This window comes from Lolium rigidum, chromosome 1 (assembly GCF_022539505.1).
Source record: "Lolium rigidum isolate FL_2022 chromosome 1, APGP_CSIRO_Lrig_0.1, whole genome shotgun sequence".
Taxonomy (NCBI): domain Eukaryota; kingdom Viridiplantae; phylum Streptophyta; class Magnoliopsida; order Poales; family Poaceae; genus Lolium; species Lolium rigidum.
The window spans coordinates 261,479,751-261,551,669 of record NC_061508.1 but is presented as its reverse complement, the minus strand read 5'-3'; the positions used below and the strand labels follow the sequence as shown (position 1 = coordinate 261,551,669).

Below are 71,919 nucleotides of genomic sequence, written 5' to 3'. Positions count from 1 at the left end.
GTTCATGTTGATCTCCTGCTGTGGCCCTCCTGTAATTGCTCATGAACATCCAATGATGCTCATGGCCTACTGGCTCGCTCCTGCTATTGCTACTACCACTTGGACATACTGTGTGTGGATAATTCTGGCCCTGGCTTGATCATGATGCATGATCCTTGTAGTAAGCAAGTACCAGTGCCCCAGTTGTGATGCTTATTTAGTTGTAATTCCTGAGAATATTCTATTGGGCATGCTTGTTGACTAGACAGCTCTATCCCTTGTTAGTGTGCTTATGCATACAATTATATATCATAAACTTGATTGTCTTCCATGCCATTGTTCCTGTTATGTGGCTATTTAATTTATATGGTTAATGTGTTGGTGCTAGGCTTGGCTCTAGCATGCTCTGTCAAGCCCTGATGATCTTATGATCATCTGTTGCTTGGTGAATGGCTGCTGTTCCATGCTTGTGTCTAGCTGGTGCTCTCCTTGTGTCTGTGTAACACACTGGCTTGTGATGGAATACATTTGTGTTTGCTCAAGCCACTGCTACTGTCTGCAATGATCCATTGGATCATCTGCAAGGCCTGGTGCATAGTTTACTTTTCTGTTTCATTTATCTGTGTAGTTTTAATTCATTAAATAGATAAATGATGTGAACTGCTTTGCAGTGATGATCATATAAGTGGATTTAGTAGAGCTAGAGGGATACCAATCATTTATTGGGGACCCTAGCTCCATTTGAACCCTTACGGGTAATGATATATGTCTTGGCTTGGTGGTTTGATTGCTTAAGTGGTAGAGGTGGCCTCAACAGCCATTCCTGGCTGTTCAGGAAGCTCCCACACTTGTTGGCTTGAGTTGTATGGACAACTGCTCTCTGGCCTGACCATATTTGGTTGCCAGATGCTTTTGATGTTGACAAGCATGAATAGACACTTGATAGTCTATCTGTCTGATGGTGTAGTGGCCATAGGTGCTAAGTGAATCGGCTAGCTAGATAGGATCATCCCTTGTTGGATGTCTTTGATTATGTCACTGGTTTGACATAGCCAATGTTCCCAGGGTGCCTTCCTATTGGTTTTCCTCTTGTTTACTTGCACCAATTTGACTAGTAGCCATATGATGACTCACATATAGGGTTTCTACCCACTTTGCTTCTGTGACTTGTGCATATGATGGATTTATATGAGCAAAACCTTGCTTGCTCATGATTTATTGGTATACCTCACTCCGGCTCCTAGAAATGGGTGTTGGTGTAGAGGTTCAGTTGCTTGGTTGATTTCTTGGCTTGCCCTGCTCCTCCTTGTAAGCTTGATGCTTGGATTGTTTCTGGTGACTGTGGAATAGATTGAACAGCAGTAGCTGTTCTTGTGTTCTTGTGTTCTTGGTAACTTACCCAGTGAAGCTGCTGTCGATGAACAGCTAGGGTTTGGCTCTGAAAAGTTTATATTTGGTGCTCCCTTGCTCTCCCTGGTCGACAGCTTGGCCTGGCACCAATTTGGTGACTCCTCTGGCTTGTGTGTGCTGTTGAGCATGCACAAGGCCTGGTGAGCTGCTAGGCTGTGTGTGTGTACCAGTACTTGGTATCTGGCTTGGTCCTTGGCTGTGAGATGATCAGCTCGGCAGAGCTGATCCATATCTGCTCAATTCCATTTTTCTACTAACCTGCCAAGTGGTTTTACCACTTGGCATAATCTCTATTTGTTGTGTTTGTGTGCAGGGAACTTTGGAATGATTAAGATGAAGATCAACTCATCTTATAGAATTTAGGATAGATCATCTACTTTGTAATTTTCTTTTCTTTTTCTTTTAATTTTCTATTTGTCCAATTCTTGTAATGTGTTGTAAATTTATATCTCAATTCTGGATATTGTAATTGACATTGTATTTTGTGTGAATATCAATAAAGCTCCAATTTTCCTTATGAGCTTTATATAATATAAGTCTTGTACAACATTGTTTATTATTTATAATTTACTTATTGAATTTCCTCATAATTGAATTATGAGTTATTTATTTAATGTTTGAATTTGAAATTCAAATTCAACTTTGGAGTTGAATTCAATCATGCAACTTAAATTTGAATTCAATCAAGCAACTTAAGTTTGTAATGCAATATCTCTTCTCTCTTCTCCAAAACCCTAATTTAGTTGAGTAGGAACAAGTTTGTCGCACTCTCGAAACCCTGACCCTGTAAGGTGTCGAGAGAGAAACCTGTCCCCCTTCGATGCAGTTTTGTTTTAAAAGAGCGAAATTTCCCCAGAATTTACGATGCAATGCACATCCCTTTCTAAAATCCACCCCTCGATCGTCTCTAAACCTGGGATATTACAGCCTTTCCCCCTTAAAGAAAACTTCGTCCCGAAGTTGTGGTTGTAATACCTGAAGAGTTCGGGGTATGTTTTCCTCAGGTCTTCCTCCTTTTCCCAGGTAGCTTCCCTCTCGGGGTGATGCTTCCATTGTATCTTGCAGTATTTTATGGCTCGATTCCTGAGTTGTTTCCAGTTCTCCTCGAGAATCTTTGCTGGCTTCTCGATATAAGTCAAATCTGGTTGTAACTCGAGCTCATCATGTGATACTGGCTCATCTGGGGTCTTTAAGCACGTTCTGAGTTTTGACACATGGAATATGTTGTGAACTTGGGATAACCTCCCCGGTAGTTCCAATTCAAAGGCTAACCCTCGGTTTTGACTCAGAATCTTGAAAGGTCCGATGTATCTAGGGCTTAACTTCCTCTTTACTCCAAATCTCTGAAGACCTTTCATCGGACTCACCTTGAGATATACCATGTCTCCAACTTGTGGCTCCCATGTCCTTCTCTTCTGATCGGCATAACTCTTCTGTCGACTTTGGGCTATTTTCAGCCTATCTCTTATAATGTCAATGATATGTTGCTTTTCTTTGACATAATCAGGATTAAACTCTTTGCTTGCTCCAGCTTCGTACCAACATATCGGTGATCTACACTTCCTTCCATACAGAGCTTCGAACGGTGCCATCTTGATGCTACTTTGATAGCTATTATTGTATGAAAACTCTGCTAGTGGCAAGTGCTCCTCCCATGATCCTCCGAAGTCTAGGGCACAAGCCCTAAGCATATCCTCTAGGATCTGGTTAGTTCTCTTTGTTTGTCCACCTGTCCGTGGATGATAGGCGGTACTATAATCTAACTTGGGCTTCATGTAGTTGCTTCCAAAATGCTGATGTGAATACGGATCCTCGATCTGATACGATCTTCTTGGGCACTCCATGTTTGCTCATGATCTCTTTGATATAAAGATCAATGAGTTTTTCTCCTTTATCCTGCTGGTTTACCGCTAAGAAGTGTGCGCTTTTCGTCAACCGGTCCACGATTACCCATATCATGTCCTTCTTTTTATTCGTCATGGGTAGTCCGGTGATGAAATCCATTCCTATCTCCTCCCATTTCCATTCTGGGATTGGTAAAGGTTGTAACTTCCCTGCCGGACTTTGATGTTCAGCCTTCACTCTTTGGCAGGTATGGCATTCCGATACGTATTGTGCTATCTCTCTCTTCATATTATTCCACCAGAATAGTTCCTTGAGATCCATGTACATCTTTGTACTTCCCGGATGTATAGAATATGGTGTTTGATGAGCTTCCCGGAGTATTACTTCCTTGATCTCAGCAATATCCGGAACGCAAATTCTTTTCTGAAACCAAAGTGATCCTGATTCTCCTCGGTGGAATTCTGATGGTCTACCTTCATCAATCCTTCTCATCTCCTCCACGATGAATGGATCGTCCAATTGACCCATCATTATCTCATTATTTAAGTTAACATTTAGCTCATCAGCTACTTGTAAAGCCGATAGTCCTTCATGTGCTTCTTTCTCCCAAAGTTGTATTTGGGCTTGGCTTATTTCCTTCCTCAACTCCGGTGATAATTCTTGTTCAACTCCACCAGTGCTCTTCCTACTCAAGGCATCTGCTACAACATTAGCCTTTCCCGGAGTATAATTGATAGTCAAATCATAATCTTTGATTAGTTCAAGCCATATTTTCTGCCTCATATTGAGTTCCTTCTGAGTGAAGAAATATTTGAGACTCTTATGATCCGTATAGAGCTCACACTTGGCTCCATAGAGAAAATGTCTCCATGTTTTAAGTGCAAAAACAACTGCTGCTAGCTCTAAATCATGTGTTGGATAGTTCACTTCATGAGGTCTGAGTTGCCTTGATCCGTACGATATCACTTTCCGATCATGCATGAGTACGCAACCCAATCCATGTTTGGATGCGTCACAGTACACGGTGTAATCCTTGCCAATTTCTGGAACTGCTAATACCGGTGCTGTGGTGAGTTTCTCTTTTAGAGTTTGAAAACTCTTCTCACACTCCTCCGACCACACGAATGGTGTGTTCTTCCTTAATAGTTTGGTCATTGGTCCTGCTATCTTGGAGAAGCCTTCAATGAATCTCCGGTAGTATCCTGCCATTCCTAGGAATCCTCGGATTTCCTTGACAGTCTTGGGTGCTTTCCAGTCTAAAACTGCTGCTACCTTGCTCGGGTTAACAGCTATTCCGTCCTTGCTAATGACATGACCAAGAAATTCTACTTAATCTAGCCAGAATTCACACTTGCTGAACTTAGCATAGAGTTGGTGTTCCCTGAGTGTTTGCAGTACTAACCTCAGATGTTCAGCATGTTCAGCTTTATCCTTGGAGTATATCAAGATATCATCGATGAATACGATGACAAACTTGTCTAGATATGGCATGAAGATCTTATTCATAAGATTCATGAAAATTGTTGGGGCATTGGTTAGTCCAAAAGGTACTACAAGATATTCATGATGTCCGTACCTTGAGACAAAGGCTGTTTTCGGAACATCTTCCTTCTTGATCTTTATCTGATGATAACCGGACCTTAGATCAATTTTGGAAAAGACTCCCGCGCCTCTAACTTGATCAAATAGATCTTGTATTCTAGGAAGTGGGTACTTGTTTTTGATAGTAACATTGTTCAAATTCCTGTAGTCTCCGCACATCCTTCTACCTCCATCTCTTTTATCCACGAAGATCACTGGTGAACCCCATGGTGAGATACTCTCCTGTATGAATCCTTTTTTTTCCAAGTCATCCAATTGCTCCTTAAGTTCTTTCAACTCCTTAGGCCCCATCTTGTATGGTGCTTTAGCAATTGGAGTTGTGCCTGGGATTAGGTCGATAGTAAATTCTATCTCCCTATCTGGTGGCATTCCAGGTAATTCCTTTGGAAACACATCCTGGAATTCATTTACTACAGGTATGTCTTCCAACTTCACTTCCTTCATACTATTCAATTGTAGCTCTACTTCAATCTGTGTATGCTTGTCTCCTTGGTAGATCATTCTACTTCCAACGGGGCTTTTCAAAGACACAGTCTTGTTCACACAGTCGATCAATGCTCCGTTAGCTTCTAACCAGTTCATACCAAGAATGACATCAATGTCCTTCATTGGTAAAATGAACAGGTCTGCGTCAAATGCGCATTTATTGATCATAATGACTTGTCCTTGTTTGGTATGGGTTACTACTATCGTTCCCCCCGCGGAAAGTATGGTTATGGGTGTTTCTAACTTAGTGCAACTAATCCCATGTTTGATGATGAATTGCTGAGAAATGAATGATGTAGTTGCACCAATATCGAAAAGTACTTTGCCAGGATGAGTAAGTATCTGGAGCGTACCTATCACCGCCTGATCGGAGTTAACCACCTCCTCCAAGCTGGTGCAGTTCAATTTGCCGAAGGGTTTCTTGTTCTTCCAGTTCCCTCCGTTGTTTCCTCCTCTGCTTCCTCCCCCTCCAGACTGACCTCATTTATTCTTATTCTTAGGGCAATCCCTAAGCATGTGTCCTTCCTCACGACAACCGAAACAGATTATCCTGGGCTTCTTGCAGTCCTTGGAAAAATGTCCCGTACCTCCACAGCTACAACACACAATCTGATTTGCAGTCTGAAACGCTTGGTTCCTCCTGCTATTATAGTAGCTGTTGTTGTTGTACCTTGGCTTGAAACTCAAGCTGGTATTGGGCTTGTTGCTGACAAACCTCTTAGGCTCAAACTTGGCCTTCTTCCTCTTCTCATCCTGCAGTTGCTTGAAGTCATCTTCAAGAGTGATGGCTGCATCCGCCAACTCTTGGAACTCAGCTGCTCTCATCATCCTGAGTTGAACCTTAAACTGGGGACTTAATCCCCGCAAGAACCTCTTCTTCTTCTTGTCCTCGGTGTTGACCTCCTCAACCGCATACCGAGACAACTTCGAAAACTCCCTGACATAAGTCAGGATAGCTTTATCCTTCGCTCGAGACTTTCAAATTCTCGACGCTTCGGTTCCACTATGCTCTCGGGGACATTGGATTCCCTGAACTTCCTCTTAAACTCCTCCCAGGTAAATACCTTCTCAGCCGGATAAACGGCTACGATATTGTCCCACCATGATGCGGCAGGTCCACACAACAAGTGTGTTGCATATCTGACCTTCTCCAGGTCATTGCATCCAACGGTGTTGAGCTTTCGCTCAGTATCCATCAGCCAATCCTCCGCGTCCATAGGCTCGGGCGCGTATGCGAAAGACGATATAGGCTTAGTGTTCTGGAAGTCAGACAAAGTGACTCCCTGGTTCTCGGGTCTCTCCACCCTGTTCTGTTGCAGCAGCTCCTGGAAGAACTTGTTCTGCTGCTCCAATGTTATACGTTGCCTTTCCTCCAACATTTGCATGTATTGGAGGAAGTTCTGCTGCATCATGGGTGGTGGTGGTGGTGGTAACTGATTTCTGGCTGCTTCATCAGCCTCTTCCTTCTGCTTTGCTTCGCGCTCCATGCGCTGTGCTTCACTCTCCTCACCTACCGGTCCCAACATTTCCCCCTAGTTTTGCAACACAAAGTGGTACTCATAGTTACTCCATGCGCAAGTTTTCTGAGCTCAACTTTGTGCACAGAACTAGTCACGCAATGGAAATCAAGAAGCAAATCCAAATCATACAAAACATATACCCTGTATATACATACATAAGTGGTCTTATTACAATACTCAGTGACGTTGTGAGTATGCAAACTCACTTATTAAAGTATATGTACAAATTTCTACAAAATATTACATACTACAATACATGTGGTACTTATGTATTGTAGTTTCGCCTCCCTTGGTGGTCACTAGCTGTTCTACACTCCCGGTACATTCCAGGCTTCCATCCGGTCGAACGTGTAGTCCTCTGATACGTCTCCGACGTATCGATAATTTCTTATGTTCCATGCTACATTATTGATGATATCTACATGTTTTATACACATTATATGTCGTATTTATGCATTTTCCGGCACTAACCTATTAACGAGATGCCGAAGAGCCGATTCTTGTTTTCTGCTGTTTTTGGTTTCGAAATCCTAGTAAAGAAATATTCTCGGAATTGGACGAAATCAACGCCCAGGTTCCTATTTTGCCACGAAGCTTCCAGAAGACCGAAGACGTAACGAAGTGGGGCGACGAGGCGGCGACACGCCAGGGCGGCGCGGCCCACCTCCTGGCCGCGCGGCCCTGTCGTGTGGGCCCCTCGTGTCGCCTCCTGACCTGCCCTTCCGCCTACTTAAAGCCTCCGTCGCGAAACCCCCAGTACCGAGAGCCACGATACGGAAAACCTTACTGAGACGCCGCCGCCGCCAATCCCATCTCGGGGGATTCTGGAGATCACCTCCGGCACCCTGCGGAGAGGGGAATCATCTCCCGGAGGACTCTTCACCGCCATGGTCGCCTCCGGAGTGATGAGTGAGTAGTTCACCCCTGGACTATGGGTCCATAGCAGTAGCTAGATGGTTGTCTTCTCCTCATTGTGCTTCATTGTTGGATCTTGTGAGCTGCCTAACATGATCAAGATCATCTATCCGTAATACTATATGTTGTGTTTGTCGGGATCCGATGGATAGAGAATACTATGTTATGTTAATTATCAATCTATTACCTATGTGTTGTTTATGATCTTGCATGCTCTCCGTTATTAGTAGAGGCTCGGCCAAGTTTTTGCTCTTAACTCCAAGAGGGAGTATTTATGCTCGATAGTGGGTTCATGCCTCCATTAAATCCGGGACGAGTGACGGAAAGTTCTAAGGTTGTGGATGTGCTTGTTGCCACTAGGGATAAAACATTGATGCTATGTCTAAGGATGTAGTTATTGATTACATTACGCACCATACTTAATGCAATTGTCCGTTGTTTTGCAACTTAATACTGGAAGGGGTTCGGATGATAACCTCGAAGGTGGACTTTTTAGGCATAGATGCATGCTTGGATAGCGGTCTATGTACTTTGTCGTAATGCCCAATTAAATCTCACTATATTTATCATATCATTTATGTGCATTGTTATGCCCTCTCTATTTGTCAATTGCCCGACCGTAATTTGTTCACCCAACATGCTTTTATCTTATGGGAGAGACACCTCTAGTGAACTGTGGACCCCGGTCCTATTCTTTACATCGCATACAATCTACTTGCAATACTTGTTTTTACTGTTTTTCGCAAACAATCATCTTCCACACAATACGGTTAACCCTTTGTTACAGCAAGCCGGTGAGATTGACAACCTCATCTGTTTCGTTGGGGCAAAGTACTTTGGTTGTGTTGTGCAGGTTCCACGTTGGCGCCGGAATCCCTGGTGTTGCACCGCATTACATTCCGCCACCATCAACCTTCAACGTGCTTCTTGGCTCCTCCTGGTTCGATAAACCTTGGTTTCTTTCTGAGGGAAAAACTTGCTACTGTCTGCATCACACCTTCCTCTTGGGGTTCCCAACGGACGTGTGTCAACTGCACGCATCAAGACTGTTTTATGGCGCCGTTGCCGGGGAGATCAAGACACGCTGCAAGGGGAGTCTCCACAATCCAATCTCTTTACTTTGTTTTTGTCTTGCTTTATTTTATTTACTACTTTGTTTGCTGCATTATATCAAAACACAAAAAAATTAGTTGCTAGCTTTACTTTATTTACTGTCTTGCACACTATATCAAAAACACAAAAAAATTAGTTTACTTGCATTTATTTTATCTAGTTTGCTTTATTTACTACTGCTAAAATGGCTACCCCTGAAAATACTAAGTTGTGTGAATTCACAACCACAAATAATAATGATTTCTTATGCACACCTATTGCTCCACCTGCTACTACAGCAGAATTCTTTGAAATTAAACCTGCTTTACTAAATCTTGTCATGAGAGAGCAATTTTCTGGAATTAGTTCTGATGATGCTGCTGCCCATCTTAATAATTTTGTTGAACTATGTGAAATGCAAAAGTATAAGGATGTAGATGGTGATATTATTAAATTGAAATTGTTTCCTTTCTCATTAAGAGGAAGAGCTAAAGATTGGTTGCTATCTTTGCCTAAGAATAGTATTGATTCATGGACTAAATGCAAGGATGCTTTTATTGGTAGATATTATCCCCCGGCTAAAATTATATCTTTGAGAAGTAGCATAATGAATTTTAAACAATTAGATAATGAACATGTTGCTCAAGCTTGGGAAAGAATGAAATCTTTGGTTAAAAATTGCCCAACCCATGGATCGACTACTGGATGATCATCCAAACCTTTTATGCGGGACTGAACTTTTCTTCGCGGAACCTATTGGATTCAGCTGCTGGAGGTACCTTTATGTCCATCACTCTTGGTGAAGCAACAAAGCTCCTTGATAATATGATGATCAATTACTCTGAATGGCACACGGAAAGAGCTCCACAAGGTAAGAAGGTAAATTCTGTCGAAGAAAGCTCTTCCTTGAGTGATAAGATTGATGCTATTATGTCTATGCTTGTTAATGATAGGACTAATGTTGATCCTAATAATGTTCCGTTAGCTTCATTGGTTGCCCAAGAAGAACATGTTGATGTGAACTTCATTAAAAATAATAATTTCAACAACAACGCTTATCGGAACAATTCTAGTAATAACTATAGGCCATATCCTTATAATAATGGTAACGGTTATGCTAATTCTTATGGGAATTCTTAAAACAATAATAGGAACACACCCCCTGGACTTGAAGCTATGCTTAAAGAATTTATTAGTACACAAACTGCTTTTAACAAATCTGTTGAGGAAAAGCTCAATAAAATTGATATTCTCGCTTCTAAGGTTGATAGTCTTGCCTCTGATGTTGATCTTTTGAAATCGAAAGTTATGCCTAATAGGGATATTGAAAATAAAATTGTTACTACAGCAAATGCCATCCAAGTTAGAATTAATGAGAATATAAGATTAATGGCTGAATTGCGTGCTAGGTGGGATAGAGAAGAAAATGAAAAACTAGCTAAAGAGAATAATGTAGCTAAAGTTTGGACTATTACCACCACAAGTAATGTTGATTCCTCACATGTTGCTGCACCTCCTACTATTAATGGTAAAATAATTGGTGTTGGCAATGTTTCTACTCCTAGTGCAAAGCGCGCAAAATTGCCCGAAATTGCTAAAACTGCTGAAACTGCCTGTGATAAAACTGCTGAAATTTTTTCCAACCTTGGGGACAATGATCCCATTGCTTTAGATTGTAATGGTTTGGATTTTGATGATTGTCACATCTCTGAAGTTATAAAGTTCTTACAAAAACTTGCTAAGAGTCCTAATGCTAGTGCTCTAAATTTGGCCTTTACAAAACATATTACAAATGCTCTCATAAAAGCTAGAGAAGAGAAACTAAAACTTGAAACCTCTATTCCTAGGAAGTTAGAAGATGGTTGGGAGCCCATCATTAAAATGAGGGTCAATGATTTTTATTGTAATGCTTTATGTGATCTTGGTGCAAGTATTTCTGTTATGCCTAAGAAAGTCTATGATATGCTTGACTTGCCACCATTGAAAAATTGTTATTTGGATGTTAATCTCGCTGATAATGCTAAAAAGAAACCTTTGGGGAGAATTGATAATGTTCATATTATGGTTAACAATAACCTTGTCCCCGTTGATTTTGTTGTCTTGGATATTGAATGCAATGCATCTTGCCCCATTATATTGGGAAGACCTTTTCTTCGAACCGTTGGTGCTACTATTGATATGAAGGAAGGTAATATTAAATATCAATTTCCTCTCAAGAAAGGTATGGAACACTTCCCTAGAAAGAGAATTAAGTTACCTTTTGATTCTATTATTAGAACAAATTATAATGTTGATGCTTCATCTCTCGATAATACTTGATATACACTTTCTGCGCCTAGCTGAATGGCGTTAAAGAAAAGCGCTTATGGGAGACAACCCATGTTTTTACTACAGTATTTTCGTTTTATATTTGAGTCTTGGAAGTTGTTTACTACTGTAGCAACCTCTCCTTATCTTAGTTTTGTGTTTTTTTGTGCCAAGTAAAGTCTTCAGATTTCTTTGCTGTCACGAATTTCGACCTGCCTCCCTGTAGGTAGCTCAGAAAATTAAGCCAATTTACGTACGTGATCCTCAGATATGTACGCAACTTTCATTCAATTTGGGCATTTTCATTTGAGCAAGTCTGGTGCCTCAATAAAATCCATCTTTACGGACTGTTCTGTTTTGACAGATTCTGCCTTTCATTTCGCATTGCCTCTTTTGCTATGTTGGATAAATTTCTTTGATCCATTAATGTACAGTAGCTTTATGCAATGTCTGTGTCACCTCTGAACATGTTAATTTTTATTGTACACTAACCCTCTAATGAGTTGTTTTGAGTTTGGTGTGGAGGAAGTTTTCAAGGATCAAGAGAGGAGTATGATGCAATATGATCAAGGAGAGTGAAAGCTCTAAGCTTGGGGATGCCCCGGTGGTTCACCCCTCCATATTTTAAGAAGACTCAGGCGTCTAAGCTTGGGGATGCCCAAGGCATCCCCTTCTTCATCGACAACATTATCGAGGTTCCTCCCTGAAACTATATTTTTATTCCGTCACATCTTATGTGCTTTGCTTGGAGCGTCGGTTTGTTTTTATTTTTGTTTTTGTTTGAATAAAATGGATCCTAGCATTCATTGTGTGGGAGAGAGACACGCTCCGCTGTTGCATATGGACGAATATGTCCTTAGGCTTTACTCATAATATTCAATGCGAAGGTTGAATCTTCTTCGTTAAATTGTTATATGGTTGGAATCGGGAAATGCTACATGTAGTAATTCTAAAATGTCTTGGATAATTTGATACTTGGCAATTGTTGTGCTCATGTTTAAGCTTTTGCATCATATACTTTGCACCCATTAATGAAGAAACACTTAGAGCTTGCTAATTTGGTTTGCATATTTGGTCTCTCTAAAGTCTAGATAATATCTAGTATTGAGTTTTGAACAACAAGGAAGACGGTGTAGAGTCTTATAATGTTTACAATATGTCTTTTATGTGAGTTTTGCTGCACCGGTTCATCCTTGTGTTTGTTTCAAATAACCTTGCTAGCCTAAACCTTGTATCGAGAGGGAATACTTCTCATGCATCCAAAATCCTTGAGCCAACCACTATGTCATTTGTGTCCACCATACCTACCTACTACATGATATTTCTCCGCCATTCCAAAGTAAATTGCTTGAGTGCTACCTTTAAAATTCCATCATTCGCCTTTACAATATATAGCTCATGGGACAAAATAGCCTAAAAACTATTGTGGTATTGAATATGTACTTATGCACTTTATCTCTTATTAAGTTGCTTGTTGTGCGATAACCATGTTTCCGGGGACGCCATCAACTACCCTTTGTTGAATATCATGTGAGTTGCTATGCATGTCCGTCTTGTCCGAAGTAAGAGAGATCTACCACCTTAATGGTTGGAGCATGCATATTGTTAGAGAAGAACATTGGGCCGCTAACTAAAGCCATGATTCATGGTGGAAGTTTCAGTTTTGGACATATATCCTCAATCTCATATGAGAACACTAATTGTTGCCACATGCTTATGCATTAAAGAGGAGTCCATTATCTGTTATCCATGTTGTCCCGGTATGGATGTCTAAGTCGAGAATAATCAAAAGCGAGAAATCCAAAATGCGAGCTTTCTCCTTAGACCTTTGTACAGGCGCCCTTTGTGACACTTGGTTAAAACATGTGTATTGCGATGATCCGGTAGTCCAAGCTAATTAGGACAAGGTGCGGGCACTATTAGTATTCTATGCATGAGGCTTGCAACTTGTAAGATATAATTTACATAACTCATATGCTTTATTACTACCGTTGACAAAATTGTTTCATGTTTTCAAAATAAAAGCTCTAGCACAAATATAGCAATCGATGCTTTCCTCTGCGAAGGACCTTTCTTTTACTTTTATGTTGAGTCAGTTCACCTATTTCTCTCCACCTCAAGAAACAAACACTTGTGTGAACTGTGCATTGATTCCTACATACTTGCATATTGCACTTGTTATATTACTCTATGTTGACAATTATCCATGAGATATACATGTTATAAGTTGAAAGCAACTCGCTGAAACTTAATCTTCCTTTGTGTTGCTTCAATACCTTTACTTTGATTTATTGCTTTATGAGTTAACTCTTATGCAAGACTTATTGATGCTTGTCTTCAAGTACTATTCATGAAAAGTCTTTGCTTTATGATTCATTTTTTTACTCATGTCATTACCATTGTTTTGATCGCTGCATTCATTACATATGCTTACAATAGTATGATCAAGGTTATGATGGCATGTCACTCCAGAAATTATCTTTGTTATCGTTTACCTGCTCGGGACGAGCCGAACTAAGCTTGGGGATGCTGATACGTCTCCGACGTATCGATAATTTCTTATGTTCCATGCTACATTATTGATGATATCTACATGTTTTATACACATTATATGTCGTATTTATGCATTTTCCGGCACTAACCTATTAACGAGATGCCGAAGAGCCGATTCGTTGTTTTCTGTTGTTTTTGGTTTCGAAATCCTAGTAAAGAAATATTCTCGGAATTGGACGAAATCAACGCCCAGGGTCCTATTTTGCCACGAAGCTTCCAGAAGACCGAAGACGTAACGAAGTGGGGCGACGAGGCGGCGACACGCCAGGGCGGCGCGGCCCACCTCCTGGCCGCGCGGCCCTGTCGTGTGGGCCCCTCGCGTCGCCTCCTGACCTGCCCTTCCGCCTACTTAAAGCCTCCGTCGCGAAACCCCCAATGCGAGAGCCACGATACGGAAAACCTTATCGAGACGCCGCCGCCGCCAATCCTATCTCGGGGGATTCTGGAGATCACCTCCGGCACCCTGCTGGAGAGGGGAATCATCTCCCGGAGGACTCTTCACCGCCATGGTCGCCTCCGGAGTGATGAGTGAGACCCCTGGACTATGGGTCCATAGCAGTAGCTAGATGGTTGTCTTCTCCTCATTGTGCTTCATTGTTGGATCTTGTGAGCTGCCTAACATGATCAAGATCATCTATCTGTAATACTATATGTTGTGTTTGTTGGGATCCGATGGATAGAGAATACTATGTTATGTTAATTATCAATCTATTACCTATGTGTTGTTTATGATCTTGCATGCTCTCCGTTATTAGTAGAGGCTCTGGCCAAGTTTTTGCTCTTAACTCCAAGAGGGAGTATTTATGCTCGATAGTGGGTTCATGCCTCCATTAAATCTGGGACGAGTGACGGAAAGTTCTAAGGTTGTGGATGTGTTGTTGCCACTAGGGATAAAACATTGATGCTATGTCTAAGGATGTAGTTATTGATTACATTACGCACCATACTTAATGCAATTGTCTGTTGTTTTGCAACTTAATACCGGAAGGGGTTCGGATGATAACCTGAAGGTGGACTTTTTAGGCATAGATGCATGCTGGATAGCGGTCTATGTACTTTGTCGTAATGCCCAATTAAATCTCACTATATTTATCATATCATGTATGTGCATTGTTATGCCCTCTCTATTTGTCAATTGCCCGACCGTAATTTGTTCACCCAACATGCTTTTATCTTATGGGAGAGACACCTCTAGTGAACTGTGGACCCCGGTCCTATTCTTTACATCGCATACAATCTCATCGCAATACTTGTTTTATTGTTTTCTCGCAAACAATCATCTTCCACACAATACGGTTAACCCTTTGTTACGACAAGCCGGTGAGATTGACAACCTCACTATTTCGTTGGGGCAAAGTACTTTGGTTGTGTTGTGCAGGTTCCACGTTGGCGCCGGAATCCCTGGTGTTGCGCCGCATTACATTCCGCCACCATCAACCTTCAACGTGCTTCTTGGCTCCTCCTGGTTCGATGAACCTTGGTTTCTTTCTAAGGGAAAACTTGCTACTGTCTGCATCACACCTTCCTCTTGGGGTTCCCAACGGACGTGTGTCAACTGCACGCATCATCCTCCTGACAAAACCTGGAACATAAGGTCTCCCCGTTGGCTGGTAGTCGGAATCAGATGATTATCCCGGGGAGAAATCAGTGTTCACGAACTGATCATTCAGTGCATCATAGTCCACCCATCGGGTGTACTCCCCTGTGACTCCACCATAGGTATTTCCAACATTTGTATCCGACTCAAGCTGTATCGGATACCCTCCATGCTCTTCCCCATTCCACGGATAACTCTGGTTCTGGGTCGTGGCGTCCTCATTCATCTCCCCGTCATATCTAACTGAACCACTGTGGGTTCCAGTATCAGATCCCCAACGCCAACCCGTGGAGTTTTCTATAGGAGTCACGGAACGCTGATTGTTTCCGGATTCCTCTCCACCCTCATATCCTCCATGGGAACTACTAGGAAAATACCTAGGTGTTATGGGTGTGGTTTGTTGTTCAGGATGATCAATGCTAATGTAATCACCAGCTGAATAAACTGGTGTGTGAACCTCATTCTCCATAGGTGCACTCTCCTTGGTCTCCTCCTTCGGCTCAGTAAACTCCTCTAGCATTGTATCAATTGCTCCCGTCAGATGACGGTTCAGCTGATATAACAATGACAGTAGGTTGCGGCTGTTATCCATATACTTAGCGGCTTCTGCTGGTTTGCGTTTTGCAAACTCGAAGTGGTTAAGCATAGGGTCATCTTCCTCCTCCATATGAGGAATGTGTGTGAATTCGGAACCCATAAGCTCTTTCGTCTTATGCTCCCGGATATCAGTTATGGCTCTCATAATGGCTATATGGTAGGCTGTGTTGATAGTCCTAGCCTCACCTGCTGGCATTACTACGCTCATTCCCAAGGATTCGGGAAGTCTTAGCCCTACCCTACACTTTGCCAATACTGGTCCATCATAGTACCAGTATTTCATCACTTGGATTTGGGGATCGCACCCAAATTCAAGCAACATGGCACGAAGAATATCTGCGAGTCCTCCGTCGTATTCACTCAAGTTTGACGGCTTCACTTTCACGTTTCGTCCCGGGCGTGAGCTTGCCATAGTAGGCTGTAGAATAGAAAGAATATAAGATTAGTAATAATGCATCATAATAGTGATAATAAAGAATTATAGCACTAAAACATATGATTGTTTTATTCTCAAGTGAATATACACCATATTTTTAGAGAATTCTTTACTAATCCTATTTGACTCCTAACGTTTCGTCCCATTTACTAGGTTCCAACCTAAGGTCAAAGCTTTTGCTCTGATACCAACTGTGGTGACCCTGCATACCACTGCATGTTGTAGTATGCCAGTCGTTGATATAACATTCACGAAGTACCATTCCGCAAATATTACATCCCTCAGAGTAGTACAACAGAACATAGCAGGTCCATAACTCATTCATTTATTATTACAAGCATAATATACATATCATCTCGGAGCTCCTCTTGGGTCCTAAGAGGAATACTCCTGGGTTCGAGGCGAACCCAACTTAGCTTACAATATAGAAGTTTAACTAGGTTATACATTTATTCCATCGAGCAGCTAAGTACTAAGAGTTCGCACTGCTCGGATACTACTACTACTCGGTGATTCTAGACTTGATCTCCTCCGGAAGCCTCCCCGGTTCCGTAGACTATAAGATAGTCTACGCCTTCAATACCTCCAGAGAGGTCTGGTTCTTCATAGCCGATGATCGCGACTCCTTCAGGGTTGTCGTGGTCCTCCTCCAGACGGTTCAGACAATCTAAGCAGGGGATTTAAGAGTGGGATGAGTACGAGCGTACTCAACAAGTTCATTATAGAAAAGAGGTGTTTAATGCACTAGCTACGATATTAGACTAGAAAGTCTAATACCAATGCAGGTTTTGATAAAGATTTCTTCAAGAGGTTGCTTTTATTCCAAAGAGCTATGTCAGTCAGCCTTCACCGGTTTACTAGAACTTCATGGAGCTCCTTTCCGGCCGCGTTCACAGTTCCATATCCCGGAACAGGGAGTGACAGGTCACGGTTCTTTACACTCTGCAGAGGTGTGTTGCTTTACCCATAAGAGATCTTAACATTGGTGCCAACCGGGCAGCTTTCCCGTCCACACTTCCTATGGTGTGAGGCCCGGTATAAGGTCTAGCCAATCATGTTCCTCCGCTACCTCGAACACCCACCCTTTGTTGCAAACTCCGACCCAGGGTCCACGCCGGTCCCATTATTCCCATATATTTCAGGGTGGACCCCGACCACGACGTCAATGCAGGGCTCTACCATACATTCCTACGCCGGCAGTTGCAACCCATCATAGACCTCATTACCGTTGGGACTTCTACGGGTTCCCACCCCTGCATCATGTCTCGCAAGATCATGTGCACCCAGTAATGAGCATCCGTTGATGAACGAGAGGTGGAAACACTTTTGACTACTCTGTCCCACTCCGGATCTTATGGTTAACACGGGTATTACGGCACATGAATCACTGGACGACATTTGTTGTTTAATCCTAGATGGATATAAACCCTTGCAATGGAACCTCCACCATATCAACACAATCCATGGTTCCATTGCCCACCACATAATCATATTCATAGTTATGAAAATAGTGGTTTTGGTTTTTATGCAATAGTGATAAACATAATACTTTGCAAGTAATTTGGTAAAAATACTCGAATGACATGAGCAAGTGATGAACTTGCTCGAATACCGCAAAGTGTTGCAGTTGGATGGTGTGGACTGACCCTTGTCCTCTGTTTCTGGAAAAATAGCATCATTGTCCGATAAGGGCAATGGTTAAAGAAGCAATTATGCATGATTCCAGTTTTAGGGTTTGTTCCCCCCTTCCGATGTCTTATCATTTCATGTAAGAGGTTAATACTAAGAATAATTTAGGAATACTCTGTTTAGGGTAGAATACAACCTTGAAATGTTGTCAAGGTGTTTTTAAAGTCCAAAAGCATTTATGGCTTATTTCCATTATTGAAAATATAAGGTGTGATTTAAATGATTATTATAATCATCAAATTAAGACTTATTCTTAGTTGTCTTCAAAAATTCCCTTTGATATTTTATTCAGGTAGAGAATTTTATGCTGATCAGTTTTCATATTTTTAATTATTTTTTTAGAGCTCTTATCAATTTTCTATTTAATTTCAAAGTTTCTGGTTTTAAAGGAAATTGTGAAATGGCAAAAATGCCCCTGGGCCCACCTGTCAGGGTGGCCCAGCGGTTAACCCTAACCCGAGCCACACTTGGGCTCGGTCGGTCGCACCGACCCCTTTCTCCTCTTCCTCGCGAAACCCTACCTCTCCTCTCTCTCTCGCGACGCCGTGGTCGCCTGCGCCGTCGTCGAATTACTCCGGCCTACTCCGGCCGTCGCTGCCGGCGAGATCAGGTGGATCTGAACCGCCTCTCGATGGCGGACACGGTGGTCCGCGTCGATCTGACGCTCGCGTCCTCGTTCGCTCGCCCTCGACCCTCCAGTGTGCCTGGCTCTCGGCGTTCGCCGCCGCCGTGCGCTGGAGATGCCGTGGTTCTTCTTCCTGGCGCCTCTGGCGCCATGACGCCACCGTGAGCCTCGCCGAGGTGGTGCTGGAGCTGCGGCTCTGCCGCGGCCCGGCCTGGCTGGCGCCGCCGTTCCCCCGGCGTGTGCCGCTGTGGCCGCCACGGCCGTGTTCGCCGGCCCACTTCACCTGTGAGTGCTCCACGCCTCCTCCTATTTCTCTCACTCTGCTCCTTCTTCTCCTGGCCTACTCTACTATGCGTATGCTGTTGCTGTGCCTATGCTGCTATTGTGTGTGCTGCTGCTGTGCTCTTCCGGCCATGGCCATTGTTTCTAAGGCCATGCCTGTGCTTGTGCTACTGCTGTGTATAGTTTCTGTGCTTCCTAGCTACTTCTGTTCATGTTGATCTCCTGTTGTGGCCCTCCTGTAATTGCTCATGAACATCCAGTGATGCTCATGGCCTACTGGCTCGCTCCTGCTATTGCTACTGCCACTTGGACATACTGTGTGTGCATAATTCTGGCCCTGGCTTGATCATGATGCATGATCCTTGTAGTAAGCAAGTACCAGTGCCCTAGTGTGATGCTTATTTAGTTGTAATTCCTGAGAATATTCTATTGGGCATGTTTGTTGACTAGACAGCTCTATCCCTTGTTAGTGTGCTTATGCATACAATTATATATCATAAACTTGATTGTCTGCCATGCCATTGTTCCTGTTATGTGGCTATTTAATTTATATGGTTAATGTGTTGGTGCTAGGCTTGGCTCTAGCATGCTCTGTCAAGCCCTGATGATCTTATGATCATCTGTTGCTTGGTGAATGGCTGTTGTTCCATGCTTGTGTCTAGCTGGTGCTCTCCTTGTGTCTGTGTAACACACTGGCTTGTGCTGGAATACATTTGTGTTTGCTCAAGCCACTGCTACTGTCTGCAATGATCCATTGGATCATCTGCAAGGCCTGGTGCATAGTTTACTTTTCTGTTTTCATTTATCTGTGTAGTTTTGATTCATTAAATAGATAAATGATGTGAACTGCTTTGCAGTGATGATCATATAAGTGGATTTAGTAGAGCTAGAGGGATACCAATCATTTATTGGGGACCCTAGCTCCATTTGAACCCTTCTGGGTAATGATATATGTGCTGGCTTGGTGGTTTGATTGCTTAAGTGGTAGAGGTGGCCTCAACAGCCATTCCTGGCTGTTCAGGAAGCTCCCACAATTGTTGGCTTGAGTTGTATGGACAACTGCTCTCTGGCCTGACCATATTTGGTTGCCAGATGCTTTTGATGTTGACAAACATGAATGGACACTTGATAGTCTATCTGTCTGATGGTGTAGTGGCCATAGGTGCTAAGTGAATCTGGCTAGCTAGATAGGATCATCCCTTGTTGGATGTCTTTGATTATGTCACTGGTTTGACATAGCCAATGTTCCCAGGGTGCCTTCCTATTGGTTTTCCTCTTGTTTACTTGCACCAATTTGACTAGTAGCCATATGATGACTCACATATAGGGAATCTACCCACTTTGCTTCTGTGACTTGTGCATATGATGGATTTATATGAGCAAAACCTTGTTTGCTCATGATTTATTGGTATACCTCACTCCAGCTCCGAGAAATGGGTGTTGGTGTAGAGGTTCAGCTGCTGGTTGATTTCTTGGCTTGCCCTGCTCCTCCTTGTAAGCTTGATGCTTGGATTGTTTCTGGTGACTGTGGAATAGATTGAACAGCAGTAGCTGTTCTTGTGTTCTTGTGTTCTTGGTATCTTACCCAGTGAAGCTGCTGTCGATGAACAGCTAGGGTTTGGCTCTGAAAAGTTTATATTTGGTGCTCCCTTGCTCTCCCTGGTCGACAGCTTGGCCTAGCACCAATTTGGTGACTCCTCTGGCTTGTGTGTGCTGTTGAGCATGCACAAGGCCTGGTGAGCTGCTAGGCTGTGTGTGTGTACCAGTACTTGGTATCTGGCTTGGTCCTTGGCTGTGAGATGATCAGCTCGGCATAGCTGATCCATATCTGCTCAATTCCATTTTTCTACTAACCTACCAAGTGGTTTTACCACTTGGCATAATCTCTATTTGTTGTGTTTGTGTGTAGGGAACTTTGGAATGATCAAGATGAAGATCAACTCATCTTATAGAATTTAGGATAGATCATCTACTTTGTAATTTTCTTTTCTTTTTCTTTCAATTTTCTATTTGTCCTATTCTTGTAATGTGTTGTAAATTTATATCTCAATTCTGGATATTGTAATTGACATTGTATTTTGTGTGAATATCAATAAAGCTCCAATTTTCCTTATGAGCTTTATATAATATAAGTCTTGTACAACATTGTTTATTATTTATAATTTACTTATTGAATTTCCTCATAATTGAATTATGGTTATTTATTTAATGTTTGAATTTGAAATTCAAATTCAACTTTGGAGTTGAATTCAATCATGCAACTTAAATTTGAATTCAATCATGCAACTTAAGTTTGTAATGCAATATCTCTTCTCCCTTCTCCAAAACCCTAATTTAGTTGAGTAGGAACAAGTTTGTCGCACTCTCGAAACCCTAACCCTGTAAGGTGTCGAGAGAGAAACATGTCCCCCTTCGATGCAGTTTTTTTTTAAAAGCGCGAAATTTCCCCAGAATTTACGATGCAATGCACATCCCTTTCTAAAATCTACCCCTCGATCGTCTCTAAACCTGGGATATTACACTTTCATGCTGCTTCTTTCATGCGGACGACATCGCGGCAGTCTCTTCTCTGTTGAGCCGCTGTGGAGGTGGAGATGGAGAGGAGTATCTTGGTGATGCTGCCGGTCCGAAGAATCGACGTCCTGGAGCGCATCCTCTTCCTCGAGCGCAACACATGGTGACCGCCGATGTCGCCATGATCTCCGGCCAAGAAAGTGGCCCAAAATCAACCTCCATGCTGGAGGCCCCCTCGATCCGTTGTTGGAGCTCGACACCTCCACAGGGCCAAGTGGTTCGTCCCCGGCCTTATGGAAGAAGCCAGCGACTGGATCTGTACGTCGGTCGATAGTTTTCGAGCAAACTGCTCTTGGAGCTCGGCGGAAACGCCTCGAGCTTGCCGGCATCCGGTGGCAGTGGTGCCCCTGTCCTTGATTGCTTTTTCCTTTCTTCTTCTAGGGTATTTTCTGTTAAAAAGAGGGCCTTTATCTTCAAATCATAGGTTTTCTAGGGCAATAGACGAAAATGGACCTTCTCGTAAATGTACCTGCCACGTGATATGAATTGAAAGCTCCACCTGGGTCCTTGACCCCTCCTTTGTTAAAAAAAAAGCAGGCTAAGCCATTTTAGCAGCACCAAACAGAAGAAGCTATAGGGTCGCTATACGGTCGCTTAAGTTTTACCGCGTTTTATATCCTTAGCGTAATGATGTGGCATAGCAGCTCACTATTTAAAACTTTGATCTGAATATCCAATCACAAGCAATTCCAGCGACCAGGCATATGTGCAAGTCTTCAAGCTAGTATTGTATCTTATTAGTAGAAAATTTTGCAGAAAAATTTGCTTAGGCAAATGAAACTTTAGCAAAGACATAGTTTAGTAGAACCTAAATAACATATTATTATCATATTAGCAGTAAAATTTGCTGTTATATAAAATAAACATTGGTATAAGATCTACGGGATGTTGCGCCAAGGCGCACCTCCAACTCTAGTAAACTATAGCTTGGGTTCCATGTTGCGCGCCCGACGCCTCGACACGAAGCACCACGCCACCAAGGAGACAATGGCGGTCGCGGCGGCCACAGATCCGAGCACCGCGATCAGTATCACCCACCATGACGTTCCCTTCTTCTTCTTGCCATCGAGCCGGTCCACCGTCAGGTCCCAGTCACGGACGCCGACGAAGATATCGCGGACCTTGCCGGCGAAGAGACCGACGAGCGCGGTCTCCGTGGTTCCTTGGCCGACGAAGACACCGAAGGGGGAGGTCTGCGCGATGCCTTGCCCGGCGAGAGAGAGCGGCGTGTCGAGCAGGGCTCTCGACGGCCTCGGCTCCCCGCCGGCGGCACCGACGTACACGTGCAGGAGGTGCGCGACGGCGTCGTACTCGATCCACACGGCGGCCGGCGCGGTGCCGTTGGGCGTGACGGTGACGTTGAGGCCGACGTCCGGGGACTCGGGCGCGTACGACTTCACGGTGCCGACCTCGACCGCGGCGAGGCCGTCCGCCGTGGCGTTCGGCACGGCGGCGCCTGTGGCCGAGTCGTTGGCGCCGCGGAGGCCCACCGGGTTGTTGAACGTCGGGAACCTGTCGAGGAGGATGACGAAGGAGACGGGGGAGGCGGAGCTCTCCACCGTGAAGCTCGTGTTGAAGGACGCCTCGCGTGCCGGCGGCCCGCCGTCTCGTGCGCCGGCGCGCCAGAGGTCGATCATGTCGGGGAGCAGCAGGAAGCCCTCGGACACGTTGACCTCCGGGAAGGGCCGCTCGGGCTGGAAGAGGAGCGACGCTGGCGTGAGGACGGACATGTTGGTGGCCACCAGGAGGTTGTCGGTCGTGTTGACGTTGAAGGCTGGGAAGCTGTAGGACTCGACGTCTTTTGCCGCCGTCGAGGACGCCGCCATGATGGTGGCTGCGCAGAGCAGCACTAGCGCCAGAGCTGTAAGTTTAGGAGAGCTTGCCATCTTGGGTCAGTGCGTGTACCTCTGTTGTTTGTGTTTGGGTGTTCGGATAGAAACACCAAACGTCGGGAAACGTTTTTTATAGCTCAGGCTTAAGCTGACAAAGTCAAGAAAGGACAAAATGTAGTGTACTGGTCAAACAAAAAGAGAGAAGAAACATCAAGATTCAAAGACGGGTCAAAGCTAAACAAGCTAGGAGTTAAGCAATCGTCCATTAGGCAAGATATACAAGGAAGTTTGCCACCGAGGCCTGCCGCGCCGTTAGCTATTAGATTGTTTTCTCTTTTTTTTTTTCCTTTTGAACAGAGAGATTGTTTTCTCTTGAAGTGAGCTATTAGATTGTTTGCTATAGTGTTTTGGAAAAGCTTTCATAGATTCCAATCCTCAAAACAGTGTAAACTTTAAAATGATATAGTGTTATCATTTAATCTCAAACTTCATACCCCTAATTTTGAATAGGTTTCGTTTAATCTCACATGTTCTTGTGTTTTCATTCAAGAAAAAGTTTTAGCCTTCCGGACCTTTGAAAACACAAGCCTTTTAGAAATATTAGAATATACTAGCACAATGCCCACGCGCGTTGCTGCGGAATAGCATAAATTGTTGACTTGAAAAATAGAATTTTTTTTGACAACAATTGACAAAGGCATGTAGTATTATCTTTTCAATGAATCGGAAGATTGCGAAGTCGCTAACACATATGAAGTGAATGTGAATTGACTTTACTGAATAGGTTAGAAGTTCATCAGGACTTTTACTTTTTAAAAAAGAATTTTTAGTTTTTAGTGCTTGCTTGTGCTAATGTACTGTTGGAAAAATATAAGCGAATTATAACTGCCTTACCCCTATGCAGAAAGATATACACTACCAGTTCATCAGCCCTATATATACTTTTGGATATTTGCTCATGCTATACGAAAATAGACTATCATACTGCAAAAATATTCACCTACCTGATGCTGCATGGTGGGAATTTATCAAGGCCTGGAGATGATGCATGGTAACCAAGTAAAAAAGCAGTCGAGAAAAATGGAGCTATGAAATCTGCTGAAGCTAGAAAAAAATCGTTAGGAGACATACTGTTTTCTAAAAGAAGAATTTGTTTGACGATTCGATGGAAGTGATTTGTGTGTTCAATTTGATAGTTGGCTTGTTGCATCAGAGCTAGGGAAATTAAGCTGGCAGGCTGCAACAACAACTGTTGTTGGTTAGTTCGTGTAATTTTGCTAGTTCGCTGCATGTGTGGTTGCTAATTTGTACTAGATGACCTGGGACTGGGCACGTTTAACCAGTTGCTTCAACACCATAAGGATGCATTTCTCTGTTTCTCTTTTAATATTGTTGTGTATATTTTGAGTATGGGAGATGCAAAAGGGATTAGAGAGAAAAGCTAACGTAGCTCCTGTCTTCACTTAGCAATAATATGGATGCAAAAGGGATATTAATTGTCGTCTTTACCTTGAAAGTTACATAGGATTTCCAATTTTTCATCCTATTTTACATTGATGTTTAGCTTCTGAACATCTCTTAGATCCAGTTAGGCCAGGACATAAACATGATGATAAACTCCATCAAGTATTTGCTATTTCCTTTTTTTTGTAATCCATTTATTGATTTCAAGCTTGTTATCATTTTGTCTCTAAGATAATAAATGTGTGAAGTAGACATGATTACTTGAATTGCTTGAAGATGATAGTTGTACAACATCTCTGTTTTCATGAATTACGAACTCGGTAAGTAATAACAGATTGCTATTTCAAGAATCTCACTGTTTGTGTGTGTATTTTCTTGTGCATGTTCCCTCTATATGTGTCATGGTTGCGTTCTGTGTTGCTTAGTCCTATTACTTTTTTAATCGTAGTGTTGGTTATGTTTCTACCACATACACTTATTGCATTTTTGTATATTGATGTTCTATTAGTAAGGTTGCTCTGCAATTTTATTTTTGACTAGAATAGGCAAGCAGGGTCAGGCGGTGCAATTCATTTCTTCTAGTTTTGTGCGTGAAATTCTCTCTGGTCTAATATAATATACGTGATTATGTACCATTTATACTATTTTTACTTTTAAAGAGATTAGATCTGTACATGTATCTGAGCCTAGAGTACTTCTTAACTTGTGCAAGTCTTGCGGTTAAGCCTAGACCGTGTGCTGCGGGAGGGCCTCACTGTGTTGCTGGGATGGCGACAGGGAGGCACCGAAGACGAGCCGGTGCTCGCCTGCCCTGGCTGCTGCTGATGGCAGTCCGACCGGAACTGCTAGCAACCACGCTATCAAGGTTGTACTGCCGGCCACCACTCCGAGATGGTAGTTCCTTATGAGGTATCTCTTCTCCTCCATCTAAGATGGATAAAAATTACATCTTTTCTCCCACTGAATTGAATGTGTATACAGTAGATAAAAGGCATAGGCATGTATCGATGTATTGATGAGAGAATCATAAGGATGCCTGAGCACAGACATGTATGTGCTCAACTCCTTTGATTTCGGTTGCTGGTTATTCATAGGAAGTGCTGACATATTTCAGAGACTCCATCTATCTATTGTTGCTATGATAATTTGGGACGCTGAAGCTTATTCTGAGATCTCAAAGAACTTGGTACACACTTTGTGCAGCACCTTGGTACAAACTTTGTGGAGCATTGGTACATACAAGAAAAATAAGCTGGGCCGTCTTAGAATAGAAATAATCTTCTTGTGATATCTGGAATCAAAAACATGTTTGGGAAATGGTTTAATTCGTTTCCAGTAATCAAAGTTGGATTAAAGTTGAGAGTGGTCTTGCACCTGTAAAGAAGTTTCTATATATCTGTCTTGTACTTTTGAAAATCATTTTCTATAATCCTCGGATATTTGAGTTTTTGTTTGGCACATATAAACCTAACTATTTGTTCATGTTCCACTATAGGTCATAATGACAAGGTTGGATTTCCAGTACGTGAAGACCAGCCTTCAAAGATGGTCTAATGGATGAAAAAGTAAGTGGAGCTGATGTAGTTTCTTGTTGTAGTTTAATGGTGTCCTGAAAGGATGAGTGTGTTTGTTGTGATGTTGCATGTTCTGTCGGTTCACGCTCAAGTCTTGCTGCATCTTTGTTTGTAAATATTCAAACCTGATGTGTACTCGAAGACTTTTAGTAGTATTTTCTTGACCTGATGACAGAAATCATCAGGAGGTCTGTTATATTAAAACCCGATCAAACATGCATATTATCTTATTGATTTAACATGTTAAGTAGTAGGAAAGCAGCCTCTTAGATAAATATAATTTGGGCCTAATTTTGTATTGCCTATTGCGAGCAAGAACTGATATATACATTTTTGGTTAAAGTATTTGTTGTAGATGTGTTTTATATGCCTGATCTGGGGTTGATTCTGAATTTTCTTGCAGGAGAAGCATGAGGCTTATTGCTAATAACCAGAATGATCAGTGTACTGTTGATAGAAGTGGGAACATGCTCCCTGGTTATTTTTTTTGGTTAGCTTGATTCTATCTTATCGCTGTGGAACAGACCTTCGTAATATATCAATTTGTAGGAACTGTTATTAATTCAAAGATTTTCCATCCGATAGATATTGATTTCTACTTGTGTAGACATGCTGGCATTAAGGCTTGCTTTCCTTTAGTTGCAATTCTCTAGTTGATGGAATGGGCAGATTGCTGACATATGTCTTCATTCCTTTCATATGGGCAGGACCCAGCTATATGTTGTTGCACAAGTGGAAGCTCTCTCTTTCCCGTAATGTCGTGTGCTCCAAGTGCAAGGGGTAAGTCTTGTCTGTCCATTCCAATAACCTAACTGGCCATGTATTTTTCCGAATATTTTTCGTGACCATTCTCCTTTGTTTATTTTAGCAAGGAAGAAAGTCCAATTCTCATCCTTAAACTCTTGGGAAAGTTCACTTTCAGTTCCAAAATTTATTTTTAGTCTAGAATGAACCTTGAACTCTCATAATAGTTCATTTTTCATCCCTTTGCAGTTGAGTTGAGAAAATTACTGGCGTGGAAAGAAAAAATAGGGAACCAACCAAATTCGTTTAGAACCAGACCAAGCCCAAACTACCCGATGTTAAACCAAATGTCACAATGCAAAAAACAACCAAACCCTTGGGTCCCCGAACCAGTCTCTCGCTTGATTTCTCCCTCTTCTAATTCACGTGAAGCGTTGCGCCACAAAGGTTTCCTTGTTTGCTTATCAACATTGTCCCGTCTCTCTACCCTTGCACCGTTACCTTGAGTTTTTGGGCACCTATGGCAGATATTTGTCTAGCTCAATCGGGGTAAGGACTAAAAGTGAATGATTCTGAGAGTTCAAGGTTCATTTTGAACCAGACAAAAGTTCTAGGACCGAAAGTGAACTTTCACTAGAATTCAAGGACCAAAAGTGGACTTTTTTCTTTAGCAAGGGATCCAAGCCTGGTGCTTCCATAGCTTCCCAGGTTGGCGGGTTCATGCATGAAATTGAATATCCGCATCTGGAGCCTTCCATGATACAACAGATTCAACAGCACTGATGAAGTCTGGCAGCTTTTGTTATTTGAAATCATTTTTTTCCTGTAAATAAGAAAATGCTCAATTATAATTGGTTTGCAGTGAGAAGGATGTGTACTTCTTAAACATGGGTTGGTAGATGTTATATGTTTATCCCAGTTGAACTGGTGGCAGCGGTAGTTCCATGTTTAATGTTCAATACTTTGTTTAGAAGAGCAAAAGGTGGTCATTGATTTGTTATCTCTGTCTGGAGTTGATCATCTTAAAGTTGCTGGCTACTATCAGCTCTGTCATCTAATGAATATCGTTGGTACTTTATTGTTTATATCCATCTTGTACTGATGTTCAGTCAGTTCAATTGCGAAACGATACAAGTATGCATTGCAAGAGACAAGCATGCAATAATGCAGCCACTAATTTCAAGTGGTGGCAAAAGGAGGGGAGATAAAGAGGAAGATGTCTCCTTTTATGCCCCGATTGCGGTGGCGTTGGGCGGTTCCGGCAGCCGGAGATTCCTCTCGCTAGCATGGTCGCCACCCGCAGTAGGATAGCAGGAGTAACTAATGTTGCTGCACCTCTAATTCGAGCAGGATGGCGGGAAGGTTTTCCCTTTGTCGGGTAAAGTACGGTTCTTTTTATTCTTATAAAAATCTTAATATTTGATATTGCAATGTGATGAGTATGATCATTGGAGTCATGTCAAGATTCGGGGTTGGACTTAGTTTTATTTTCTCGTGGTGTTAACTTGGATTAGCACATGTCGATTGGCTCCAATTTTCCCATAAGATGGATTGCTTAACTGTATGCCCCACCCCTTGCTCTTTTCACTAGTCGTGCACATTTATTTTAATTGAGATGTTATGTTTCTCTTGGCAGGGTACACTCGGTGAGGCCATCAAGGACGACAAGGTGACCATGTTCGTGAAGGTGGACGACTGGAAGTTGTCCACTGGGACCCTGCCGACAAGTTCACCCAGTTCCTTTTCGACCTGGTCTTCGAGGAGTTCGAACTCTCGCACACCAATAAGTCCTCTAGTGTCTTCTAATCAGGGTACAAGGTCTTCCACACGATCGACCAACAGAGATGAGATGGACTTGAATCTGAAGAAGAAATCTGAAGGTATATACATACATGTCACTGTACTCGAATGTTGTAGTGCTCTTTTGTTGAATGTACCTGGCGAGGAATTAACCGATGTTCTGTTTTGATTGCTGGTGTGAAGATGCGGAAGAGAAGATTGTTCCAGACACCAAGGTGAATGGTAATTGGATCACAGCCTCACAACAAATGAGCATTGCAGAAACTTCTTCTATTTTGTTCTAATAGGTTTTACTTATATATCGCTGGATAAGAAGATGGACGACACTTTGGCCTTGGAGTAAAGATAAGGGAAGGACATGCGGGGATACCATGGGAGAAGTCAAACTACAGTAGGCATCGGTACCTTCGAGATGAGTCTAAAATGGTACAAGATCTATGTGAGCCTCGCTAGGCTGCGAGAATGGAAAAGGTGAGATCCCGAGCTCATCCTTTTTGTGTGTTTGAATTATATCCTAAAACTGAAATGTTAATGTTGTTTCATTTTTGAAATTTGTATCCAGCCTTTCTAATAGTTATGATTATTCCGGTTGTAAATTTTGATAACAAAGGTCATCTGTTTTCCTGCAAATTGCAGTCCTTCCTTGATGGTCTCGTTAGCTAGAACTAAAAGTTACTCTTAATACTTATCCTGGTAAAATAAATTTGTCAAAATCTAAATTATGTTATTCAATCTGATTTTTAGGATTTAATAGAAGCAGAGAGCCGTAGTAACAGATAATCCAATTAGAACCTTACTGAGAAGAGTAGTGCTATGTTCACGAACCTTCTCACTGCAAAGGAATTTAGTTTATAAGCCTGAAGTATTACATGTTTTTCTATCTCCTACAGCTCTAGTCAATTAGGATGCTGTTTAGATAGTTACCCCCTTGTTTTCTCATGTCGGGACAACGACGAGCTTGTTCTAGATGCTTGAAGCCTGGCGGCAGCCAAGGGAGTGCAGTACTGTTCGTGGTGGGCAAGAGATCCTTACCATGGTACGTCTCCTTTGCTGAGAGAGTAAAAATGGTATGCAAGTGGTTGCATACATGTTTATGGTAGTTCCATGTTCCATATTCAGTACTTTTTTTAACAAATGGTATGCAAGACCACGAGATGCTGCCATAGTGGTGCTGACCTGCTATTGTGGAAATGAGAAATGGTTTGGTTGGGGTTGGGTAAGAAATATGAGTTGTCAGCTGCTGTTTAGGTTATGACAATAAGATTTTTTGGGTATGAGATGAGACGGTTGTGTGGTTGAATATAGAGTGTCAGTTTACTTAGTTGTGGCTTGGCCTGCTATGGCGGTTCATTCTGATGTTGTTGTGGTGCATGGTTTGGGGTAGCAATTGTCAGGCTTACCTATGTTTGGTCTGGAGATGTACCAGACCTTGTGTTGAAAACATATATAGCTTGGCTGCCTAGTTGTTTTGTTGTAGTACAACTTAAGTTTGATTAGTTTGTCTCCTGGACCTGGGTTGGGTCGAACAACTATATGCTTAGGCGGTGTGAGTGGTTTGTATGTCGTATGTGAACCGTTTGTCATGAGGGCTTTATTTATAAAGCCGGGCCATGAGGCCTTATGTTTAAAAAACTTAAGTTTGATGAATATGCTGGGTGGCTCAGCTTTGTTGACTGGATTGCCTGGCACTAGTGGCTGGTGTTCATGTGTCATAGATTTCATGAGAGAAACTAAATTTGTGCATGCTTTAGTCGATTAGTCTTGTCAAACGAATTGGTTTATTCATGAGTAGCTTTTTTTTGCTCATTTGTTTCAACAACACACTGAAATGATTTTATGTTGATGCTTTGATGGCTGGGAAGAAAGTGGCTTGTGGATAACGTGCTGATTGACCAAGTCGTCTGGGAGGAGTAGCAGCTCGAGGGCGGCGACCCTTGTCGCGACAATCGTGGCAGAGAGGTGCGAGTGGAGCACACTCTGCTGTTGCTAGACACAGGTGGCTAGCCTATGTGTGATATACTGTTTCATCTCCTTGCAGTATTGTGTGGTGGTCGACCTGTAATCTCCATTTTTGTAGTCGTTAGACTTGCGATTATGTTTGTGTTTGATTGTACGGGTATGGCTGAATTCCACATGTGCTGTGGTGCTATCTGCACTCTATATATGTTGCTTATTTGTTGTGAGTTGTGACTGTCTCAGAAAGAGATGCTTTGCTGAATTTTTGGATAATTCTGCTCTAGTTAACCATGAGCTTCCTACTAGTTTGGTTAGTACTAGCTTGCTTTCACAAAGGAAGTTTTAAATTTTGCTAGTTTGTTACCTTTGAAACCCGACCATGCGAGAGATGGTATCTTCACCGAAATTTTTTCTTCTTTAAGTTGTTCTTAACCATTAAGTGTATCACTAACTTCTATCTGTCGCACTGCATTTTCTTGTAGCCGATGCGCATGCTATTGCTAGCTAGCTGGCGCTGCCAGCAATGGTTATATGCAAACTCGTTCCTGGCATAACATTCAGATCTTGATCTTGTACGCTGTGTTAGCCATGGGTAAGAAAATCTTGGTGGAGTGAGAAGCAAAAAAGAGAATGTAAGGCATGCTACTCTCTTCTCGTGTAAATGGTTCGATGAAGAGATAATATTGTGAAATTGATGTACATGCACGACTCCAAATACAGTTACATTACCATACATGGATTACTCCTGAAAGCACCCGAGCGAGCGTTGTGGAACCTCACAGAATGTAAAACTGGCCATCAAAAACTGATGCCGTTGATTAGCAAAATCTGTAGCTATTAGTCTTTTTTTGGCATAGTTCGTAGCCATATGACAATATGAATAAGAAATCAACCAACAATGTGTAGAAGCTCGAACACATTTAGTTTCTGGGGAGGAAAAACAGCCCATCATAAAAAAAAGCAATTAACTGAGCCTCCACTCCATCAACAGTTTCCCCTCCCTTGAGATTCAAGCAGTCCCAATAATTAGGAGTATAACTTGTTGTTTTGGAAAATACAAGCAAAGTCTGGCTGTAGCATAAATAATTCACATCTAATAGCAAGAACCGAGCAGCAATTATACAGGTAGAGATAGCGAATTGCTTCACACACGACAAATTACATCCGATCTCTATACGACTGCTCCACAGTGAAAGCACATCACTAATTAATTCCTGCGCGCCTTGCCTAGTCCAACGAGCGTCCATCTCTGAATTTCACATGCAAGTATGCAACCTATATACTACCTCCGTTCAAATAATAAGATCACACGCATATTTTTTAAAAAAACTTTGATCATAAAAATTAAGCAACAGAATCTTAATTATACTATATGCAATTAGCATTATTAGATTCGTTAATTTTATACAAAAAATCTTTACATATTTGAAGTAATTCTAGATCAAACAAAAAACACGAAAAACGAGTACGCCTTATCCTTTGAAACTGAGGGAGTAACTGACACTCAAGACTTCTCTAATGGTCCGACGCAAACGGATGCATAATGATCATTTGCAGTCGGATGATCGAAATATGCGCCTGCACCTCAGTCCAGTGGCTCCACGTATAGCGATCGGGCTATTCGCTGAGAGGCAAACGCGGTCCAAATTTGCGCCTCAGATGCGTATGGGAGGACGCTGCGTAGTCGCGCCGCGTGACTGCTCGTTTCTCGCACGGGCCGGCCTGGCAGTGACCTAGCTCGAGGCTTGTTTCGAACGCATCGCTTCGGCGGTCTTCGCTTCCACGTCTGTGACGCAACCTTCGCCATCAATGGCGCCGCCTCGTCTTCTGCACGTGTACCAAGCATGGCGGGCCTTCTGCGTCGCTATCAATGGTGTCGTGTCATGCGCGCGTCCGGCTTTTAAAAGGTGATCGACATTGTCTCTCCCATCGCTCACACCATCCCCACCTAGACTCCCACAACCACCACCGCGCGCCGATGCATCACCATGAGGAGAAGAAGGACGACTTCGAGGCGTCCGACAGCGGTGTGAAGAATGAGGCGCGATAGAACATGGTGACGCTCGGCATTGACACGGCACGGCTAATGCACGACAATTGGATTCCCTGCGGCAACTGGCTGGACGTGCACCTGCCGGCGAGGATATTGAGAGGCTCGGCATCCTCCTGTCAGAGGTGCCGCAGCCGCCTCAGCCGTTGTCTAGGTACGCTACCGACATAATGCCGGCAGGCCTGACGAAGGATGAGGCCGTCGAACGGGTGCTGCAGAACTCGGCCTCGCACCCGTCGTCACCTCCACCTCCGTAGTTGAATCCGTGGTCTGCTTCACCTCCACCACCGGCAGCACTGGTGTATGCTCCGCCGGCTGTCAACTGGCCGTGGGCAATCCCGGAATTCGTCGTGATCGACGACGAGGATGAGGAGTAGGGAAGCGGCGCTACATGGACCTTTTAGTTTATTTATTTTCCTTTATTCCCTATGTAGATTATTATTTTCTCAATGGAAAATTATTAGAAAAAAATTACGCCGGGCAGCTAGGGGTATCCTCAGAGGCAAAGGAACGCGCGGTTAAATTTAACCATTTATCGCTAGTTTGTTGGAATTTCAAGTAGATGTAGTAGAACAGTCCGCCCAAGCAGGGAAAGAGTATACTCCAGCAGCGAAAAAGTATAATACAAACTAAAAAGAATAATATTTGTTAGGCGGGCCTACCAAAGTCTCAGCCCAGCGCAAACTCAAACTGCGTTTGCCTCCAGTTAGCTAGCACGAGAAGGATAGCCACCTAGGATCGTACCGAGTATCGGACAGAACTTGTCGTGTGTATAGCAGGACTCGTAGAGATATGGTGCCGTGTGAGCCCTCCCTAGATCCCGAATAGAGTATTATATAATTCTACCCAGCATACATCATTCATAATTACTCGTGAGGAAACCGAACAGCCCGGGCAATTAATTAATCAGATTGAGCCTTCCATCAACACAAAGATCCGTGGCATGCACAATTAACCGAGCCTCCATGTCAGCAATCCGTGGCACAGTACATCTCAGCCGTCCGTATACTCCATGAGAACATAGATTAGAGGAGGCTTGAGCGATTGAACCGAAAATTTCCCTTCTTCCCGCCTAGCCTTTTCCGCTCACTCGAGATTCAAGCAGCTCCAAAAACTGAGTGCTTCCCTTATAAGTATAAGCAGGTGGTCTCATAGCCGCGCGTCGGCTTCGCGTGACTTGTGACTTTGGACTTTGGCGACGCGAGAGCGAGGCGAGAAGGCCGGCGTGCTGCATCGGTCGCCGCAGCCATGCTTCCCGTCTGTGGAGGAGGAGTCGGCCGGCCGTCCTGAGGTGACAATTCATACCATGCTGTGTTCTCTCCTCGCTCGTACGCAGGATCTGTTTTGATTGCTCCCGGCCGTCTTGGTATGATTCTAGCCATCAGCCATTTTTTTCAGTAAGTACAGTAGGAGTTAGGAAACGCAAGAAACACTACAACAATGGTACAACGACGGGTCTTTGATGCCGATTTCTTCAAGGCCCACCCAACTCCCGTCCCACTCACACCTACACGTCCGTCTCCATCTCGACCGACGCTGCGTCTGTCACCGTCGGACAAGCCGGCCGTCGCCGACCGCCTTCCCCAACTCCCCTGTGCCTAAATCGTCGTGAATTCCCAGCCAGCGAGCGTGCGAAGGATTGGCGCGCGTGTTTTTGGAGTGAGAAATTAAAGAGGCAAAATAAAGGAGGAGGGACGGTGAGATCAATATCATTATTTAGAAGCGAGGGATTCATTTGGTTGTAGCAGAGCGAGGCGACTGTTTGTTTCTCAACGGATAGTGTAGCCTTCCAATCGGTCGAGATCGCGCGCGCGTCCATAAGGAAATGGAAAAGAAAACTTAGATGCGCGAAGATGGCATCGATGCATGGGGGGGTTGCTGCACTTGGTCTTCGCGCGTTGACGGGAGTGCCTGTTGGACCGTGGGCAGAAACAGATCCCCGGCCGCCTCCTCTCTTCTTAAATTCCAGCCCTTACAGTACAGAGTGGATTGTACATGTTACGTGGACACCGGCATAAACTACAGCTTGGGTTCCATGTTGCGCGCCCGGCGCCTCGACACGAAGGAGGCATCTACGGAGGATGCGTGCGGTCTGGTCTTCCTGTGGCATCTACGGAGGAGCTGTGGTGGCGTGTTCGGTCGTTGGTCTTCACGGTGGTGCGGTTGCTATCTTCTTGACGTGTCTTCTATGGTGACTTGGTCCAAAAGCTTGCGTCTTGCTGATTGGTTGGCATGGTGGCCGGCGAAGCCTTTTGTGGGCAGTTCACGTGCAGAGGTGGTCGTCGTGCTCAAGGCTTTCTTCCCCGTCAACCTGACCTATGTTGTGCTTCCGTGCTCTCGGGTGAGCTGCTCTACCTCTCAACGGTACGATGCCCTACGAGCAAGGGCGAGAAGGCATGGCCTTTCTTCGGAGGTGGAAACGGAATACACATCAGCGGTGTCACGTTGGAAGGCGACGAAGACAAGATCTTTCTCCGGTGGTGTGCTTGTCTTCACGGTGTAGTCTCCATCCTCGGTTCATGTCGGCGGTCGGTGGCCTTGAAGCCCAAGCTATACTCTGTTTATATTATTTTCTTGCTTGTGGCTTTGAAACATGTAAGTTGTTCGTTCAACACCATGTACTTGCTGTTATGACGTTATTAATTTAACTTAGGGCTACGGTCTAATATTTAAAAACGGACTTGCTAGTTCTCAGGCGCCTGAGAATTAGTTAAATCTCAGTCGATTAAATGGACGTTCGATTTGCGCGCTAAGATTGCTGTGTTGTGTCGTTCTCATGCCGTGTACGAAGACGTGGTTCACGTGTGTTGGGCCGTGTGTTTTGTCCGGCCCATTTGATTTATACTTGTGCCTATCAATTTGGGGAAAACCTATACACCGACCAGGTCGGTGGCTACCGGCCACCGCACACCCCTGGTCGGGTATGGGCCAGGCCCATTTATGTCTGTTTAGCTGGTAGTAGTTCGTTTTTCCTTTTCTTTTTTCTTTTCTGGTTTTTTTTTTGTTTTTCTTTTCTTTTTTCTGTTTTCGGTTTTGTTTATATTTTTTCAAATTCGAAAATTTTAATTTTTATAAATTGTTCAAACTAAGAAAATGTTTAAATTTAAAAATGTTTAAATTTAAAAACCGTTCAAATCTGAAAACCGTTCAAATTTGAAATCTGTTCAAAAAAATTCAAATGCGAAAATATTAATAAAATGTTTAAATTCAAAAATGTTCAAATTTGAAAACCGTTCAAATCTAAAAAACCGTTCAAATTTGAAAACCGCTCAAATTTGAAATCTGTTCAAATTTGAAATCTGTTCAAATTTGAAATCTGTTCAAAATATTTCAAATGCGAAAATATTGAAATTCGAAAAATGTTCAGACTCTGAATTTGTTCAAATTTTCAGAAAGTTTAGATTCAAATTTTGTTCATATTCAGCAAAACACAAATGAAATAGCAGAAGAAAAAAGAAAGAAAGGAGAGAAATGTTACTGGGCCGGCCCAGTGCCTCCCGCCTGAAGTCTGCGGACGATCCGCTTAATGGGCCGAGCCCATATACGCCCTGGAGGGTGTGCGGTGGGTTGCTGCCACCGACCAGCTCGGTAAATAGGAGCTCCCATCAATTTGGACTTTGTTCCGATGCATCTGGCCTATTCATCTTTTTTTGCAGAGCTATTCCACCTGTGTGGGCTTTTGTTATTGTGCATGTGATGTCCTGTTTTCATCTTTAAACATGCAACCACGATACTTGTTTTGCCGAGTGGTTCTTTTGTTTTTTTTCTTGTGTCATTTAATTTCTGAATTTTCTAATTATTTTTGTAATGCTATATTTTTTTATTCTATTTTTATTAATTTCTTATTTTCCCTTTATGTTTTTGTCCTTTTTCTCATTTATCTTTAATCTATTTTTTTCGAGTTGCACATTGGTTGTAACTGTGATTTTTCCAGTTCCACATTGGTTGCAACTCTAATATTTCCTGTTACGCATTGGTTGCAACCATGATTTCTCTAGTTGTATATGAGTTATAAGTGAGAATGTTTTAGCAAGAGATGAGTTGCAACTGATAGTTTCCTAGTTGCAAATGTGGTGTAATTTATATTTTCCTAGTTGCAAATGTGTTGTAACTGAGTATTTCCACCTAGGTTGCTACTGGCAATTTGTACTTACACGTGGGTTGTAACTGCAACTTTTTTAGTTGCATGTGGGTTGCAACTGCGACCTTTTCGAGTTGCATGTGAGTTGGAACTCTGATATTTTGTTTCACGTACGTGGGGTGCAACTAAGATTTGTTCAGTTACATGTGGGTTGCAACTACAATATTTATAGTTACACGTTGGTTGAAACTATAATATTTTCCAGTTATATATGGGTTGCAACTAAGAATTTTTGATGTTACATATAATTTTTATTTAGTTGCACGCGGATTGTAACCACGAACTAGTTGATTCCCCGCGCGTTGCCGCGGGAATGAAAGTTGATCTTATAACATGAATCCGGAAAAAAAAAACACGCTCGTGCAAGCCATGCGGATGATAAGGCTTTGTGATGAGGTCGGCACACCCTGCATGCACAATTTGAAATACTAAATGAAGATAGATAATACGTCACACGGTGTTGCGGGAATGGAAACAGATTTTGGTTTATTTGATATGGTGATGGATTGTTCACCCTAATATTCAAAAGCAAGGTCAGAAACTTGTGACCAAAACAATGAAAGCATGGTCATGTTTTTGCGTTTTTGCATGCTTACCAAACCCAGTAATGATTTAACAAATTTGAAGTCAAATATTCACAATATGAAATCATTGAGATAAAAATTATTCAAGTCATATTGATATATATGTGGCATACTACCAAGTCACTGAAAAACATGAAGAAACTACCAATGTAAATTGTTAGACATTACATAGTTCAACAAAAGAGGAAAATATAACTATTAGAGACGGAGTATGAAGCAATAGATATGTGAAAACGTCCACCTTAAGTAGTATATATTATATCAGGGCACTGCCTGCCGACCAAACCTACCACAAAAAGATTGAAATACCATCAGCTAACTACTAAGAAAATCCAAGTCCACTAAAATTCGGTACTGCTACCTAGCCGGGAGAGAGAAAACATGATCTGAGGAGAATAAGTAATCTGAAAACATGAAAAGTATAGTTAGTAGCCTTCTTCTAGTAGTACAACAAAAAGATGTGATGCATCATATAAGATTATAACATAAGTAGACACGAAGTTCCATGTTTAGAATCTTGCATGCTTTAGTGCATGTATGTTGATGTACTGAGATATGCTAGTTTGTATATTCTGTTTTGACGCTAAAAGTACGTCCGTTTCCAAGTACTAATAGAGATGATGAAGTGTGCAATGCCAAGGTCAGAACTTCTTACCTGAAGCTTGGGACAATCCATCGAACAGTTGGTAGAGGACCAAAAACAAAGTATCATATTCTGCACTCTATCATCATGGAAGGCTGAGGCCATTCGTTGATCTTCATACGAAGAAAATTAAGAACACCAAATTAATTTAGAAGAGACGCCCTGTGGTGCCGTTAGGTGCCATCAGCCATTTGCCCAGTCGAGAAGAATGACGGGATGGAGATGAGGCCTGGACATGAGCCACGGTGAGACGCCAAGAGCTTCACTTGAGCGATTTGAGGATAAGTATAATGAAGGCCTATGCTCGTCCGGTCGCTGAAATCGAAAAGAGGATTTGACAGGGAGAAGCAAACATGAGCAACCGTCAAGAATTGCAGGTAGCTAGCTCTGAATATATCATCCGCTTGGAATATGTGTGAAGTTCACCAGAGATTCTCTCATTGGAAGACAAGAAATCCGTCAGAAACCCTCCACTATTGTGGATCTGGTCATATAGAGAACAAACGAAGATGAAACAGCAGAATACTGAGAGAACACGTTGGTTCACAAAGGGAAGCTGAGAGGATAGGATATTTAACCCACTGAACGTTCGCATGCGGGAGGACGGGAGGTGAGCAGGTGGATTAATAATAAAGTTAAGGTAGAACGACCACACCCATGCAAAAAGCTACATTTTTTCCCCTTCCTCAACGATGGGCCGCATAAGATGAGAAGAGGACATGCGCTAGGATGGATAACTATGATCTTACATTTGAAATCCAACGGGTAAAAATAATTGGGGTGATGTGGCTTCACCAAATTTCAGCTTGCAAACATTAAATGAATCTTAGTGGGGATGAACTTTATAGATATTATAGATTTCTTAGTAGCAAATGTGTTACGACTGATTTTCCATGTTACTTGTCTCTTATAGTCTCTAGTGCGTCCGGCGCTAAGCTAAAAAGCATATAACGAAATTGGTTTGTGTGTCCAGCCTCTAGCATAGTACATGAAAAAAAGGGCCCATCAACCTGAAGCCCAACAAAACCAAACGTATGTAGTTCACGTAATCGATCAGGATCCACTCAAAATAAAAGAACTAATCGATTGGCAAGCGGATATATGCACGTACCTCATTGCGGGCCGCCCGTGGTCTCTCCTCTCAGCCGCCGCTCTAACCCTAGCCGCCTCCAGTTCATCCTCCTCCATAGATTGGTTCCCCCTCCTCCGGTCGGCTTCGCCGGCGTCAGGAGGAGTGGGGAACCCGATCTATGCGTGGAGTTTTGAATAAAAGTATTGTTTTTATTAGATTATGTTAGGATTTTAGTAGCCGCCTTCTTGTTGGTTTCCCCTCAATGGAGATGGCATCGTATGCAATAAGTGATCTTCGGCCTTTCGTTCGGCGACGAGATCTTCTTCCCGGCGTCAATGGTGGTGTTGAACAATCACAATTTTTTAGGTATGGGTCTTCGGATCTTGCTTCGCCAGATCGATTTTGGATCTTTTGTCGTTGTTGCCGCGAGGGGGATTATCCTCGCTGTTTTTGTCCCGGCTACTACGTCCTCGACAATGGTGATTCGTACTCTCGGCTCTCCATCGACGACGACAAAGCTAGTTGGTTATTATTCCCTGATATACTGGTGTTGGTACTCTTGCCGATGTTGTATGATCGCTTTAATGGTTGCGTGCGTGCACGCAGTCTTGGCATTGCGGCTCAAAAAATTATAGGAGAACTTTCGTCGGTATCTACAGGTCTATGGTTCGTTATGTATCTTTGGCTGCCTTCACAAGAGTACAAGATTGTGTTCTGGAAGAAGAAAGAAATTGAAGACCTCGAAGATTTATTACTATCTTTTAGACTTTATTTTGTAATCGTTGGAGTCAGTTCATGTATCTCTACCATGTACTATTTGTTACTATGAATATATGTGGTATTGATTGTCAAAAAAAAATCGATTGGCAAGCGAGAAATCAGGTCGACTGAGAGTTATTAATTCTCAGTCGCCTGTGACCCAGGCGCGCCCATTCAAAAAAGATTTTAGAAAATCGAGAGGGTGTCTCTGAAGAAAGGAGGCCATATAGCTGGGCCGACCGCTAGAAAGAATGAAATTTTCGGAGCCTTCCTTGTTAGTAGAAAGAAAAGCTGGGCCGACCTCCGTCATCTGCAGAAACAGATCCCTGCCTCCTCCTCCACCACCTTCCTCCTTCCACCTTCTTCCCCTGGCCCGAATCCATCCTCCCCCTTCCCGCCTCTCCCAACCGCCAAAATGGACGGCCGCCGCCCTTCTCCTCACGCCGACGACCCCACTTGCGGCGGCGGAGGGGCCAACTCCTCCATCACGCCCCAAGAACCCGAGGTCTACTCCCCACCTGCCTCTCCTCCCCGCGCGCACCACTCCGGTCAGCCGGGGAGGTCGGTCTTCGCCAACGAGGACCCGAGTGGCGGTCCGACCATTGGCGCCGCCTCGTCCTCCGCCTGGGGACTTGTCCAAGACCAAGACGCCAAGATCACGGACAAGACCGCCGCCCCCTTCCTCTTAGGCCCGCGGCGTCTGAGCAGCCCAACAGGGGGCTCGGACTCCGACTCCGACGACGACGACTGCGACACATGGGGCGGCTTCAGCGACCGTACACGCGGCGGCGCCTCAACGTCGCTCAGCTCTCCCGACGCCGACGACTACCGGACCGACCCAGCTTTCTTTGAGGAGACGCATGCCCAGGTACTTCAAGAAAGCCCTAACTTCCTGATTTGGGATTGTCCCTGTGACTATTTTGATGATTTCTTATGAAAGATCGATTCTCTAAATGGTATGGTTTGGATCTTTCGTCAGGACTTGCGATTGGATGGAAAATTTCACTTTTAACAGCACACCCAAAAAAATTATGTGGTCTCAGATACCGAATCTTGCAATGGTTACAAGTTTCCAGTAATACTGCTCAACTTAATTCGTTCTTGATTTATATCTTCTCTCTGAATAGTATCCCTCAGATATGAAATATTGTGTTCAAAAAAGATATGAAATATTGAATCTTGCAATTTGGAATCTTACAAGTTATGATATTCGTGATGCTTCCCCCACATTTTTTTTGCTAAGTTCATTTGGGATGTCAATGGTGCTTGTTCATTTACAAGATCAGTCATACGTGCTTTACCTTTGAGGCCTGTAAATCTTAGTGCTGTTAAAGTCCTATACGACTGTCTCTTTTAGGGATATAAGGTAGAATTCGAAAAGAAACTGAAGTTCTGTATACTGCTAAAGCATCCCTATGTATATATTGCTTAATAACGGAAATTTTCGCTTGGTTAGAGCAAACCTAAAGATTCTATCTACGCATTGCTTCTATTTTGGAGTGTAGATTGCCTGGGTCGAGATCCAAGACTGTAGCAATTGTACTAATGCTAAATGCTATATGGTCAGACGTCATTTCTCTTTTATGTCTTCACAGTTCATATTTATCTTTTGGCCTTGCATGAATTTTATCGTTGTGTGTTAACTTTCTGTATAAAAATTGAATCATGGCATAGATAATGATCGGCAATAGCATGAATTGTCTGTACATCTGAACGTTCCTTAGCTTGCTACTTGAGATTTTATTTCCCCGCAAATCGTGCTAATATAGATGGTAGATATGTGCTGTCCAACATTTTTTTACAGTAGCACAGTACCCTAAAAACATAATATGATTCTTTCCAATAATTCATTTGTTAAATCTTATGTTTGTTGCTCAGTTATGCAACATATTCTTCTTGTTTAGTGCACTTTTACAAGAACCAATGTTTATGTTTTAGATCTCCTACAATCATGGCCACTAATATGAACAGTGACTAGTTCTAGTTCACCATCTCTTTGATACCAAAACGTAATGTGACACGAGACCAGAAATTATAAGTTATGATATTCGTGATGGTTCTCCACATTTCCTGCTAAGTTCATTTGGGATGTCAATGGTACCCGTTCATTTACATGATCAGTCACATGTGCTTTACCTTTGAGGCCTGTAAAAATCTTGGTGCTATTGAAGTCGTATATTATTGTCTCTTTCAGGGATATAAGGTGGAATTGGAAAACAAATTGAAGTTTTATATTGCTTCTGCATCCCTATGTACTGCTTAATAATGGAAAATTTCGCTTGGTTTGAGCAAACCTAGGGATTCTATATATCCATTCCTTCTATTTTGGAGTGTACATAGCCTGGGCCAAGATCTTAGACTGTAGCAATTGTAGTAATACTAAATGCTATATGGTCATAAGTCATTTCTTTTTATGGTCTTCAAAGTTCTTGGCCTTGTATGAATTTGATCGTTGTGTAATATCTTCTGTCTGTATAAAAATAGAATATGACATAGATAACGATTGGCAATAGCATGAATAGTCTGTACCTCTGAACATTCCTTAGCTTGCTAGTTGAGACTTATTTCCCACAAATCTTGCTAATTTAGATGGTAAACATTTGTTGTCCAACGATTTTACAATAGCGGAATACTGTCAGAACATAATATGATTCTTTCCACCGATTCCTAATCTTTTGATTGTGGCTCAGTTATGCAACAGATTCTTCTTGTTTTGTGCACTTCTACAAAAAAAAAAAACAATGTTCATATTCGTAACCTTATGCTCAGAGTCAATGTTCATGTAAAGTGTGCTGGATCTCCTACAAACATGAACAGTGACTACAGTCCTAACTGAAATTAAAAGTAGCCATCTTGCAAACTGTTCACAACTCTTCTTTAAAATGAAATAAAAACCTGCATGTATTTGCGACTGCTTTTAATGACTTACTGAAGTAAAACCAGTGCAGTACCTATCCCAACTCAAAGTTTGTCCAAAGGATGATAGAGATAAGAATTCTAGGTAAGCACTAGGTAGCATAGAAAATTAAATGTACTAGCCAATTGTAATTAGTTGACTCTGTATGGAGAATAACATCTAGAGGCAAAGTTTGCAACTAAAGTTTTGTTGATCTAGCCTGAACTGAAAATGCCGTGAGAAACATCAATAAATTGCTCATATAAGTACAGGGCTGTATGCATGTCATAAATCTTGTATGTAGACAATCTAAAATAGTTTCCAGTATACTACTAATTGCATATACAAAATTCTGGAAGCCAAACTAGTTACTCGTTTCTTTCATTCGTTGCACAGAACTTAGTTATTGTACCACACCAGCTGCGTATGCAGCTTCTTTTTGGAAACTAGTTAGCAGTAAGCCCACAGCTATGATATATCTGTAAAATCGGGTGGAATATATTACCAAATTTAACTGCCAGATATCCTGATTTGGGATTTCTTTTAAGAATTTGGTAATATATGTAATGCCCATGTTTAGAATGTTCTAATTCACGATTTTTTTGATACCAACGCGAAGTGTGACTCGAGACCAGATATTATAAGTTGTGCTACTCTTTATGGTTTCCCTCATTTCTTGCTAAGTTTGTTTGGGATGTCAATGGTGCTTGTTCATTTACAAGATCAGTCATATGTGCTTCACCTTTGAGGCCTGTAAAATCTTGGTGCTGTTAAAGTCCTATATGATTGTCTCTTTTAGGGATATAAGGTGGAATTCAGAAACAAATTGAAGCTCTGTATACTGCTAAAGCATCCCTATGTATTGCTTAATAACAGATTTTTTTTTGCTTGGGTTAGGCAAACCTAGAGATACTATCTATGCATTCCTTCTATTTCGGAGTCTACATAGTCCGGATCGAGATCTTAGACTGTAGAAATTGTACTAATGCTAAATGCTGTATGGTCATACGTCATTTCTTTTTATCGCATTTTTACAATAGCGGAATACCCTAAAAACATAATGTGGCAATGTACTGCACCAACTGGGTATGCAGCTTCTGTTTAGCAACTAGTTAGCACTAAGCCCACATATATGATCTATCTGTAAAATCGTGTGGATTTTGGTACCAATTTAACTGCCAGACATCCTTTTGTTCCAAGGAATGAACATGTCGGATTGTAATAATATAAATGTATATTTCCTTTTCATTAGTCAATGACAACCAATTCCTGTTGGATTTCAGTGCAATACTCCAAATTTGGTTATTAAAGCAATTGGTGTGGATAGCCAGTGTATATCATTTTATTGAAAATGCCTGCATTACAGTAGAGGGTGTGTCTTAGTGACTGCTCCATGGAGTTTTGATTGATGTAGTAAGGATTCAGTGGGCATGCAGTCCATCCCATGGTCATTTTGATTTGATTTATTCCTGTTTATCCCAAGCAGGATAGTAATTATCGCTTATGTTGTTTTGTGGAGCTTAAATGTGATCGGACGTAAATGCATACCCCTTATCATCTATAGTGCCCTTTTCAGATTCTTGGACATTCTTTTTGGAGACATGAGGATGCGCCATGTGATGATGTGAGTGACGGTTTCTTTTTATAATGTCTAGTCCAATTAACTTTCCCTCATTGGTTCTTTGTTAACCTCTTTGTACCTTCAGTTTTCTATGGTTTTGCAGACATCGCAGAATGGCGGCCCCAAAATTCATGAAAAGGTTAATTTTCTTATTGAGTATGCTCATATGCTGGATGCTAAGAGGTGGCACTTTGAGGAAACTGCATTGGTCTGTAATATACTAACTGAAATGTTCTTGGTGCAGGAGCCTTTATCATCTCTAGAGTCCGAATTTGTATACGATCCTATGAAAGATAAATCAAATGTAAATACGACTTGTGAACCATAAAATTTGTACTTGTTTTGTTTACTCACTTGTTCCCACCTATTATGTGGGCTTTTGCAGAAGCTTTTGGCTAATTACTCTGAATACCGGAAAGTAGCTGGAGATGGGAGTTGCTTCTACAGATCGTTCTTATATTCATATCTGGTATGCTGATATCTTGTTGATTCATCCTTGCTGCTGAATTTTTTCTAGTTCTCCACCTTAAAGTTTGTGGCACCTAGTGATGATTTCATTTTGTCCATTGGGCCTATAGGAGCAGCTTGTGAAAGTATCTCCTGACGAGGAACTACGCTTAATTGGGACGCTTGAACCATTGTTGGAGAAGTTCCAAAGACTTCATTTGCCTGGTTCATATGCTGATGGTCATAATGTAAGACATCTTGCATTGTTTCATTTACCAATTTGTTTAATTCTACAGATCAGAACCACCAATTGCAATCAAGCCATATATACTCATAATAATTTTGTGATCCATCCAGGCTTTTGTGAACTTGATACTAAGATGTATGGACCAAAAACAAACTCTATCAGTAAGGTGGGTTCACAACTTCACATTGATATTACCACAACAATTAACTATACTGCACACTTATGTTATAAATGTTTTTTTGCAGTGACTATGAAGATTGGCTTTTCCAGGAGAGTCAGAATGAGCAGAATTTTGCAAATAGTGAGAAAACAGAACAACTTTCTCACCTATGTTTCTACCTTATTTTAATTTTCTGACTCCAGCTATTTTTATTATCTAGTCATATCCTATCTTCGACTGGTGACAGCGATTCAGATATGCACTGAGGTTGAAAAGTTTAGCGATGCCATACCTGAGCTTGATCCATTGTATCCTGAAGGGGTGAGTGTTTACTTTTTTGTGTGGTCTGAAATGTAGTAATAGGTATGGTATTTGTCTTGTTGTCTGCTAGTTATGCTTTTTGTGTGATGCAACTATGGTAAGAGCAAATTGGGCACATCATGTTAGTTATACCTGCAGGTGAGTTTGGTTGTACAAAATTGATGTAACTTCCTCACTTTTCCACATCCTTTCTGTTTTCAAATTGCAGTGGTGCAGAGGGAAAGTCATCCCAATGGAGAAAGATGCATTGGAAGTTCATCTGGTCGCGCTCACGGACGTATTACATGTGCCCCTTCGGATTGTCATTATTGACATTTCACCGATTGCGGAGCCAAACATCCACACAATCTACGAGTCACCAGAGGCTTTTCCCGTAGTTCCTCGTGTGACGCTGCTGTATAGGCCAGGGCACTACGATATCATCTACCAGTAGTACTTGTAGGAAGTCGTGGATACCGTAGCATGAGATATACGTCAAGCCTTATCAGAGTCAGGTTACATGTAAATTACTCATGTTGTGTACACATGGTGCACTGATTCTATCCTTTCTGCATACGTACAGAAATCTATAAGATTTCTTTCTGGGTTAGGAAAACGTGGCTGAAATTATGTGCTGGAAGGAGCAGCAAGTTTAGAACTACGACATTTTTATCGAAATTATGTGCTGGAACGAGCAGCAAGTTTATGAGCTGTTGAGGAAGAAAGAGTATTACAGGTTTAGATTTCACGCTGTGATGAGGTAAGGCCGATGATGTCTTTTCGTTAAAAATTATTACTGTAATAGCTAGTATCTTAGAAGTTACAGAAGCAGTCATGTTTTTCTCAAAAGTAAATAAACATGGGAACAATTTCATCAAACCATTTCTAGCGTCTACTACCAGAAATTACTGTCGTCCCACGCGGTGCTCTGCTTCGTCTTGAGGCTTTTGATGTACTTGGCCATGAACCTCCAGATGCGCTCATCGTGGCCACGACACCAGCCGGACAGCTCCTTGACGCCGCGCTCCGCGACGGCGAAGGCTTCAACGTGCCGTGACAGAGCGGCCAGGGCCCTGACGTAGAGCAGGTAGGCGGTCGGGTCCATGGGGAAGGCGGCGAGGAGCCCCTCGCCGACGGCGCGCACGCGATCCACCTCGCCGTTGCCGACTTCGAACTCCAAGTAATCATCCCAGCCTTGCTTGCCGAAGCCGCCGCCGCCCCGCGGGAGCCGACGCACCCACCGCTCGAGCACCCGCCGCTGCCCGTCGACGTCGCCGGCTCTGCGCTCTGCCAGGGACCAGCTCCAGTACACGAAATTCTCAATGGCGGAGTCGGAGAGCGCGGCGAGTGCTCGCTCGCAGACGGCGCGGCCGGCCTCGATGCCGCCGCCTCCGTCCTTGAGCTCGAAGGTCACGAAGCCGGCCCACAGCTTGGCCTTCCCGGGGTCGGCGGCCGTGCCGGCCTCGAATTCTGCTCGCTTGGCGGCGGCAACTGCTGCTATCTCCTCTGCCATCGTCGTACCTTGGTTACCAGGTGACGGCCTGTTGTCGATCTTTGAGTTGTGCGATGCCTTGTACGCCGTCGCGTGGCTACTTGTTGAGGATGATGAGTCGCTTGGTAGTCCGCATCAGATCGGACTCGGATGCAACAGCATCAGAACGGCGCCAGGGGTCTCATGGATCACAATCCGATGGCAGTACGTACTCCGTAATTGTTTGTGATCATCACGAAAACCTCTTTAGCCACGGAGACGCACACCATCAAGTGATCAAACGCACCAACACAAAACAACTGAAAAAATAGGAAATACATTAACGACTCCCTAATTACCAAGAACTCTAGAGAGTACATTTCTCCAGCAAAAGGTGGTTCTCAGATTTCTTTAGAGGCTGATTCTATTTCATGCAAACTACTGAGCAATGTAACTACTAGCATTTGATATCAAAGACGCGAGATGGGCTTCATTGCCCCAAGCGACGCGCTTCATCAACCTTCCGCACCCGTATGTCTAGGGATTAACATATGCTCGCTCAAAGTTTATTGAAGGCGGGCTTGTCACATACAAGTGGGGTTGCAGTATCCCTACTGTGCACACAAACATGCGCCCCTCACGGCCATGACGTGAACAAATACAACATCCCACTCAACCCGCTTCAATAGGAAAGATCCCACCAGAACTCCCTCCATTTGCGAAATGTGGGTGTAGCACCATAGGTGTGGTGAAGTTTCGATAGGTGCCATATGGTGAAACGACATATGACTTCATGAAAGTCATGAACCTACGATGATTGTGTTTATCAAAACACGCTGCTTGCAGGGTAAAAACATGCTGGTTAGGACTCGGAGTTCCCTTTTTGACTTCCTGCTGCAAGCTAGACCTATTTAGTATTCATGGTTTCAATAGAATATAATATATGTTTCAGTATTTATGGATGTATTTTTTATATCGGTTCTATTTTGCTCCATGATACGCTGATCATGGGATCGTTGTTGCATGCTGATACGTTTGATCTGGATTCCTCATTGTAGTATAGGACTCGGAGTTCCCTGAGTTGCTTCCAGGGTAAAGCATGTTGGTTAGGACTCGGAGTTCCCTTTTTGACTTCCTATTGCAAGCTTGACCTATTTGGTGTTCATAAGATAATGTAATATATGCTCCAGTATTTATGGATGTACTTTTGATATCGGTTCTATTTTGCTCCATGATACACGGATCATGGGATTGTTGTTGCATGCTGATACATTCGATCTGGATTAAAATATACCTACATACTATTTAGTATCTTTATATATTTAAGTAAATTTAAATTTTAAAAAATCTCAAAAAACCTTCGTGAGACGAGGCGGAGAGAGTATATCTCGTAGTTTACCGAGTTTCACACGTAGACTTCCACGAGTAACATTACAGGTATGGACTGATTTTTTTTAGAAATCAAAATAGGATAATTGATGATGTGGAGGAGAGAGAAATAGGAAAAAGAGGTTTCTCTTCTCTTAGTTAAGAGATCATCTCTTAGCAACAATATGTCTCACCACTTATTTAAAGATGTCTCATTACTAGAGATAAGACTAAAAAATAACTCATTGTAAATCATATTTTCTTGTTATATCTAAATTACGTGGCGAGACTAAGATAAAACAATCTTATCAACTATTATTCATGCCCTTACATAGTCACGTGGAATCAGGCCACACGTTATCACTTGTCAGGCCTAGAATCAAGGAGTGAACAACAGATAAACCAGTCGTGTCGTACGACACCACGATCCAAGGCTCCCACTCTTGGCAGAAGTCAACCATGACAGGCGTGCAGTATAATTCGTGGACCAAATCCACTGAATCCTACCGATAAATCGAGAAGCTACAGCAAGTCAGCAACATACACGTTCCGTATGCTGCATACGAACTACTGTACTTCACGTGGCGCAACTCTAGCGAAGACCAGGTACAACGCAAGTAAGAGTAGAGGTGTCGAATCTTCATTCTCGTAATGTATATTTTCTGAACTTCGCCTCGTAATACAAATTTTAATAGGGAAATAAGTTATCCCACGTACTGTATATGAAAGCTAAACCCCTTTGCTGGTTCCTCACCGAGTTGGGCACTGGTTGGATAAAAACTTCAACTTTAGCAGTAGTTTATCATGTTAACTATTTAGCAATAATTACTAGACAGTAAATAACTACTCCCTCCGTTTTATAAAAGTTGTTTCTAAACACTAAATAATACTACAAACGTCTAAATTTAAATAAATCTCAAATAAATTCAATAAGATAGAGAGAGAGAGTATATTTTCCTGAAAGCAATTTTTTCTGTAGTAGTCTAGAAGATCAGAAAGATACACCCATTTGCTGCAAACACAATAATTTAGGAAATGTTCATGTGCATGAATAGTGCAATGAACGGTGTGCCGATAAGCTTTATAATAGTAGTTTTTGCACTGAGCTGTCGGTAGAAAACTTCAATTTTAGTAGTAATTTGCCAGGTTAACTATTTATCAGTATTTTTTGCGAGGCTGCAAATATCTATATTTGCTCGAAAAAAATTCTCGGTAAAAACCATAAAGGTCAACAGTAAATTGCCGACATAAGCTATGAAATATATCATTATCATCCAACAGCAATTCTTTCGGAGCATATATTTCTTTAGTGGTCATTTTTAAAAGTGTTTCTTCAACTATGCCCTAGCGTGGTAATTTATAAACAAATGTGAAGCCTCAATAGCAGTTTTCTATGGTAATTACGCGTTAGAAAATTTTCACTGGTGCATAAATCTTCGGCGATATAATTTGAAAACCCAATATTCGCCACTTTTCACTCAGGGAAAATACTATTATGCCTTTTTAAGATATCATTGGAAAAATATATTTACTTCACCTTCCGTTGCCTCCTTTACCTAGAGATAATACTATTACCGTTTTCTACCGTATCTTTATAAATGTATACAGGGACGGAGCCAGCAGGGGGCTGGCTGGGGCCATGGCCCCCCTCATGATGGATTTTTTTCTGAAAATACCCTTGTAATATGATGATTTGACCTGCAGCTTTACCTAAATTTAGCTATATGGCCCCCTCCAAGAATTTTTTACATGTAGTTGGCCCCCCTTATATCACTTTCCTGGCTCCGTCCCTGAATGTATACTTATTTCACCCACTACCTCTTTCAGCCGGTGTAAATACTGCTTTTTTCTTCTATAGCAACTCCGGAGACAAAGGTACCCCATCATCTAACACCTCCTTTAGTCAAAAAAAAATTACCGATAGCTCTGGAAAAAAACTTGCTTCATCGTACGTCACATCTTTGAATCGGTGTGTGTTATCCTCGCTGCGGGCCTGTATGGTGCTACTAGCATATTACCCTCATTTTTTTCCAACGACATACGATCATCCGGTGTTTTTGTCCATACTACCCTCTTTCTTCATCATCCCATGAGCAAGCTTCCCCCTTTTCTGATTGTTTTCCTTTGACTACCAAAAATACAACTTATAATATCAAAGGCTAATTTAAGATGTTTCAAACAAGTAATTTTACATGTTATCCCTTCATGTTTACACTGTTTTGAGGATTGAGATCTATGGAAGCTTTTCCAAAACACTATAGCAAACAATCTAATAGCTCACTTCAAGAGAAAACAATCTGATAGCTAACGGCGCGACAAACTAACGTATTTGGTTTCAAAGCCCTACGTGCTCTACGTCTGGAGGATCTACGAATTCCCGTTGCTTATTCAAAAACTTTCCAAGGTCCGCCTCATGGTATCCAAGTTGAAAGAGATAAGTTGAATAAGTATGGTCGTCCTTTATTGGGATGTACTATTAAACCAAAATTGGGATTATCCGCAAAAAATTATGGTAGAGCGTGTTACTTGAAATATATCCATTATCCCTGATGGGTGATGGCCTAATCGACGATTGCTTAACTCCTAGCTTGTTTAGCTTTGACCCGGCTTTGAATCTTGATGTTTCTTCTCTCTTTTTGTTTGACCAGTACACTACATTTTGTCCTTTCTTGACTTTGTCAGCGTAAGCCTGAGCTATAAAAGAAGTTTCCCGACGTTCCGTGTTTCTATGCGAACACCCAAACACAAACAACGGAGGTACACGTACTGACAAGATGGCAAGCTCTCCTAAACATACAGCTCTGACGCTAGTGCTGCTCTGCGCAGCCACCATCATGGCGGCGTCCTCGACGGCGGCAAAAGACGTCGAGTCCTACAGCTTCCCAGTCTTCAACGTCAACACGACCGACAACCTCGTGGTGGCCACCAACATGTCCGTCATCACGCCAGCGTCGCTCCTCTTCCAGCCCGAGCGGCCCTTCCCGGAGGTCAACGTGTCCGAGGGCTTCCTGCTGCTCCCCGACATGATCAACCTCTGGCGCGCCGGCGGAGCCGGCGGGCCGCCGGCACGCGAGGCGTCCTTCAACACGAGCTTCACGGTGGAGAGCTCCGCCTCCCCCATCTCATTCGTCATCCTCCTCGACAGGTACCCGACGTTCAACAACCCAGTGGGGCTCCGCGGCGCCAACGACTCGGCCGCCGGCGCCGCCGTGCCGAACGCCACGGCGGACGGCCTCGCCGCGGTCGAGGTCGGCACGGTGAAGTCGTACGCGCCCGATTCCCCGGACGTGGGCCTCAACGTCACCGTCACGCCCAACGGCACCGCGGCGGCCGCCGTGTGGGTCGAGTACGACGCCGCCGCGCACGTCCTGCACGTGTACGTCGGTGCCGCCGGCGGGGAGCCGAGGCCGTCGAGAGCCCTGCTCGACACGCCGCTCTCTCTCGCCGGCCGCCAAGGCAGCCCGCAGACCTCCCCCTTCGGTGTCTTCGTCGGCCAAGGCACCACGGAGACCACGCTTGTCGGTCTCTTCGCCGGCACAGTCCGCGATATCTTCGTCGGCGTCCGTGACTGGGACCTGACGGTGGACCGGCTCGATGGAAAGAAGAAGAAGGGAACGTCATGGTGGGTGATACTGATCGCGGTGCTCGGGTCCGTGGCCGCCGCAATCGCCATCGTCTCGATGGTTGTGTGGTGCTTTGTGTCGAGGCGCCGGGCGCGCAACATGGAACCCAAGCTATAGTTTAATAGATTTGGAGGTGCGCCTTGGCGCAACATCCCGTAGATCGTATACCAATGTTTATTTTATATAACAACAAATTATTTTACTGCTAATATGATTATAATATGTTATTTAGGTCCTACTAAACTATGTCTTTGCTAAAGTTTCATTTGCCTTGGTTAAGAATTTAAAGCATTTTCAAAAATGAGAAAGCAAATTTTTCTTCAAATTTTTCTTCTAATAAGATACAATACTAGCTTGAAGACTTGCACATATGCCTGGTCGCTGGAGTTGCACCACGTGAGCTAGATCGTACGGAACGTGTCTTCTTCTTAAGCTTCTCGATGAACACACAATGGATTTGATCCGGAAATTATATCGCACGCGAGCCGCGGTTGACTGAAGATTTGCAAACTTCTAGGCTAACTAGTAAAAATGCCCGTGCGTTGCCACGGGAAAACAAAACATGAAGAAAAGGTGATCTTATTTTGTTGGGCATCGCAAGCAAGGTGACTTGTGTTTTCAATACCCATCCGGTACATCTAAAAAAAACCAATCCGATATACTGCCATTTTTATTTTTATCCATCTTATAATTCTGGACCAGCTTCAGTTATTTCTATCACTATCTTACCTAGAGATTTTCCATCATGCAAGTCATCTCTATGTTAGACAATTAGTGGGACTTTCATTAAGTAAATGGAATCCTATTCATTTTCCTGCAACATATAATGACCCTCTCGAGTTAATGGAATCAATACATATTTTCAATGGAAACAAAATATAGTTTCCTGGAAGACATGCCAAGTGAAGTAGTTGAGCATTTCACAGCAAATAAACCCTCACCATATGAAGATATGCTTCATCTTTTCTTTTTGAAAAAGTTATCTTATTAATTCACAAAAACCAAGTTCTTACAATCTTGCTTAACTGGTAGTATTGAATTAAACATCACACTCGTACTTGACACACTACGGCCTAGGTTAGCAAGATCATTCTTGACGATTCACATTGCTCGGTCTGAAACCTGGAATGGTACTTGGGCAAAGCACCAAATCCATCTTCAGTACTGAGTGTGTTATCCTGCACTGAGGCTGCAAGAGGTCAAGAAAGCATCTGACGAAATTTCAGGTATAGAAACATTTGAATAACTTTCCATAACTTGAAATTTATGAGAGAAGAACAAAGCACGAAAAAGAATTAGGGCACAAAAGCTTGAGCTAGTCTACAGAACACGTGCCTGGACACTGGGGTATCTAGGAACTTGTGTGTTAGATGAGTGATTAGATTGTTCTGAACATTAAATTGAATACCGTGATAAAATGGGTGTGTCAAAATTCTGCATAGAACCAGCAGACCCAATTGCCATCATTTTAACTGAATTAGGATCGCTTGGAGTGATAACATAACTACATAAGTTAGTAAAGTTTATTGAAGTATTGTTTAAAAGTATTTTATGTTCCTAATCCGTATAAATTATGACCCCTAAAAGGAACACTGGTAAATATCCTGTGAGACGGAACATTTCTTAGTTACCCATTCATATATGTCCAACCGAATGTTGCCTTGAAACCAACAATGCCACATACGGAAGATTGAATCCTAACAAAACCTGTGCCACACAAAAGTAATATCTAGAGATAGCTGACAGATTTATGAATACAAACCTACTCCATCTGCCCCAATTGTTACTGAGCATAGCCACACAAGTGCAGCTGGACCAGATGAAGAACCGCAAGTATATCTGTCAACTGAATGTGGATTTCTTGTTGTCCTGCAAAACAAAATGGTTAAAAAATGAAGGTAAAGTGATAAACATCTCAACAAAATAATGAATGGACATTCATCATTTTTTTCTCCTTTTTACTGCTTCATCAGAATATTTAATTGCATTCCACAATTCTCATTTGTTGTCAAGCTTTACTGAACGCTCATCTGAGTCTGATGGGGCACAAATGTTTTTGTTAAATAATTTTGAAACGCTGTAAGTTGTAAATGCAACCCCACCAAATAGACCTCCCATAGCCGTATGCAATAACACAAATCTATAAGTTGTGAAGTAAACCTCAGCAGATGTATGCATAATTTATCAGGCTAAACAGAGATGTGCAGTAATTCATAAAATGAGGATCATGTACTAAAAATACAACTGCCTTTGAAATGATAACCAGGCCAGAATTATGAAAGCAAACAAGATACAAGAAAGATAACTAAAAATACACCTGATGCCATCGAGCGCACCGTCAGGCGAGAACCCCTTCCACCTGATGCCATGTGAACGGGTTCTGTGAAAAGAGCCGATGAGATCGGCCTCGAGGATAGCTTTGACCTCGTCATACTTCTTCTTGAGCTCGTCGGTCGGATCCTCGTACGTGATCGGCGTGCCGTCCGCCATCTCGGATGTAGATGGCGATGTGGTTGATGTAGAAGATTGTCCCACCGGCGTGCCGAAATGTGTTGACGTCGAAACCCACCGGCGAGCGGCGACGGGCAACACGAGTAGAGCCGGGAACAACTTAGGGCTGCGGCTGGCCCTCGGTCCCTCCGAGCGACGGCCCGCAAAGCCTCCGGTACGCACGTCCGATGCTCGGTGCAGGGCGTGCCACCCGACCTATACCTGGTCGGGAAGGTGATGGAGATGCCTCGCTTAGTTTCTCGCATGGCATACACGTAAACATTAAATACGAGCCTCGATCGGCTCTCGGGTTGTCTCGTGAATCGGCTCAAGGAGCCGATCCACCCATGATTCGTACGAGGTGCACGAATATATGGTGGTCCCGCTTGATCAAGATAAAGCTAACTCGATCTACGACGATTTGGGGTTTTCACCGCATAATCGGATCATCCTACTCACGATTGGGCCTCGCGGCCACGCACGGTGATCGTAAGCCGATCCTAAACAAGGCCTAAAAACCAACACGAGGTTGATCCCCGGAACATCCTGTTTAGGACTAGCAAACGACACCCTACGTGCCGCTGGATCCTCCAACCCTTTGTAAGGCCTAACTATTGCAGATATTAAACTAATCCTTGTAGGACAAGGAGCAACCGTAACAGATCGGATCTACTAAATAATGATTAAGCGGGGTGCCCCCCCTACACCTAAGATAGGTGTAAGGGCGGCTAGATGCGTAAGGGTTGCACTACGACAGCATATGATACGAAGAACAATGCTAACCCTAACACATCTAAGATAACTACGTTGCTCGCCATCAAAAAGGCTTCGATACGAGCAACGCATGAACAACATAAAGCTTGTGTCTGCCTAGATCGCAAGATGCGATCTAGGCAGCATGATGCTTACCGGTAGAAACCCTCGAGACGAAGGAGTTGGCGATGCGCCGAGATTGATTTGTGGTTGAACGTTGGTTGTTGTTTATTCCATAAACCCTAGATACATATTTATAGTTCAGGGGACTTTCTAATTTCAGGCGTGCACCTAACCGTGCACGGGTCAAATTCTATCTTTTAATCTAAGATGCGATCTACTATATTAAAATACACGGGCAATCTAGCCCAAACTCTTCGTGCAAGGCCGCTTCAGAGATCTTCCACGTGTAATCTTCCAAGCCCATCTCCCTTACGGCCCATCTCCTGATTTGGCCAAAATCTGGTGATAACAGAATCTTATAAGTTATGATATTGGTGATGCTTCCCCCACATTTCCTGCTAAGTTCATTTGGGATGTCAATGGTGCTTGTTCATTTACAAGATCAGTCATATGTGCTTTACCTTTGAGGCCTGTAAATCTTAGTGCTGTTAAAGTCCTATATGATTGTTGTGACGCCCCGAAACCGGTATCCTGAGGATTCCAGCGAACCCGCCGAAATCCGCACGATATCGATTCAGAGACGCCCTCCGACACGACGTGCGCGAAGAATCACACACGTGATGCCAGAGGAATTAACACGAGCGGTAACATTACAACAGGATTACAATAGAGCCCACAAGATACATATATTACAACAACGACTCCAACGAGTCAAGATACAAATATACAATACAAAGATCCAAATCATACGAGAAGATCGAATACGTCCGAGTACGGACAAGATACAAATTGGACTAAGAGTCCCGAAGATAACCAGTGGCGTCCATAACCCCGCCTGTGCCAAGCCGAAGGGTAACCTTGCTAACGTCGTCATCTCGTACCTGTCAAAGTCGGGCCATCGGTTGCCGACAAAAGGGAGGAAGCAAAAGAGAAAGGGGAAAGGCGAGAGTAAGTACCAAGGAACGAACTCCGGCACGTACTTAGCGAGACTGGAAATGGCTATGCTCGCCGAGCGAGTATAAATATATATCGCCTGGGGCTATATGGTAGGTTTAGCGGCAGCAATAACCAATAGAGACACGCTACAACATCCGTCTAATAGAGAAGGTGAGAGAGCGCATATGGTAACAGATAAATACTACACAAACATAACCCAGCCAAATACACATATCCCCTCCAACAATTGCGAAGAGGCAATGTAAAAGGCACTCAACGGTGGACAAGTTTTATTAGGTATCGGTTGTAGTAATGCTATATTACTACGCAAGTTATCAGCAGATTATTAGCAACAAGATAACGGTATAAGTTGTTCTATGATCAAGCTATACAATTCCAAGTCGTCCATAACCGCGGACACGGCTTATCGATAAGATGTACACCCCTGCAGGGGTTGCCCAAATGTAACCATACGCATGCTCGACCCACTTACGACAGGTGGATGTCTCACAACAAGACCGTTCCCGGCTCAACAAGAAAGTCTAGGGGGCCACCCAACTAAGCTACCCGTGACGAAGTCCGGCCGTACTCCGAGCGGACTCGTAGGTTTGCGCCGGCGGCTAGGCGTGCAAACCACACGCTTCGCTAAACGTCCCGCAAGGTACAGATACGAATATAAACACCCGAAGGCAACAGGAAGTAAACACCCGAAGGCAACAAGTAAGTAAAGCATGGCATACATGCCATAGGCAAATAAAACCAAGGTTGTGGCCCCTTTTCAACCGACTTGAGAAAAGGTAATGGGTGAGGGGGTCCCAATAATCGTCCCCACGCATGGGTAGAGCGCTCAATCTCGGAACGGATAACAAGAACTCGGGTCCTAGGGGACATTAGCAAGTCAAAGTTCCGATGCTTTCGCAAAGGGGCTCACGGATGCATCTGCTTACAATTTTAGTTGTTAACAATTAAGTAAAGCATGTGTATCTCCAACAACTAATATAGCATGTGATAACCTCCCAACAACCCAACATATCCCGATAACAGATCGAGATAAACAACAGAGCCTAAACACGCCTACGACTCGCAAGGCTCAAACATCAAGCAACGGCTATGGTTAAGGAATGATACATATAGGATTATTATGGTAAAAAATGGAATAGGATACGTGACTCGATAAAGAATCGCAACATAAGGATAGCAGTGCGAGGGAGAGAGTAAAATAGGTGAATAGAGAGGGCTCGCCTGTGAAAAGCTGCAGAAGAACTTGTCGAAGGACTCGTAGTATCTCACATCAACACTTCGTGATCCTATCCGAGAAGAAGCAAATGCTGGAACACACAACGCATGCAAGTCTTACTACTACGGATAAAGAGTCGGCATGCTCGAGATGATATGCATGACATGGCAAGGATGATGCGATGCACTTATCCAATTTAATCGGAGTCGGAACCCCGGACAAACAAACTAGAGTTGGACTTGCATTTTCTACCGGCAAAGTTAAGTGGTTGTTAACATGGCATAGCATGGCAAGGGTGCGCTACTTCAAATTTAAACGGAGCGGGGAAAACCATAGTCGGTGTCCGAAATACTCCGCATATATGTGAGGTGGAAATGCACAAACTATCACGGCGCGACATGATGCGAGATGCAAACAGATGAATGGATGGCATAATCATGTTCCTTATATTTTTCTGATCAATTTTCATATATAACACTTTTTATTTGGAGTTATAGTTTGAAAGATATAAAATAGACAGATTTGCAAATAAATAAAAAGACGGAGAGAGGGTTTGGGCTGGATCTGGGAGGCAGCCTGCTACCTGGCCGGTGGAAGGAAGGCTGGCGCGTGTGGGCCGGCCCACTTCTGGCGTGCACGCGGCGACGGGAGGCTACGGGCCGCGCGGGCGGCGGCTGCACTCGACGAGAAACGGGTCGAGGCCCAGTAGGCGCCAGATCTGAGCAGAAAAAGAAGAAAGGTTGGATCAAAAGGTCTGGGCCTGTGACTTGAACCTGGGTCTCCAAAGACATAGACCAAGCAACGAACCAGATGGACTGCGCTAGTAATGTTGAACAGACTGATCTCACGCACGAGATGAAGCGTTTGTAGGCACGAGATCTGAACAAAGAGAGACAAAAAGGGAAGGATTTAATTGCAGCAGAGAGGGTTTGAACTTAGGATCTCACGGGAGAAGGAGATCTGAACAAAGAGAGACAAAAAGGGAAGGATTTAATTGCAGCAGAGAGGGTTTGAACTTAGGATCTCACGGGAGAAGGAGAAAGGGACGAACCAAGCGGGCTGCTGAGTGGATGGTGTCACGAGATGGGCGCCCAGCAACCTGAAGGAGACACACGCGGAGCTCGAGGACGAAGACCATGGCGGAGAGGAGCTCTGCTCGTTAATGGATCCGGCGACTCGGAGCGAATCGGGATGAGCCGTTTAGTGTCGGAGATGCGCCTAGACGCGGGGAAGACGATGGAGGCGACGAGAAGGCCGGAGAGGAACCATGGGCGACGGAATCGACGCCGGAGCGTCGCGGCCATGGAGGAGAAACGGCGACCGTGCGCTCGGTTTACGGGGCCTTAGCTCGATTCCTTGGACGGAGAGGACGAGGACGACGAGACGCATCTTCCGGTGTCTTCAGAACAGCGGGGGACGCTCTGGAGTGGCGGCGCCATGGCGATGTGGAGGCGGTACAGTGAGGTCTTTCTCCTTCGTTTGCTCACAGATAAGAGAAAAAGAGGGAGATGGGAGGCGGCGGCGTGAGGGAAGAAAAGGATAGGGGTTGGAGCGCTAGGGTTTGGCACAGAGAGATAAAGAAGGAGGGGGCAGGTGAGGAGGGTGCGGTGGTGGAGCGTGAGCACGCCTCCTGCGTGCCCGCTTTTGGAGAAGACGACAACCAGCTATTCTTCATCGTGTGAAGGGGTACGACTAGGGTTCACTACTAGAAAACAGCTTATTAGTGGCGCACCACTTTTAGCTATCAGTGGCGCACTAGTGATGCGCCACTACTATCACGCCACTACTAACTTGTTAGCAGTGGCGCACTAGTGGTGCGCCACTACTAGGGGACATACCAGTGGCGCACTAATAGGTGCGCCATTGCTATGCTATGAAGGGTGCGCCACTACAGACATGAAGGATGCGCCACTGTAAAATATGTTGGGTGCGCCACTGTAGACATGAAGGGTGCGCCACTGCTGCAGAATAAAATAGAAAATAAAAAAAAGGCCCCACGGGCCTGGGTGTGCCAGGCAGTGGTGGTGTAGGTGGTGCGTCTGCGTTGACCGGTTTACAAAAGACTACTTCTATTTTATTACAAATTAGACTAGTTACGATCTAATAAAATCAAAGTTTCGAATCTTTACAGTCAGCACCCTAAAAGAAAATAAAAAAAGCAATCGAATCTTTACAGTCAGTACGAGGTGCACGAATATATGGTGGTCCTGCCTGATCAAGATAAAGCTAACTCGATCTACGACGATTTGGGGTTTTCACCGCATAATCGGATCATCCTACTCACGATTGGGCCTCGCGGCCACGCACGGTGATCGTAAGCCGATCCTAAACAAGGCCTAAAAACCAACACGAGGTTGATCCCCGGAACATCCTGTTTAGGACTAGCAAACGACACCCTACGTGCCGCTGGATCCTCCAACCCTTTGTAAGGCCTAACTATTGCAGATATTAAACTAATCCTTGTAGGACAATGAGCAACCGTAACGGATCAGATCTACTAAATAATGATTAAGCGGGGTGCCGCCCCTACACCTAAGATAGGTGTAAGGGCGGCTAGATGCGTAAGGGTTGCACTACGACAACATATGATACGAAGAACAATGCTAACCCTAACACATCTAAGATAACTACGTTGCTCGCCATCAAAAAGGCTTCAGTACGAGCAACGCATGAACAACATAAAGCTTGTGCTGCCTAGATCGCAAGATGCGATCTAGGCAGCATGATGCTTAACGGTAGAAACCCTCGAGACGAAGGAGTTGGCGATGCGCCGAGATTGATTTGTGGTTGAACGTTGGTTGTTGTTTATTCCATAAACCCTAGATACATATTTATAGTCCAGGGGACTTTCTAATTTCAGGCGTGCACCTAACCGTGCACGGGTCAAATTCTATCTTTTAATCTAAGATGCGATCTACTATATTAAAATACACGGGCAATCTAGCCCAAACTCTTCGTGCAAGGCCGCTTCAGAGATCTTCCACGTGTAATCTTCCAAGCCTATCTCCCTTACGGCCCATCTCCTGATTTGGCCAAAATCTGGTGATAACAGAATCTTACAAGTTATGATATTGGTGATGCTTCCCCCACATTTCCTGCTAAGTTCATTTGGGATGTCAATGGTGCTTGTTCATTTACAAGATCAGTCATATGTGCTTTACCTTTGAGGCCTGTAAATCTTAGTGCTGTTAAAGTCCTATATGATTGTCTCTTTTAGGGATATAAGGTAGAATTCGAAAACAAACTGAAGTTCTGTATAATGCTAAAGCATCCCTATGTATTGCGTGATAACTGAAATTTTCGTTTGGTTTTGGGCAAATCTAGGGATACGATCTATGTGTTCCTTCTACATTGCCTGAGTCGAGATCTTAGACTGTAGCATTTGTACTAATGCTAAATGCTATATGGTCAGACGTCATTTCTTTTTTATGTCTTCACAGTTCATATTTATCTTTTGGCCTTGTATGAATTTTATCGTTGTGTGTTAGCTTTCCGTATAAAAATTGAATCATGGCATAGATAATGATCGGCAATAACATGAATTGTCTGTACATCTGAACGTTCCTTAGCTTGCTACTTGAGATTTTATTTTCCCGCAAATCGTGCTAATATAGATGGTAGACATTTGATGTCCAACATTTTTTACGAGTGAGTACCCTAAAAACACAATATGATTCTTTCCACCAAGTCATTTGTTATATCTTATGTTTGTTGCTCAGTTATGCAACATATTCTTCTTGTTTGGTGCACTTTTACAAAAACCAATGTTTATGTTTTAGATCTCCTACAATCATGACCACTAATATGAACAGTGACTAGTTCTAGTTCACCATATCTTTGATACCAAAACGTAATGTGACACGAGACCAGAAATTATAAGTTATGATATTCGTGATGGTTCTCCACATTTCTTGCTAAGTTCATTTGGGATGTCAATGGTACCCGTTCATTTACAAGATCAGTCACATGTGCTTTACCTTTGAGGCCTGTAAAAATCTTGGTGCTATTGAAGTCGTATATTATTGTCTCTTTCAGGGATATAAGGTGGAATTGGAAAACAAATTGAAGTTTTATATTGCTTCTGCATCCCTATGTACTGCTTAATAATGGAAATTTTCGCTTGGTTTGAGCAAACCTAGGGATTCTATATATCCATTCCTTCTATTTTGGAGTGTACATAGCCTGGGCCAAGATCTTAGACTGTAGCAATTGTAGTAATGCTAAATGCTATATGGTCATAGGTCATTTCTTTTTATGGTCTTCAAAGTTCTTGGCCTTGTATGAATTTGATCGTTGTGTAATATCTTCTGTCTGTATAAAAATAGAATTATGGCATAGATAACGATTGGCAATAGCATGAATAGTCTGTACCTCTGAACATTCCTTAGCTTGCTAGTTGAGACTTTTTTCCCACAAATCTTGCTAATTTAGATGGTAAACATTTGTTGTCCAACGATTTTACAATAGCGGAATACTGTCAGAACATAATATGATTCTTTCCACCAATTCCTAATCTTTTGTTTGTGGCTCAGTTATGCAACAGATTCTTCTTGTTTTGTGCACTTCTACAAAAAACAAACAATGTTCATATTCGTAACCTTATGCTCATAGCTTAATTAGCAAAAAAAAATCTCAAGTTTTTTTTTACCGAGTCAATGTTCATGTAAAGTGTGCTGGATCTCCTACAAACATGAACAGTGACTACAGTCCTAACTGAAATTAAAAGTAGCCATCTTGCAAACTGTTCACAACTCTTCTTTAAAATGAAATAAAAACCCGCATGTATTTACGACTGCTTTTAATGACTTACTGAAGTAAAACCAGTGCAGTACCTATCGCAACTCAAAGTTTGTCCAAAGGATGATAGAGATAAGAATTGTAGGTAAGCGCTAGGTAGCATAGAAAATTAAATGTACTAGCCAATTGTAATTAATTGACTCTGTATGGAGAATAACATCTAGAGGCAAAGTTTGCAACTAAAGTTTTCTTGATCTAGCCTGAACTGAAAATGCCATGAGAAACATCAATAAATTGCTCATATAAGGCTGTATGCATGTCATAAATCTTGTATGTAGACAATCTAAAATAGTTTCCAGTATACTACTAATTGCATATGCAAAATTCTGGAAGCCAAACTAGTTACTCGTTTCTTTCATTAGTTGCACAGAACTTAGTTATTTGCACCACACAAGCTGCGTATGCAGCTTCTTTTTGGAAACTAGTTAGCAGTAAGCCCATAGCTATGATATATCTGTAAAATCGGGTGGAATATATTACCAAATTTAACTGCCAGATATCCTGATTTGGGATTTCTTTTAAGAATTTGGTAATATATGTAATGCCCATGTTTAGAATGTTCTAATTCACAATTTCTTTGATACCAACGCGAAGTGTGACTCGAGACCAGATATTATAAGTTGTGCTACTCTTTATGGTTTCCCTCATTTCTTGCTAAGTTTGTTTGGGATGTCAATGGTGCTTGTTCATTTACAAGATCAGTCATATGTGCTTCACCTTTGAGGCCTGTAAAATCTTGGTGCTGTTAAAGTCCTATATGATTGTCTCTTTTAGGGATATAAGGTGGAATTCGGAAACAAATTGAAGCTCTGTATACTGCTAAAGCATCCCTATGTATTGCTTAATAACAGTTTTTTTTTGCTTGGGTTGGGCAAACCTAGAGATACTATCTATGCATTCCTTCTATTTCGGAGTGTACATAGTCCGGATCGAGATCTTAGACTGTAGCAATTGTACTAATGCTAAATGCTGTATGGTCATACGTCATTTCTTTTTATCGCATTTTTACAATAGCGGAATACCCTAAAAACATAATGTGGCAATGTGCTGCACCAACTGGGTATGCAGCTTCTGTTTAGCAACTAGTTAGCACTAAGCCCACATATATGATGTATCTGTAAAATCGTGTGGATTTTGGTACCAATTTAACTGCCAGACATCCTTTTGTTCCAAGGAATGAACATGTCGGATTGTAATAATATAAATGTATACTTCCTTTTCATTAGTCAATGACAACCAATTCCTGTTGGATTTCAGTGCAATACTCCAAATTTGGTTATTAAAGACATCGAGCAATTGGTGTGGATTGCCAGTGTATATCATTTCATTGAAAATGCCTGCATTACAGTAGAGGGTGTGTCTTAGTGACTGCTCCCTGGAGTTTTGATTGATGTAGTAAGGATTCAGTGGGCATGCAGTCCATCCCATGGTCATTTTGATTTGATTTATTCCTGTTTATCCCAAGCAGGATAGTAATTATCGCTTATGTTGTTTTGTGGAGCTTAAATGTGATCGCACGTAAATGCATACCCCTTATCAACTATAGTGCCCTTTTCAGATTCTTGGACATTCTTTTTGGAGACATGAGGATGCGCCATGTGATGATGTGAGTGACGGTTTCTTTTTATAATGCATAGTCCAATTAACTTTTCCTCATTGGTTCTTTGTTAACCTCTTTGTACCTTCAGTTTTCTATGGTTTTGCAGACATCGCAGAATGGCGGCCCCAAAATTCATGAAAAGGTTAATTTTCTTATTGAGTATGCTCATATGTTGGATGTTAAGAGATGGCAATTTGAGAAAACTGCATTGGTGTCTGTAATATACTAACTGAAATTTTCTTGGCGCAGGAGCCTTTATCATCTCTAGAGTCTGAGTTTGCATACGACCCTATGAAAGATAAATCAAATGTAAGTACGACTTGTGAACCATTAAACTTGTACTTGTTTTGTTTACTCACTTGTTTGCTATTTGTTCTCTCCTATTCTTTGGGCTTCTGCAGAAGCTTTTGGCTAATTACTCTGAATACCGGAAAGTAGCTGGAGATGGGAGTTGCTTCTACAGATCGTTCATTTATTCATATCTGGTATGCTGATATCTTGTTGAGTCATTCTTGTTGCTGATTTTTTTCCAGTTCTCCACCTTAAAGTTTGTGGTGCCTCAGTGCATATCTGCATTGATTTTTTTTTCCGTTGGGTCTATAGGAGCTGCTTGTGAAAGTACCTCATGAGGAGGAACTACGTTTGATTGGGACACTTGAACCACTGTTGGAGAAGTTCCAAAGACTTGATTTGCCTGGTTCATATTATCATGGTCATGATGTAAGACTTAGCATAGTTTCCATTAACCAATTTGTTTAATCCTACATATCAGAACCACCAATTGCAATCAAGTCATATATTCATAATTTTCTAATCTATGCAGGCTTTTGTGAACTTCATACTGAAATGTATGGACCGAAAACAAACTCTATCAGTAAGGTGGGTTCACATTGAGATTATTACAACAATTAACTATGCTGCATACTTTTTTTAGAGGACTAAGCTGCATACTTATGTTATAAATGTCTTTGCAGTGACTATGAAGACTGGCTTTTCCAGGAGAGTCAAAATGATCAGCTGTTTGCCAATAGTGAGAAATCACAACCACACTCTTAGTTATGTTGCTACCTTACTTTAATTTTCTGACTCCAGCTATTTTTATGATCTAGTCATATCATATCTTCGACTGGTGACAGCGATTCAGATATGCACTGAGGTTGAAAAGTTCCGGCATGCCATACCTGAGCTTGATCCATCATACCCTGAAGGGGTGAGTGTTTACTTTCTGTGTGGTCAAAAGTGTAGTACTAGGTCTGGGTATTTGTCTCTGTCTGCTGGTTATGATTTTTGTGCGCTGCAACTTCACAGTAAGAGTAAACTTTGCACATCGTGTTACTTATACCAGCAGGTGAGTTTGTTTGTAAAAAATGATGTGAATTCCTCACTCACAAACCCCTCGTCTGTTTTCAAATTGCAGTGGTGTCGACAGGAAGTCATCCCAATGCACAAAGATGCATTTGAAGTCCATGTTGTCGCCCTCACCGATGTACTACAAGTGCCCCTCCGAATTGTCAACGTTGACATTTCAAAGATTGCAGAGCCAAACACCCACATCTACGAGTCACCAGATGCTTCGCCCTCGGTTCCTTGTGTGACGCTGCTGTATAGGCCAGGGCACTACGATATCATCTACTAGTAGTATTTGTAGTAAGTCGTAGATACCATCAGGCCTGATCAGAGAGCGCACGGTTACATGTAAGGAAACTTCTGGGCTAGGAAAACGCAGCTATTACTCTTGGTGTGTACTCATGTTGCACTATTTCTATCTTTGTGCATCCGTACAGAAATCTATTAAGCTTTCTTTCTTGGGCTATGAATACGCTGCCGAAATTCTTTGGTGGAACGAGCAGCAAGTTCAGAACTGCGTCATTTTTGAATGGTGGAGATATGAGCTGGTGAGGAAGAAAGGGTATTGCAGGTTTGGATTTCACGCTGTGATGAGGTAAAGGCCGATGATACATTTTCGTCAATGTTCTTTTACTGTAATAGCTTCAAGTAGTATCTTACAAGATACAGAAGCAGTCATGTTTTTCTCAAAAGTAAAAAACATGGAGACAAATTTCATGAAACCATTACTACCAGAAATTACTGTCGTCCCACGCGGTGCTTTGCTTCGTCTTGAGGAAAATCGAGGAGACACCTGCCCGTGTTAAATGTTTGATTTGCTGACTCCCGTAATTAAGTGGGACGTTGATCTCTTCAGCAATGTAATTATGGGGATTTTATTTTTATTAGGCCAAGTCAGCAATCCGTGAGAATACATATCCCAGCCGTCTATCTCAGCATGAAACATGAGAGCAGAACCGATGGATCCAGTTACACGCTTATCTTTACTATTAAACACCAATCGGTGGTGGTCGTACGTGAGAAAACCACGTTCGTTGCTTCGTACGTCAAAAAAAAAACCTCCTGCCGATCGAAAAACCGTTAGAGCTACGATCGGTCTGTACCGTAAAAAAACCAGCCAATCCAGGGAGTCCAAACCGACTACGGTGGGACGCATCCTCCAGATGTATGCTAGCTGTTGCTGTTGAGAACGCACACCCAGCCACGGGCGCTCCAGAAGGCAAGATGCTTGGAGGAGAAGAAGCTTTGCAGGACCCGGGAGTCAACAACCAAAATAAGCGCGCATACTATCCGGGGGTGAGCTGGCCTTGATCGATGAGGACATGGCTGTGATGAAACCCTCACCTGTGGCCCGCCCCCACCTCCCGCAGCTCGTCGTATGTTGGGCTTGCGCGCCAGGGATCGCTTGGATCCGAGAGCTCCAGGTTTGGGGACGTGAGGTCGACGAGCGGCAGCAAAAAGGTGTGCCGTTGTTGTCCCTCTCATGAAAGATAACACCAGCCGGCATGAACACAAGCAAATCGTGGCGGCGTACCTGCTAGCCAACCTTGCCTGGCCCAATTTCGACCATCGCATCAGGCGAATCGCAAGCTATTCCCTACCAGAGCAAGGGTAGGGTTGGTATCCGGGCCATAACGAAGGATCTGCCGACGGGAGTTGCTTGATCACGTCTTAACACACCCTCTCCATTGGCAACGGAGGTGGTGTCTCTCGAAGTGATTCCAGCGTGCTACATGTTTCTCGACATGCCCAAGCGGCCTAAGGAATGACGGTCGACAGCAGGCGGCAGCCGCGACCATGGTCTGGTGTTCTGCAGGTGGCGGATGGGTGCAACTGTGGAGTAGTATTTGATTGAACGACAGAGCTGGACCTGAGCACGAGCATCGTCGTGGACAGTAGGAGGTGGCCGCGATACTGGCGTGGCATTTGAGTCGGCGGCGGAGCTAGACATTGGCGTTATCGCAGACAGCAGGCGCCGGCCATGGCGGAGAGAAGATTGACATGAACGGATTAGGCTAGAGCTGAGCGAGAAGATCAAGTGAGATGTATGGTGCATAGCCAAAGTCGTCCTTGCTTGCGTCTCACATCCGTCCACTGCTGACATCAGCAAACTAGCCAAAAGTTTCGATTCCCTTGTCGTCGACGGTTCGTTAGGAGAGCCTGCTGTCCATCTACATCGCCACCGTTGCGGGCCTGGGTTGCAGCCCTGGAAGGAGGTGGCGAAGCAGTGTTCTCCTCGTCTGGTTTTCTGAATATGCGGCCGACTAGGCATGTCGGTCGTTGCAATTAATTCACTAGACGGCAAAAGCATCTGGTACTCACACAGACAAGCAGGGGAATGAATTGCATTTAGGTTGTTGCTGATGCAAGTTTGTTCCTCGTTTTAGATCGAAATGGGACGGCCAGCCATCGGACTAGAGACGTAGGAGCCGGAGGAGACGGATGATTTATCTTTAATTTCTAAATTCAATGCGGACCGTAAACAAACCCAGTCAATTGAGCGAGTCACGCTGCTCGCTCGGGAGGAGTCCCAGAGCATCACGAATTGACGACTACGATGCTAGCATTGATCGCTTGATCATATCATCTCTCTTTTCTCCGACCTGAACTCTGGGAAAGCAGGCACTGTAAAACGGAGTCGAGTCTCTCGACCGATATTGAGGCAGGGGCGCAGGACACGTCGTCTGTTGTTCTGCTGGTATAGCTGGTCGGCTGGCGCCGCCGCAGCATATGCCGGAGGATGGAGTTGCGCCAGACATGTATAAGGCCGGCACAGGCGCACAACGTAGGTGAACTCACAGACGTTGTACACGAAGCAGCTGACCTACATCCAACGACGGGGACCTCGATTGATCGGGCTACTCAGAAATAAATAATTGGATCCTTCCTTTCTATGCATAAAATGATATAATTAAAATCCATGGTGTTCTTAGATGCCGTTTTTACAAAGTGTAATTTTCAGTATTATAGCTCTGCATATGATGTTTTAGATCGTGCGCTAGGAAAAAAAAGTTTAAATCACCCGTAGCAACGCACGGGTATTCAGCTAGTACTTCTCTCAAATTCGAACCCTGTTCCCTCTAAAGTGAGCCTATAAATAGAAGGCACGGTAGAAACCGCGGGCGGCAGCGCGTGCCGTGACTTATGACTTTGGACTTTAGCGTCGGCGAGGAGAGGAGAGGGCACTCTGGATCGCTTGGGTGGAGCCGGCGAGATAACCACCGTTGTCTATATGACTAGCCGGCGGTGACCATGTACTGTACAAGACCACCAGCGACGCGAGGAGGCCGCCGTGATGCATCGTCGCCGCCATGCTTCGTCTGTGGAGGAGTTAACTCGGCTGTTGATTGGTCCAGCAATCATGTACAAGGTCTCCTGCCGCAGGTAGTTATTCCTATACGAATACATGCAAGTGAATGACTTCCGCTCCCGTTGCAGGCGTAGCAGTGCATTAAATTGCAGCGCATCAAGGTGCCCCGAGCCCTGCCCCCGAGCTCGGCCCGACGCCGCCTGGACGCCGCCCCGTCCCCGACGTCGGCCCCGCCCCGAGCTCGCTCCGACGCCACCTAGACGCCGCCCTGTCCTCGACGCCGGCCCCGCCCCGAGCTCGCCCGGACGCCACCTCGACGCTGCCCCGTCCCCGACGCCAGCCCCGCCCCGAGCTCGCCCAGACACCAGCTCGACGATGCCCCGTCCCCGACGCCGGCCACGCCCCGAGCTCGCCCGGACGCCACCTCGACGCCGCCACGTCCCCGACGCCGGCCCCACCCCGAGCTCGCCCAGACGCCACCTCGACGTCGGCCCGTCCACGACGTCGGCCCCGCTCCGAGCTCGCCCAGACGTTGACGCTCCGCAAGACCTGGTGGCCGCACCATCACAGGCAGGTGCGCCCGTGACGGCGCCCGCCTCCGCCGTCCGCCCGCTCCTCTGCCGTCCACCCGCCCGACGGTCGCCGCGCCTCCGCCATCAGCCTCTCCTCGCGCGCGCGCCGCGCCTCCGCTGGCCGAGGCCCTGACCGAGCCGCGTCTGGGAAGAAGAACGAGACAACTGCATATCTATTCCCCCTATCTCTCTCATAGTGGTGGGTCCCATCCTTTGTATTCCTCCCGGTATTTTTATTGTATCAGCACATGTTAGATCTGCCATCGTGGACCCCACACCACACTTCAACCAATGGCAGCGCGAGTTCTGCCGGGAGCACATGCCCGCCGGTTCAACCGTGAGTTTTGGCACTTTGAGGAAACTGCATTGGTCTGTAATATACTAACTGAAATGTTCTTGGTGCAGGAGCCTTTATCATCTCTAGAGTCCGAATTTGTATACGATCCTATGAAAGATAAATCAAATGTAAATACGACTTCTGAACCATAAAATTTGTACTTGTTTTGTTTACTCACTTGTTCTCACCTATTATGTGGGCTTTTGCAGAAGCTTTTTGCTAATTACTCTGAATACCGGAAAGTAGCTGGAGATGGGAGTTGCTTCTACAGATCGTTCTTATATTCATATCTGGTATGCTGATATCTTGTTGATTCATCCTTGCTGCTGAATTTTTTTCTAGTTCTCCACCTTAAAGTTTGTGGCACCTAGTGATGATTTCATTTTGTCCATTGGGCCTATAGGAGCAGCTTGTGAAAGTATCTCCTGACGAGGAACTACCCTTAATTGGGACGCTTGAACCATTGTTGGAGAAGTTCCAAATACTTCATTTGCCTGGTTCATATGCTGATGGTCATAATGTAAGACATGTTGCATAGTTTCATTTACCAATTTGTTTAATTCTACAGATCAGAACCACCAATTGCAATCAAGCCATATATACTCATAATAATTTTGTGATCCATCCAGGCTTTTGTGAACTTGATACTAAGATGTATGGACCAAAAACAAACTCTATCAGTAAGGTGGGTTCACAACTTCACATTGATATTACCACAACAATTAACTATACTGCACACTTATGTTATAAATGTTTTTTTTGCAGTGACTATGAAGATTGGCTTTTCCAGGAGAGTCAGAATGAGCAGAATTTTGCAAATAGTGAGAAAACAGAACAACTTTCTCACCTATGTTTCTACCTTATTTTAATTTTCTGACTCCAGCTATTTTTATTATCTAGTCATATCCTATCTTCGACTGGTGACAGCGATTCAGATATGCACTGAGGTTGAAAAGTTTAGCGATGCCATACCTGAGCTTGATCCATTGTATCCTGAAGGGGTGAGTGTTTACTTTTTTGTGTGGTCTGAAATGTAGTAATAGTATGGTATTTGTCTTGTTGTCTGCTAGTTATGCTTTTTGTGTGATGCAACTATGGTAAGAGCAAATTGGGCACATCATGTTAGTTATACCTGCAGGTGAGTTTGGTTGTACAAAATTGATGTAACTTCCTCACTTTTCCACATCCTTTCTGTTTTCAAATTGCAGTGGTGCAGAGGGAAAGTCATCCCAATGGAGAAAGATGCATTGGAAGTCCATCTGGTCGCGCTCACGGACGTATTACATGTGCCCCTTCGGATTGTCATTATTGACATTTCACCGATTGCGGAGCCAAACATCCACACAATCTACGAGTCACCAGAGGCTTTTCCCGTAGTTCCTCGTGTGACGCTGCTGTATAGGCCAGGGCACTACGATATCATCTACCAGTAGTACTTGTAGGAAGTCGTGGATACCGTAGCATGAGATATACTATGGTCAAGCATGTAAATTACTCATGTTGTGTACACATGGTGCACTGATTCTATCCTTTCTGCATACGTACAGAAATCTATAAGATTTCTTTCTGGGTTAGGAAAACGTGGCTGAAATTATGTGCTGGAAGGAGCAGCAAGTTTAGAACTATGACATTTTTATCGAAATTATGTGCTGGAACGAGCAGCAAGTTTATGAGCTGTTGAGGAAGAAAGAGTATTACAGGTTTTGATTTCACGCTGTGATGAGGTAAGGCCGATGATGTCTTTTCGTTAAAAATTATTACTGTAATAGGAGTAGCTAGTATCTTACAAGTTACAGAAGCAAGCTATTTTCTCAAAAGTAAAAGCATGGGAACAATTTCATCAAACCATTTCTAGCGTCTACTACCAGAAATTAGTGTCGTCCCACGCGGTGCTCTGCTTCGTCTCGAGGCTTCTGATATACTTGGCCATGAACCTCCAGATGCGCTCATCGTGGCCGCGACACCAGCCGGAGAGCTCCTTGACGCCGCGCTCCGCCACCGTGAAGGCTTCGACGTGCAGTGACAGAGCGGCCAGGGCCCTGACGTAAGGCAGGTAGGCGGTCGGGTCCATGGGGAAGGCCGCAAGGAGCCCCTCGCCGACGGCGCGCACGCGCTCCACCTCGCCGTTGCCGACTTCGAACTCCAAGTAATCATCC

At 43.4% G+C, this 71,919-nt stretch overlaps 4 protein-coding genes across 4 annotated transcripts; 3 read left to right on the top strand and 1 right to left on the bottom strand.

Annotated features, from left to right (window-relative positions):
• Positions 1–22,362: 22,362 nt before the first annotated feature.
• Positions 22,363–23,395, bottom strand: LOC124658095. Its single transcript, XM_047196534.1, has 2 exons — positions 22,714–23,395; positions 22,363–22,671 (listed from the first exon to the last, which is right to left on the bottom strand). Exons 1-2 carry the CDS (start codon positions 23,393–23,395, stop codon positions 22,430–22,432), a joined length of 924 nt encoding a protein of 307 aa, XP_047052490.1. The 3' UTR covers positions 22,363–22,429.
• A 17,148-nt stretch (positions 23,396–40,543) lies between these two features.
• LOC124658084 (OVARIAN TUMOR DOMAIN-containing deubiquitinating enzyme 1-like) lies at positions 40,544–46,253 on the top strand. The gene is made up of 10 exons (XM_047196526.1): positions 40,544–40,996; positions 44,601–44,648; positions 44,731–44,784; positions 44,890–44,949; positions 45,031–45,114; positions 45,224–45,340; positions 45,450–45,505; positions 45,585–45,640; positions 45,720–45,820; positions 46,029–46,253. Exons 1-10 carry the CDS (start codon positions 40,544–40,546, stop codon positions 46,251–46,253), a joined length of 1,254 nt encoding a protein of 417 aa, XP_047052482.1.
• A 5,159-nt stretch (positions 46,254–51,412) lies between these two features.
• LOC124658072 lies at positions 51,413–52,378 on the top strand. The gene has a single exon (XM_047196518.1). The coding sequence runs from the start codon at positions 51,413–51,415 to the stop codon at positions 52,376–52,378; it is 966 nt and encodes a 321-aa protein (XP_047052474.1).
• Positions 52,379–63,639: 11,261 nt separating this feature from the next.
• Positions 63,640–71,240, top strand: LOC124658062 (OVARIAN TUMOR DOMAIN-containing deubiquitinating enzyme 1-like). The gene is made up of 11 exons (XM_047196510.1): positions 63,640–63,657; positions 63,855–63,911; positions 64,144–64,203; positions 64,286–64,339; positions 64,447–64,506; positions 64,599–64,682; positions 64,801–64,917; positions 65,021–65,076; positions 70,529–70,584; positions 70,664–70,764; positions 70,972–71,240. Exons 1-11 carry the CDS (start codon positions 63,640–63,642, stop codon positions 71,194–71,196), a joined length of 888 nt encoding a protein of 295 aa, XP_047052466.1. The 3' UTR covers positions 71,197–71,240.
• The last annotated feature ends 679 nt before the right edge of the window (positions 71,241–71,919 follow it).

Bases quoted from the DNA above. Each gene is read 5' to 3' on its own strand.
- LOC124658095 (XM_047196534.1), bottom strand. From the start codon at position 23,395: ATGGCAAGCTCTCCTAAACTTACAGCTCTGGCGCTAGTGCTGCTCTGC. The intron at 22,672-22,713 runs GCATCGCGCAGA...TCGTCGGCCAAG, and splicing joins GCTCTCTCTCGCCGGGCAAG to GAACCACGGAGACCGCGCTC.
- LOC124658084 (XM_047196526.1), top strand. From the start codon at position 40,544: ATGGACGGCCGCCGCCCTTCTCCTCACGCCGACGACCCCACTTGCGGC. The intron at 44,649-44,730 runs GTGAGTGACGGT...TTGTACCTTCAG, and splicing joins AGGATGCGCCATGTGATGAT to TTTTCTATGGTTTTGCAGAC. The intron at 45,641-45,719 runs GTGAGAAAACAG...TTTATTATCTAG, and splicing joins TGAGCAGAATTTTGCAAATA to TCATATCCTATCTTCGACTG.
- LOC124658072 (XM_047196518.1), top strand. From the start codon at position 51,413: ATGGCAAGCTCTCCTAAACATACAGCTCTGACGCTAGTGCTGCTCTGC.
- LOC124658062 (XM_047196510.1), top strand. The intron at 64,204-64,285 runs GTGAGTGACGGT...TTGTACCTTCAG, and splicing joins AGGATGCGCCATGTGATGAT to TTTTCTATGGTTTTGCAGAC. The intron at 64,340-64,446 runs GTTAATTTTCTT...TTCTTGGCGCAG, and splicing joins GCCCCAAAATTCATGAAAAG to GAGCCTTTATCATCTCTAGA.